Below are 60,948 nucleotides of genomic sequence, written 5' to 3'. Positions count from 1 at the left end.
CCATATCCATTTTCAAATCGAAAACGACAAAGCTAATCGAATTTTCATTTACCGTTTCATTTTCTTCATTTGCGTAACTCTAAACAGTGAATCTAGTAGTTTGTGCAATTTCACATCTTACCTTTTGGCGTAGTGAATGTAGTAGAACAAAAAGCATTACATAGTCAATTTCACAGCAACTGCATCAGCGAAAGATCACAGCTCTGCATGTGCATGTTTGTTCCCGCTGAGATATTACGGACAGCAGACTTTCTTTGTCCCAGCAACTTATTATAACTACAAAACAATAAATTGTAATACATTATGATATTGCTTCACCAAATCCTTGCACATGAAACAGCAGGTGCGCCAAGTGTGCGTGCGCAAGGATCTATAAGTATGAATATTACGCCATTTGGGGCACACCTATACTTTTAGTAAGGATAATTATGCAGTTTTATAAATGGGAACCCTGTTATTTGTTCAAATGTGTCATCTTTGACGTCTAGTCCTATTGACAATATCATTAATTGTGTAAACCACTCCCAGGTCTCATATTCATATTAACAATCAACTGTGGACAGACACTTTTATAAACAGGTGCTCTTACATTAAGAGTGAATCACAAACATCAGGAGAGATTTAAAATGCGGATTGTTGCAAGGGTCAGTGTTTTAGTTTTCTGTCTCACAGTTTACTCTCTAGTGTATTTAGCATTTTTTAGACATCAGGAGGGGTCTAATGATAAGATACAAAGACCAGAAGATCTGGAAGTCCTTACAAGACTGAAAAGAATAGAAGATCAAGTTTATAAAATAGGTGAGTTTGTGACACTTCACTGACTGTATGATGTACTAGTCTAACATTTATTAAAATTTCCCTTTAAATTGTATTTGTGACCTTTAAGTTTAATATTGTGTTATGATATTGAGTAGAAATTGGATTTAGTCTGGTACTATGAATAGACTTTGGTAAATATTATTCCTGTTAAAATGTGAAGACTTCTCATCTGGAAACCTTATTTGATCTTTTTTTTTAGCCAAATCCATAGAGGGTAAAAATGATCAAGTGAAAGAATCTCTTGTGGAGCAGGAAAAAATAATGAAAGTTAAAAAGTTGCATCCACATTTGTTTCTCTTCAAATCGTGGGGAAATGAACTTTCAGAGGAAGAAAAGACACAAGCAGATAAACTCTTTTGGGAATATGGATACAATGTGTTCTTGAGTAACAGATTACCAGTCAACCGAACAATCCCTGACACTCGAGATCACAGGTAACTGACTTATTTCTGTTTATTTATGCCCAGATTGTTCAACGTACACAGCCTGGCATACACCTGGATTACAAGCACTGAAATATAAATAAGGCCAGATGACTAAAAAAGGTGAAAACTGTGTAGTAGTGCAAATAAACATTTGTCATCAAAATAATAAAAAGTGATTGAGATACATCTGTGGACCAAAAAAAACAACAACTTTAAATTACATTAAATCAGTCTGAAGATACATCTGAAGATACACACAAGCCAAACATGTAGCTTGTGCTGTTGACTTATTTAGTTTCCAATAAAAGAGAGGGCTGGTAGATATTTAATGTACAAAGATAATTAAGATCACATTAATATTTGCTAAGGGTTTTCTTTGTTTTTGCTAAATATTTACACACTGTAAATAGTGAAAAGCTGGTTCAACTTAAAAAGAACGCCCAAAAATGTTTTTAATTTAATTAAAAAATATATATTTTTTGTTTCGGTAACACCTAAAAAGTTAAGGTTATTGGAAAAAATGTAAGTTGGAAAAAATCTGTTTTTTTAGGTGTAACCAATTGAAGTAACTTTTAAGTAAATCCAACTTTATCTTTTTACAGTGTTACTGTTTCCACCCTTTCTTTGAACGTGTTTGTTACTGTACCTTTAAAGGGGACATTTCACAAGACTTTTTAAAGATGTAAAATAAATCTTTGGTGTCCCCAGATTACATATGTGAAGTTTTAGCTCATAATACCATATATTTATTTATTACAATTTATTATAGCATGTTAAAATTGCCACTTTGTACACAATGTTGTGCCACATTTGCAGTTTTGGGTGTGTCCTTTATAATACAAATTAGCTGATGAAATGCACACACTGATCACCATTATAGTGGTTTGTTGAAATTAAAACTCTATTGTGCTGTCAATTATTTCTCTTTCTCTGCACTAAATGGCAATGTATGTGGTTGGATAGTGCATATTAAGGGGTGGTATTATTATAATAAGATCCCCTTTTAACATCACAAAGGAGAAAAATTTCAATGACCTATTTTTCACATGCTTGCAGAGAATGGTTTACCAACACGAAGTTACTGGGTTGATCTAGTGATGGTCGCTTTCGAAGCACTGCTTCATGAGGCTTCGAAACATTTACGAATCTTTTGTTTCGAATCAGAGGTTCGGAGCTTGTTTCAAACTGGCCCAAGTCACGTGATTTTAGCAAACGAGGCTTCATTACGTCATAACTGTTTCGAAACGTTTCGAAAATCCGATGGTTCACCAGTAGGGGGAGTTGATCACATGACCAGTGTCTAATAAGTTTAGGTGAACTCGGGTCAGTTTTATTATGAAAGTTCATAAAACATTTATCCTTCTGACTAATAACACTGCCATGTTGTCTACTTTTTGTTTATAGACATATTTAATGACAAAAATGTGCATAATTAAAAGGGTAGTTAGTTTTATTCATTTGTTTTCCCTAAATAAAACTAGAAACACATAATACACTTTTAACTATGTCTTAATTAAGTTAAATACTTTAACATATTTTAATAAAAATCTTGCTATTATTTTGTAAAAAAAGTGTAAAATGTTTCGACACATCTGCTTTTACACTATTTTGACCAGCAGAGGTCGCCAGCGTGTGTGGGTTTCGAACTGCTTCGAAAAACTGAATCAATTTTCGAAGCAATTGGTTCAATTGATTCGAAGCTTCGAAAAGCTTCGTTTCTCCCATCACTAGGTTGTTCTAGGTCTGGGCGATGTGGCCCAAAATAAAAATCCCAGATTTTTTCACAAAAAAAACGATTTACGATTTAAATTGATTTCCCCCCCTACTGAAAAATCATTCTGCAGATTGCAAAGAAATTGTTCAAAACAAGTTTTTAACTTTATTTCCACAGTATATATGGGGACCATATCTTTAGCAATGTACATTGCGACAGCATCTGTGATCATTTTCCAACTGCCCCTATTATCATACTGGATAGGTATGCGTGGGTCAGGATTTTTTTCAACCCGCAGGTCCCGCTATTATGAAAAATTTGGCGCGCCACGCACCACTGTATCTATTTTTCCAACCCGCCCTGTGACCATTAAAATAGACATACTAAGAGTAATGGGTAATGTAAACGAAAACAGCCTTTTTTGAGCCAAGCACTTTTACATCGCCCTGTAAACTGGCAACAATACGCTTAAGTTATGAACCATAGGAACCAGCATTGTCGTATTATAATTATAAACATTTTTAACCTTTACAAAGCAAAGTTTGTATTATCTACCGGCAACTTCAGACGTTAATACGTCTTGCACCTCGTCTTTCATCTTCACTTTTATTTCTCTGTTTATTTTATTTTTGTGGCTGGCAGCGGAAGCTACTTTGCGCTTTCGTGACGTAAGGCCAACAGTGATATCAAGTTACGTTGCTACATAATTTAACCTTATCAAAGAACCTAATATAATATGAAAATAAACATTCCCAAATATTTAATAAAGACAATGTAGTATTGCACGCAACATAGAAAGCAGGCTGTTTTTTTGGGTGTTTGCTTGTGCTGCCGCGGTCTTTCGCAGGGCACAACATCTCTCCCACTCGACAGCATGCCTCTGTTTAAGGTGCTGCAGTAAATTGTTATAACGTTACCTTTGCTAGCAACAGACTTCTAACACACTTTGCAGCGGGGTGTTGTTTGTTTTGTGTCTGACGCCGCAAAACTGAACCAATTCCAAATAACAGATGACACTGTGCCTTTCTTAGGAACGCGTTCTTCCATGATCGCTGCCATGTTGTTTGTGTATCTCTATGGCAAACGCGCGGGGGAGGGCTGAGCCCACTCGCAACTACGGGAGCCCAGAGGGGAGTTTTGGCAGATGACCATGTCAAACATTAAACGCAATGTGAAATCAACGATTGAAATCAAACTCCTTGATCTTATCATTTGATTATTTTCAACTCATATTATCTTCAACTCATTTCAAATGTACATAAATTCAGGTGTGCTGGGAAGATCTACCCTAAGGACTTACCTACCATCAGTGTGGTTTTGGTTTATTTTAATGAGGCTCTGTCAATCATACAGAGGGCTGTCTGCAGCATCATTGACAGAACGCCTTCTCATCTACTAAAGGACATCATCTTGGTTGATGACTACAGCTCCAATGGTTTGTTATTAGGCGTATAATCCTCATTTTCAATAGCTATTTTCTATCATCAACATGTGATTTGTGTTTGGTCTATTAACGTGTACAAGAGAATTTTAGATTCTTGAATGGGTACCAAATTAAATATCTTTCATGTAATTCATAAGATTATAAGTTAAATCATTAGATTTGGGTTTCATTTAGGTCCTGCAGAGATCCTGCAGGTTTCTGCTATTGCTCAAGTGGAAGAGGAGCTCACATGAAATACTTGACACTTAAGCTTATAATTTTATTCATTTTTTAAAACTTTTTTGGTTGTATTCTAATAAAGAGACTAAGGAATAATTACGGTCACTATATCATTGCAAAATCAACAAATCTAATGGTGGCATGATGGCCTAAGACTTTGCACAATATTTTAAATGTAGTCTAATTATATTTTTCCTGACAGTTGATCTGAAGTTGGCTCTGGATGAATATATTGATCAAATGAATAAAGATAAGCCTGGTTTACTTAAGAAGGTGAGACACACAAGGCAGATGGGTCTTGCGAAGGCGAGAATCTCAGGCTGGGAGGTGGCAACAGGCCAAGTGGTAGCCATTTTGGATGCCCACATTGAAGTTCATAAGCAATGGTAAGCAATAGACATGATGGATTAGATTTTTTTAAATAAACATTGCTATTACATCAGATCACTTTGTTGCTCTATAGGGCAGAACCGCTCCTTGCAAGAATCAAAGCAGACAGGACAGCAGTGTTGTCGCCAGTGTTCGATAAGGTAGAATTTGACACCCTGAATCTTGTTCAGTATCTGCCAGCGGCTCATGCGTTTGACTGGGCCCTTTGGTGCAAGTATGAGCACTTCCGGCCAGAATGGTATCAACTTAATGACCCATCAGAACCTGGAAAGTAAGTGACGTAGACATAAACACTCCTTCTTCTAAACCACTGGATATCAAACTTTTTGACTTTAAGGCCCCCCCATTGTCCACTGGTATAATACCGGTTAAATGCGTTTGTGCTTGGGGGCAAACAAGCGTACAAAATCATAATTGGCTCTAGTCTGGGGGGGAAGGGGCTAAACCCCCAAACTCTACCTATGACTGTGATATACATTACATTGACATTAAAGGTGGTGAAACATGTTAAATCATTAAATATACACAGGTTTTTTATTATTTGACAAAATCAGGATCCACATCATATTGCAGTTTTGTTACTCTCCATTGTTAGGAGTCCCTCTGTAATGGGTATCCTTGTAGCAGATCGTCAATTCTTGGGAGAAATTGGTGTTTTGGATGAAGGAATGGAGATTTATGGGGGAGAGAATGTTGAACTAGGAATTCGTGTAAGTTATATTTCACATTGTGGAACTGAAACAGTAATATGTGTGAAGGGTTAATATATGAAATGCGACTCTGCATCTCTGGGGCAGTAACCTTTCAAAAAAGTAAAACTTTGCACCTAAAGAATTCATATTAGTACTTCATATTGTTACCAAATCTATACATATCTCTACCTAAATGGTCCATATTAGAACCTTTTTAAAGGGTACTGCCCCAGTGACAGCTTGAAACCATTTTTATTTCTGACAGTGTATCTTTAATATTGACTGAGTTAGGTCATGTCATATTGAAATTAAAATAAAATCAATGATTGAAATCAAAATTTTATTTATATTTGGATAAGACTTTAGCCTAGATTTTATAGACAGGGTGACAACTTGTTAAAAATGTAATATTAAATACCCTTTGATATTATATCAGGTCTGGCTTTGTGGTGGGAGTATTGAAGTGGTGCCGTGTTCCAAGATAGCGCACATAGAAAGAGCACTTAAGCCTTATTTACCAGATCTCACACCGCACATGATTCGAAATGCCCTGAGGGTGGCTGAAATATGGATGGATGAATATAAATCAAATGTGAATATTGCCTGGAATCTACCATTGAAGGTTAGTAAAAGACAGAGGTAAAGCACCATTTATTTAAACAAAGATAAGTCCATTGAGAAATTAATTAATTTCTTCCCTCTAGGATCATGGGATTGACATTGGAGATGTGACAGAGAGAAAAAAGTTACGAGAGAAACTCAAATGCAAACCCTTTAAATGGTACCTGGAAAATGTTTATCCACAGCTGGACACCTGGGAGAATGTATTGGGTTATGGTGTGGTAAGCATCATATTTACATTTGCATTTATAGCAGACACTTTGATCCAATTTAAAGGAGCGGGGCGTGGCGATCTCAGGTCATTACAGATAATGAGGTAACAGGAGAAAAACATTATGGGCTCTATCTTACACACGGCGCAAGTGTCTTTTGCTAGTTTCCACCCTGCGCAATTATAATTTTCACGTTTAGCGCCGCGTTGTTAAATAGCAAATGCATTTGCGCACACTTTTGCACCCACGGGCGTTCTGGTCTGAAAAAAACTGATGTCCAAGTGCTGACCCTTGGGGAGAGCCGTTTGTAAATTCTTTATCTCATGTTTGTTACAAATAAAGTATGTTTAGAGTACTAACCTTTTCTTGCAAATTATTTTTTGATGATATTGGATAGCCATACATTTAAAGCAATTACAAGCCTGCTTTTTTACTTCCATGACTAAAAGAAAATGGGTTTTAAAGGTTTTAATGAAAAAAAATAACAATTTCAATAAAAGTGAAAAACAACACAATTATTTAACATGAATCTTAAACTGGGGATCTTCTTCCTCCGCTTAGTTTTTCAGTTTACAAAGTCCGTCATCTAAATAAGGGGATGAGAGCTGAGACCCTCATTGGTTTATTGCACGTTACACCCAAAATAATCCCATTAATCATTAAAAAAAAAAGTAGGACCAACCCTTTTCGCCCATGTGCTCGGCGCACAAACCATTTTTCCCGTCTTTAAATTAGCAAAAGTGGATTCGTACACGCCCATTTAGACGTTGCGCTGTGCGCTTTAGACAATGCACTTAGATTGTTAAAATAGGGCCCTATGTCTCCCCCTTCTTATACAGTAAACACCAAATGATGGTATTTGTTTTCAATTTCACCTACATAATCTAAAAGTAGACATTTTAAGCATTATGTAGACATGTATCTTTTGTTTGTATGACAAGTATTCGTTAAGTTACAGTTCCTTTTTTTGACGTGTTTCTGAAAGGACTTCACTGAGGGAGAGAACAGAATGCGCATCATGTTTATTTTCTCAATTTTGCAAAAAGCACAACATTTTGTTTTTATTGGGAGTGGACACAAAAAACTAGACACTTTAATGTTTTAAATGATGTATAAATCATATCTGTATGTCCAAAATAAGCAGAGTAATCTAAGTCTTTTTGCGGACTCATTGAAAAATAAAGAACATAGATATATAGAATATACAGTTTGTACAGTATAAAGGCATTATGTTTATTGAATATCCCCACAATACATGGAAACCTGTATGTGTGTGTGTGTGTGTGTGTGTGTGCGTGCGTGTGTGTCCTCAAATCAGTTTTGAGAAAAAAATCTTAATATTTTATTAAACATTTAGCAGTTTTGATCAGGACTGAGGCTGATTAACAGTTTTATGCAAAAAAGTTTGAAACCAAATATTAATCTGATTTTTACAGCAGTTAAGTTTAGTAAATGTTTACATCACAAACATAACGAAAGGGTTGTGAATTTGCCCACAGTGTATTGTTGAGTTCTTGAAAAATCAAAATGAGATTTGTCAGCAAATGAAACAGCAAATGTTTATTTATGTTTTTAGGTTGGTTGAGGACCCTTCTACTATGACTATGCCTCTTTGTTAAGACTGCCTCTGTAGAAAACTAATATTTGCTAACGTTGCTTATATTTGCTCTCAGAATTTACATTTCTGACTGCATATTTGCCTTCCCATGGCTAATAAAGTTGATCCATTTTGATGTTATTTTAGGGTGCACAGTGCTGGTCCTTTAAATACGCAAATTACGCAATTTGCATAGGGCCCCCGCACCACTAGGGTGCCCCATTGATCTCAAAATAATTTAAATACCATTATTGTCAGGAACTGCCCGCCCGGTCGCTCTATCATGTACTAGAAATAATATAGACTAGACAGGACTGACTCCTAACAAACAAAACTGGACTCGACCCAAACACGGACTGGACACAAGCCGATCAACGAGATCCGGGGAGACTTGACAGACAACATGGTCAAGGGCATGAAAAATACATTTAAATGCACAACGCACGAGCACAGGATGCTAGACAACAGGGCATAAGGGAACAAATCAAGAGGGAACAGTGGAAACTAATCAAACATTGATGGGAGAGCTAACAAGACGACGAGTGGGTGGGAACACAAACGAGACACAGCAGCACACAGACCAAACAAAGAGCATGTGCTACAACACAAAACATGGGTACTGCCATGATCCTGCCACATGACTACACAACTATGCATAACTATGACAGGAGGGCAGGATCATGACAAATATACCAAATTATATAATTTTAATAATTTGCAAACATGCGGATTTATGCAGGTTTTTAAAAATACTAAAAATAATTTATTTAATCACTTATGTATTCGGACAGCATGCAGGCCATTTCCCAATCCGAAGGCTGCAGCCTTCAGAGGTCGCATTTGTAGGCTGCATTTCAGAATATTAACAATTATAAAGTTGACTATTATATAGTTAATGGTAAATTGTTATAATATGCTTATGACTTGTGAATGAAGTGCTCAGTTAACTTAAAACAAACAAAAAAACTTGACGTATGCAGCGTATATATGCGACCTCCGGAGGCTGCAGCCTTCAGATTAAGAAATGATTACAGTGCATGATGCCGGAGTGATGTGCTAACGATGCGCTTATCATATGCCCACCATGGCTTGAAAACAAAGCTGTCCGTCTGGAGCAGAAAAAAACGTGAAGCAAGGGAGCAAGAAAAAGGAATGTGTTTGTTATATTTTAAAGTGTTGCCACTTATTTAAGTAAAGATTTTTAATGCACTTGTGAAATCAGTGCTTGCCATTCTGTTTAAATAACGTAAAAATGGATCGGTAGCTAAACCAAAGAGTAGTCAAAAGAAAAGATCAAGCTTCAACTGAAAGCAGCTAAAATCCACAGATCTATTGGTTTTGTAATGTACTAGTTTTTGTTTCATGTGTAAAATCCCTGTAAATGCTGTGATATTAGACATTAAGGGGGGGGGGTCAGCATTTTATTGTTACCGTAGTTACAACCATAGACTTCCTATACCCACCCACCACCTCAGTTTTAAACTAAGGGCTCTTTGGAATGAGTTTTTTTTTTCACATGTGCAGTTTGTTGTTCATATTAAGCTGCAACTCATTTCACATTTACTTTTTCAAATGAAATAAAATTCATATAATAATTTCTGCATATAATATATAATAAAACATATTGCATTTGTGTTTGAAAAATTAGTTTTTTGACTTGAAACAGTTCCATATTAAACTTAAATGTAGCTTATCCTTCCTATTATTTTTTTATTTTTTTTGGGGGGGGCGTGTTAGAGTGGCATTATGTTAGGTGGTCCTCAGAAAATAAAATGGAAGATAAAGTGGTCCTTGGGCTGAAAAAATTTTGAGAAACAATTGTCTAGATACATATCATACAAAGTCATGTCAGTTTATTCATTTGTATCTTAACTTCTACTTTTCAATCTCAAAATTTTTATTTTACATAACAGTTAAAGAACGACCTACAAGAAAATCTCTGTGTTGATCAAGGACCTGAAAGTGTACCAATTCTTTATTTATGTCATTATTCTGTTCCTCAGGTATGTATAAAGGATTATAATGCAACAGACATATATTATGTGACCCTGTATGTAAAAACCAGGCTAAAGTCTCATAGATATGCATTAAAGTTTGATTTCACTCGATTTCAATCTTTGACATGACCTTACTCGGTCAATATTAAAGATATTAAAGTTATGATGATATTGAGTTATTTAGATAACTGTAAACCACAATAAAATGACTTAAGCTCGGTTTTCATAGACTGGGTCACATCATATTGTGGTTTAATATCTATATTATAGATATCTAAGAACCTCATGCTGTACATTTAAGCAGAATCTTTATTCCATTAAGTGCATTAAAAGTGAACAATTCACTTAAATCTCTCTTACAGCATTGTTACTACAGACGTAATGGGGAAATTTATGTTGGAGGCATCAAATCTCACATTTACGATTCTAACCGATGTCTATTGGATTCTGGCTCTGGAAACACGCCAAAATTACTTGACTGTAAACAATCCAAAGAGGAAAGACTTAATATACAGTGGAGCTTTACCCAGGTACGGTACTGTGATTATATTAAAAATATGAATTTAACTAAATCCTAGTCCTGGCTCTAGCTAAGCCATGTCTGTGAAACCAGGCCTTAGTGTGTTAAGTAAATTAGTGATCTTTATGTTGTATTTTTAGGGCCAAGAAATAAGAAATAAAAATACAAACCGATGTCTTGAGATTGCACAAGGAGAAGATTCACAGTACCATCTTGTTATCCAAAACTGCACAGGTCAAAATTGGAAAATACAACATGTTGTCAAAAAATTTTAATGAATAGAATCTGAAGCATACAGTGTAAAAAATTATCCCAAGCTGTTACCCTACACTGTAAAATCTAAAAGTTAACTCAACTCAAACCATTTAGGTATACCGGATGCATTAAACCATATAAGTTTCAAAACACATACATTTAAGTACTGTGAACTTAAACAAATTGAGCCATGTGCAGTTATGCACTTATATTTAGGTTCACACTACTTAAATATAAGTGTATAAATGTACATGACTCAAGTTCAAACTACTTAAATGGTTTAAGGCAACTGTTTTACAGTGTATATGAAACATTTAGATACAGACATATACATCTGGTACCAATATGCCCCTTTGAGGTACTAATATAAGTCCTTTAGGTGTAAAGTTGCACTTTATAAAAGGGTATACAGTCCCAGTGACAGCTAGGGACCATTTTGTGACTCAAACCATTAATAAACACTATGCAGCATGCATGGTGATATTTCTTTTGTACATTTACAGAGATGTAAATGATTCATGGAAACTTGAATCTTTTATTGTCAATAAACAACATTTGTTATTAAATGTGTGTTCAAAGGATTTTTTACAGTATCTGAAAAAATATTTTTTCATAAAACAAATTATCATATAACCTGGACTCCCTTATTAGAGGAATTTATAGCAATGTTGTGTACTTGCATTAATAAAAATGTTAATAAGGTTAATTCTCTTTTAAAGCCTGTTGCATTTGCATTTTACTGCCAAATAATTTACAGCAAACAAAATATGACACTGCCTGTGAAAACCCAGCTGAAGTATTTATTTTGTAATTTACTGTTTACTACTACATAATATCTTCCTATATAATGTAAAGAACCTTCTCTGAAAACATAATCTTGATATCTTGAATATTGATGAGTAAGACCATTGAATCAATGTAAAATCAATTATTGAAATCAATCTTTGATCCTTCCAATCTCATTATTAGGTTATGGTGACTTTAGTCGGGATTTCACAGACAGGGTTAAACACGTACAACATAAGTTTGTACACAGTTGTCGACAAAATAGGGATGCATAACGATTAATCGCAATTAATAGCAGAATAAAAGTTTTTGTTTACATCATATATGTGTGTGAACTGTGTATACTAATTATGTATATATAAATATGCACAAATGCATGTATAATTTTAATAAAAAAATGTATTTATATTTATTAAGTATTTATATATAATATAAATTATACGTAAATATACAAATCTATATCCACATGTAAACATTTCTTATATACATGCATTTTTTGTGCATTTATCTATACAAAGTTATTAGTTCACACGCATATATGATGTAAACAAAAACCTTTATTCTGCTATAGATTAATCGCGATTAATCGTTGCATCCCTACTCCAAAACCTGCATCTCTCCTTCATCAGTGTATTTGTAATTTGAAATCTGTAAATAATCGACACCATCTCTGACATAAAGGTATATATATATATAATTATATTCTCTTATATAACATTTCTTATGTGAATAAACAAATTTTAGCATTTAGCGGTTTTCTCTAAATAAATTGACATGACATGGTTTTAAAAAACATTTTATAAAATTTTAAAGGTGTTCAGATTTGAAATAGAAGACGGTCAGACAGACCTGTGGTCTGTAGCTGTGTAGGGCTGGGGAAAAGTCAGATTGATTTTAAAATCAAGTTGGTAGGTCAAATCGATTCATATTTAAAAAAAAACTATTTTTTAGACCCCCCCCCCTGCAGTATAGCGCAGTACATACATTTTGCATTCGCCAAATCTTCCTTCAGTGTTTCCGTAGCACGCTCCCTGCGGCGCAGCCCTCGGACCCTCCCCTCTACCGAGGGCAGCGCATGCATACACAAACAACATGGCAAAAGCAAATTTGTTGGTTTGGATTTGCGTAAATTTCATGTTGATGCATTTTAATTAAATATAATAAATATATATATTTTTAAAACATATGAACAGTTTGCAATTATTTTGTTTTAAATGGGGATGGGGAAAAAATCGAATCGAATTATAAATCGAGTTTTTTATTAAAAAAATCACAGATTTTTTTATGAGACCATAAAAAAAGGACAAATTGCCCAGCCCTATAGCTGTGCATTTCTAAATTCATGTAAGGCCAATTTCAATTATATTATCATAAATATATATCAAATGTAGTTTGTAAAGTTATTAGAAATGTGCCTGTAATACCTTCATAACTACTTATTTTACTTTCACAAAACAATAATTCTATCTTCACAATAAACTTCCAAGTGTCTGACTGTAACACCCGCCACTCATTCATCCAATGCCCAGAGGGCGCCATCGCCCGAATATTGACTGTGCTCTTACTCTCTCTCTACTTCCTGTGTTTCACTGTCTTAAGCCCCTGTTTGAGTCTAAGATGGCGCGAAGTATTGCCAGCTCACCACTGTCTCTACCAAGCGTTTTGTCATTGCCTTCTTTGCTAACTACGTGTATGATTACTGCCTGTTTTTGACCTTGTTTCTCTTGGATTGTGATTTGGACTTGTTTGTTATACGGACTGCCTATTTGTTATCGATCTACTGCCTGCCTATCTCGACCACGATTCTCTGCCTTACCCATTGTTTATACTGTGTGTGCCTAATAAACTCTGCATATGGATTCTACCACTCCTCCGAGTCATTCACCGTTACAGAATACTTCGCCTGACCAGAATCCAGCGGAGATGTCACAACTACAGGCCGCGTTCGCTTATCAGAACGAGATGATTGCTGATTTTCAAACCCAGCTCTCGACACTACGGGCCGCGAACGACCATCTCACACGGTACATCCATTCTCTACCCACCAATTGACCTGAGACGGTAAGATTATCATTACCGGATAAGTTTGATGGAAAAGCGGAGAAATGCAAGGGGTTCATACGACAGTGCACGTTATATTTTGATAACCAACCAGAGGCCTTTGCACATGATAATACCAAGTGTTCATTCATGATGTCATTGTTTACCGGAAAGGCTTTAGAGTGGGCCGCGGCTGTATGGGACCAGGATGAAACGCTACGTACATCATTTACTTACTTCTGTAAACAACTCCGTGAAGTTTTTGAGTATCCAGCTGGTGGACGCGACGTATCGATGCAGCTAGTGGATATCAGCCAAGGTAACCGCACTGCTTCTGAATATGCTGTTGACTTTCGCACGATCACTGCACAGAGTGGATGGAATGAGATGGCGTTAAAGCCGATGTTTAAGCGGGGCCTTCACCCAAGGATTCAGTCAGAGATTGCGTGTAAGGATATTGACATGGATTTGCATCAACTAATTTCTATGGCCATTCGCATTGATAACCTCCTTCGTAACAGCCCCACAAGCCATTTGACCATGTTAACATCTGCATCTGCTTTGAGTCCATCTGAAGTCACTGAACCTATGCAAATTGGATTCACGAAACCGTCCATGGAGGAACGGGAACGACGACGCGTTAACAGGCTCTGTTATTACTGCGGTCAGGCCGGACATCAGTGCCGTTTTTGCCCAAATAAACCCTCTTCAAGCAAAGTGAGTATTAATTTCACTAATCTGCTTCATAGATGCTTTACCCTACTGTTAACCCTCTCTTACGCAAGCTCTACCCAATGTGTTTCAGCGTTAATAGATTCTGGATCTGCATTAAATCTGCTTCACCATGAATTGGTTCATCAACTTCATATCCCTCTAGTACTTTGTATACCACCTATTAAAATCACTGCTATCAATAGCCAACCCATTGGAGACGGTATTACCCATCAGACCATTCCCATTACAGTCAAGATTGGTCTTTTCCACACTGAAACCATCTCATTTTATGTCACTAACACACCTCAAAATCCAGTTGTTCTAGGAAATCCATGGCTTGCTATCCACGACCCACAAATTTCATGGACCTCCAGAGAGCTGACTAGGTGGTCGTCTTACTGTCAGAATAATTGTTTACAAGGTCAAATTCACTATTCATGTCTCACCACAAGTATTGAAAGCCCTGTAACCAATGAATCAGTCTATATTCCCACAGAATACCAGGGATTCAGTGAAGTCTTCAGCAAAACTAAGGCCACTAAACTGCCTCCACATCGCCCCTGGGACTGTGCCATAGACCTTCTACCCAACACTTCACCACCTAAAAGTAAGGTTTATCCATTAACCATACCAGAAACACAGGCAATGGAACAATACATTGAAGAGGCTCTCGCATCAGGTTTCATCCAACCGTCCAAATCACCAGCGGCCTCGGGATTCTTTTTTGTAGAAAAAAAAGATGGAGGCCTTCGTCCCTGCATAGATTATCGTGGTCTGAACTCTGTAACAGTCTAGAACAGTTATCCACTGCCACTAGTACCCTCTGCATTGGAACAACTACGTGAAGCCACAATCTTCACCAAACTTGACCTCCGTAGTGCATATAATTTAATCAGGATCAGGGAAGGGGACGAGTGGAAGACGGCATTTGTGACCACTAGAGGGCACTATGAATACTCTGTGATGCCGTATGGTCTTTGTAATGCACCGTCTGTATTCCAGTCATTCATAAATGAAATTTTCAGAGACATTCTTAATCACTATGTCATAGCATACATTGATGACATTTTGATTTTTTCAAAGACACGTGAGCAACACATTCAGCATGTGAAGGATGTTTTATCTCGTTTATTGGCAAACCAATTATATGTGAAGGCGGAGAAGTGTGAATTTCATGTATCCAACACTAATTTTCTAGGTTACAAGATTAGCCACCATGGAGTAGAAATGGATATAAAGAAAGTTGAGGCAGTTACTGAATGGCCACGTCCTAACACAATCAAAGAACTACAGCGATTTCTAGGATTCGCCAATTTCTACAGAAGGTTCATCAGGAACTACAGCTCTATTGCAGCCCCGCTCACATCATTACTAAAGGGTAACCCCAAGACAATACTGTGGACACCCCAAGCCCAGTCAGCATTTGACAGATTAAAGACCAGCTTCACCACTGCTCCAATACTAAAACATCCAGACCCTGAAAAGCCATTTATTGTGGAGGTGGACGCTTCGGATGTGGGCATCGGAGCAGTATTATCTCAGAGGCATGACACTCCAGGTAAAACTTATCCATGTGCTTTCTTTTCCAGAAAATTAACAACAGCAGAAAAGAACTATGATGTGGGGAACAAGGAACTACTTTCCATTAAAGAGGCCTTGGCTGAATGGAGACACTGGTTGGAGGGAGCCCGCTGTCCATTTCAGGTGATCACGGACCATAAAAATCTGGAGTACATTAAGAGTGCAAAACGTTTAAATCAAAGGCAAGCCAGATGGTCATTATTTTTCACGAGATTTCAATTCACAGTAACATATCGTCCTGGAAGCAAGAATGGTAAAGCAGACGCCCTATCAAGAAGATATGAATCTGAGGAAAAGGTCACCGGTCAGGGGCCTATATTACCACCGTCAGTGATTGTGGCACCGATCCGTTGGGACATCATGGAGGAGATTCAGAGACAACAACAGAATGAACCAACACCGCCTGGATGCCCACCAGCACGGCAATATGTTCCTAAGGCCCTTCGTCAACGCGTCATGCAGTGGGTACACACATCTTTGAGCTCTGGACATCCGGGTATTCAAAGAACGGAAGAACTGGTGCGTAATTCATTTTGGTGGCCAAATTTATCTAATGACATCTCTATGTATGTTCAGGCTTGCAGTGTATGTGCCCGATCCAAAACACCACGAAAACTTCCAGCTGGTCTTCTGGAACCACTACCCATCCCGCAGCGGCCATGGTCTCATGTGGCAGTGGATTTTGTCACAGATCTTCCTAGTTCTGAGGGCTACACTACTATTCTGGTAATCTGTGACCGATTCTCTAAAGCCTGTCGTTTTGTACCATTAAAGGGCCTACCTACAGCCATGGAAACTGCACAAGCATTATTTCAGCATGTTTTTCGAAATTATGGTATACCAGAGGATATAGTCTCTGACAGGGGCCCACAATTTACATCTCGTGTGTGGCAAGCATTTTGCAAGCACTTGGACATTAATGTGAGCTTAACATCAGGTTATCACCCCCAAGCCAATGGCCAAGTGGAAAGAGTTAACCAGGAATTAGGACGCTATCTGAGGTCATACTGTAGCCAAGAACAGGAACGTTGGGCTGAATTTCTTCCTTGGGCAGAATACGCTAGGAACTCATTAACTCATTCATCTACAGGTCTCACCCCCTTTCAGTGTGTACTAGGATTCCAACCACCCATGTTCCCTTGGTTTGGTGAACCATCTGAAGTTCCTGCGGTGGACGATTGGGTCAGAAGAAGCGAGAGGGTGTGGGAGAGCGCCCATGTGAGGTTACAAAGAGCAATCAGAACTCAGAAGATTAAAGCAGACCGCAGGAGGCGTCCCCACCCCAACTATCAACCGGGTCAGAAAGTATGGCTATCCACAAGAGATCTACGGTTGCGGCTACCCAGCAAAAAACTCAGTCCACGGTATGTAGGCCCCTTTCGTATTTTGCAACAAATAAATCCAGTTACATACAGATTGGAGTTGCCTGCTCATTATCGCATTTCTCCTTCGTTCCATGTGTCATTGTTGAAACCTGCTCACCCGGCTCCTGGGACTGCCACTGAGGAGAGGGAACCGCCCCCGCCACTGGATGTTGATGGAGCTCCGGCTTACCTGGTAAGGGATATCATGGATTCCAGAAGGCGGGGGGGCCGGCTACAATACTTAGTGGACTGGGAGGGCTACGGTCCTGAAGAAAGATCTTGGGTACCCGCTAGGAACATTTTGGACCCATCTTTGACCCGGGACTTCCACCGTGCTCATCCCAATCGTCCAGCACCACGACCAAGGGAACACCACGAGGAACACCTGGAGGTGTTCCTAGGGGAGGGGATTCTGTAACACCCGCCACTCATTCATCCAATGCCCAGAGGGCGCCATCGCCCGAATATTGACTGTGCTCTTACTCTCTCTCTACTTCCTGTGTTTCACTGTCTTAAGCCCCTGTTTGAGTCTAAGATGGCGCGAAGTATTGCCAGCTCACCACTGTCTCTACCAAGCGTTTTGTCATTGCCTTCTTTGCTAACTACGTGTATGATTACTGCCTGTTTTTGACCTTGTTCTCTTGGATTGTGATTTGGACTTGTTTGTTATACGGACTGCCTATTTGTTATCGATCTACTGCCTGCCTATCTCGACCACGATTCTCTGCCTTACCCATTGTTTATACTGTGTGTGCCTAATAAACTCTGCATATGGATTCTACCACTCCTCCGAGTCATTCACCGTTACAATGACTAACCTATGTTTTTAGGGCAAAGGCGTCATGAACTGTATCTATTTTAGTTTGGAAATGACATTTTTGTTTTGTGTTTTTTTTTTTTTTTTCAAAAAAAGGGTAAATGCCAAGGAGGTTAATCTTTTCTTTAACATGTTTAACACTAAATTATACTTTTGACGGAAATGTATTTAGGTTTTACTGCGATTACAATTTAATTTTATAGAAGGCAGAGTAGAAAATGTTCTTGTTTACGCACCAATACCATTTAATGCTAGATATTGCTAATATCTAATATTATGTAATATTGCATGTTGTCTAAAAAAATCTAAAACTATTAATGTTTTCTTTTAGTGGCATTTAGATTTCTCCAATTAAAATTATTGAATTGCAATAACGCTGATATATATATATATATATATATATATATATATATATATATATATATATATATATATATATAGCATTTAACAACTAAAGGGAAAATAAATATTTTAATTATAAACATCATATTATATTGTATATTGGTTAACAGGTACTGTTTCAGAATAGTTAAAACTTGTAACTTTTTATAAGCACTTCTTTTATAATACAACAAATACAAGTTGTATCTATTATCTCTATATGACAAATCGCTTTGTTTCCTACGCTTTGGATAAAAGCATCTGCTAAATGCCTAATTGTAAATGTAATATAAGTTGAAACGTGTTCTTTGTATACATTGTGTCCTTTGTATAACTGTCTAAATTATATTATTTGAATTGTACTAACCTTGTAACCATGAATAAATACCCAATAAATGTGGTGATTTCTTTCATTTAACAAACGACCAAATTTATGTATAAGCAAAGACAACTATAAGATAATCCTTTAGGAGCCAGTAAAACATCTACAGATACAGCGGTAAACATACTTGTGATGCGGTAAGAAAAACTAGTACTGTGTAGATATAAATTATGGTATATTAAGAAATTCTCTTCTTATTGCTTCTGTCTTGTTCTTCATTTTTTTTGTAGTGAATTCCACATGACGTGCAGGTGTAAATAAGGAGACTTGGACACTTGGATACAACTGGTGCTAAACCACATCTTACGATCACAATGTATATGCCATAAACTGGTGTTGCAAATATTCAGTACTGACGTGAATATTAGATCGCCATTCTTTTGAAAGAAATAACAGACAGTTTGAATTAAAGTGTTATGAATACTTAAAGCAACACTATGTAGTTTTTTACCTTTAAATAATGTCTCTAAAATTATTTCAGTGATAAAACAACTTTTAACTGGACAAATTGTACTGTTGCTGCAACCTGAGCAACCTCCTAGCTGCTACAAGCACACTCTGAAAGTGGCGGTGGAGGGTAGGAAACACAGCCCCGCCCCTCCCCCTGCCTGCAGAAGAGTGTCTGATACCAGGCACTGTTGTGCTTTTCAACCACATGGGGGAGCCCTAAGTCATTTTTACATGGAAACTACATAGTGTTGCTTTAAATCACTGAAACATCTTGCATGAACAGAAGTTACTGCATTCACAGAACTTCTCAAACATATCCTATGCAGTATATATGCAACAATATTTAAAACATAATGTCCTACCAGCCCATACCAGATTTGGATTCCATTTCACTCAGAGGCAGCAATCAGCTTACACCCCAGGGGCCGGTTGCACCAGCTAGACCTAAAAAAAAGTTGGGTGTAAGCACTACGTCAGGTTTAACTATATGGCTTTTTGAAAAAATGCCATACTACTACGACCAAGCTCAGCTACACTCTCCTTCTAGATGCATGTGTAACGTAAAGACACATGAAATGTGCACGTTAACTAAACAAAAGCCTTTCTCGTTGGCACAAAAGGTATTAATTTGGCGATTAATTCTAACAATTCTGAATAAAAACTAAATAAAATGAAGCTTTTAATAAGTTTTATAGTCTGTCTTTGTAAATATTAAGTATTATATAAGAATTTATTGGTGATTTATTTATCACTTTGAATGCATGAATGCCCACTGCTTGCCTGTGCATTATATGCACCAATGTCTCCTCAATTTAAATATTTTAAATATGCTGTGCCTAGATGGTGCAACAGGTGTAAATTCTACATAGGACATAATGCGTATTTTAAGTTCAGATTAGTTTAGCAACCGGCCCAAGATAATTTACAAATCAAGAATTACTGTTGGTCGCGCTGCATGACCTGGTCTGGTATTTTATGGGCTGGATCTCATTGCCTTTGAATGCTGTGATGGTACTTCGGCATGTACCTAAGGCATTGGTGAGGTATTGGTATCTGTTCATCCTCCCTAACAGCCGCAGATGTGTGTACATCTTCTGTGGGATCTTCATTTGTGCTAAGAACATGGCGAGAGTTTCTGCACTACACTTGACCCTCTGAACTGCAAACATGATGGGATTTTTGTGTATTGGCATGCTGAACAACAACAGCTGGTTTCCAAAGGCCATGCTAGTGTATGCGAATGAGCTGTCCAGTGTGTAGTTGTGACGTGGACAATACTTTTTCTGATGTTGCTGTTTACTCCATTGTAGCATGCCTCTGTGAAACTGACAATCTCTGGTAGGAGCTGCTGGTTTGTGGTTGGCAGTATGGATCACGGTCTGCAACTCATGAGGAGCTGGACTGGAGACATGAAGAGGTTGTCAACAGGTGTGTTCCTATACTGTACCAAAATGAGATAGGGATCAGTCATGAGGGCCAATGCGGAGAAACGGTCTGTGACGAGGGAGAATGGAAACATGAAAGTACGCGTCTTTCAGGTCTATTGCTGCAAACCAATCTTGGGGGCGAATTGAATTGAATATTTGCTTGGGTGTAATCATCCTGAAAGACCTCTTCTGAAGAGATTTGTTCAGAACGTGCAAATCCAAGATCGGTCGTAACCCACCGCCTTTCTTGGGTACTATGAAATATGGGCTGTAAAAGCCTGACCTCTTCTCGGTTAGAGGGACCGGCTCGACTTCTACACGCAGTACATGTGCATCGGACGCTTTCACCGTGGTGAAACAAATGCCGAGAATTTGGGTGTGTGCCGGTTGAATTGTATTTCGTAACCGAGGCGGATCGTGCGTAAAACCCAACGTGACGGGCTGGGAAGCTGAAGCCAAGCCCCCAGGGACCGCACGAGGGGAATTAACGGCACTACCGGTATACCCGCAGTGGGGCAGCAAAGCGAGACAGGTGGGACTGCCAGTGCGTCTGCTGTGACAGCATAAACATCTACAGTATGTGTGTGTGTGACACTGACCTGAGCCGGTTTAACGAGAAGCCGGGCGGAATAGAAACAAAACGAAACCAAAGATTCTCCACCCGGCCCTCTACCGGTGGAGGGAGCGGTGCGTTCACCGTCTCCCGTAGAGTGATCCCATCCAAATCTAGGTCGCCCGTCTCAGGGCCGCTTCATCTACCGTTTGCCATGGGAAGCGGGTGGGCTGTCGACGGCTGTTCCCCCTCCGTGGCCTGGATGACGTCCTAGCGGGGGGGTGGAGGCAGCCGCCGCAGGGCGCCCTCGGCGAGGAGCAGACGGGCAGCCGGCGCTGGGGGGCAAGATGCAGGTTGCTTGCACCGGGGCATGATCTGAGCGATCGCCTCTGTCTGCTTCTGGGCAGCGGAGAACTGCTGGGCAAAAGACTCCACCGACTCAAGAACTTGTTCTTCTCCGCATCCGACATGTCCACCAGACATAATCGTAAGTGGCGTTCCTGGACCACCAGCGTGGACATGGCACAACCAATCGCCTGCGCTGTCACCTTCGTAGCACGGAGAGCCAAGTCAGTGGCAGCCCGGAGCTCCGAGAGGACAGGCGAGTCGTGTCCTCCTCCAAGGCCTTAGCTTGGTGAACCTGCAGCAATGCCATAGCGTACGGGGCTGAAGCCGCCTCTCCACATGCCTGGTGGGCAGCGCCGGTTAAACCGGACGACTGTCTGCAAGCATGGGAGGGGAGGGTTGGGCGGTCCTTCCAGGAGGGAGCGGGGGCCGGACACAGCTGCATCGCGACCCCCCCCCGCTCCATGGGAGGGATCCCCGTATAACCCTTAGCGGCTCTGCTGGTGAGGGAGGTGAGAGGGGAGGGCTTAAACGTCCGAAATCTGGTCGAAAATGACAACTTCCAAGTTCTAGTCAGCTCCTCGTGCACCTCGGGGAAGATTGGCAATGGAGGAGAGGGTTGTGAAACCCGGGCAGCTCCGAAGAACCAATCATCCAGACGGTTCGGGCTGAGGGGAGTTAACCCACTCTAACCCTACGGTCTCCGCCACTCGAGCGAGCACGCCACCATCTCTGGATCGAACTCCGGCATCACAACCCGACCAGAGGGAGGAAGGGCGTCGGGATCCACGTCAGAGGGAGGGGGCCCACCCTCGGATGTTGCAGTTTCCTTGGACCCGGAGGGAGGCACAACAGATTCTACAGACATCGTAGAACACGACGCTGCAGTCTCCATTGGCACTTCTGCCGGCTATGGATAAGGAGGCTGAGAGCCGGAGGACGAATCCCCCGACCGGTTCAGCACAGTGATGCGGAGGTCATCCTTTGAGAGCCTCACAGCCGCACCGTGGCGACGCTCAGCACTCGCAGGACGCAGGTTGCGTTTTTCCCGGAGGAAAGACAACTGTCTCCGCAAATCCACAAGGGACATGTTCTCGCAGTGAGAACACTTACCCTCAGCAAACGCTGCCTCCGCGTGCTCGATGCCCAAGCACGAAAGACAACGCTCGTGACCGTCCTTCGGACCCATATATTTGCCGCACCCAAGATCGCACGGACGAAAACCCATCCTGAAAAGGACGCTGATCTCCGGATATACGAGAGAGTGGCTGCCTTTAACAAGGCACAAAGCTCTCCGTATCACTCTTTTAGGGAAATTCACTCAGATGCTCAGTTGATGATGCGCACAGGGAAAGGCAACGCACACACTAAACTCGAAACAAAAAAGATGCAGAGCCGTGGAATACTGCGAAGCGTCCGCTGTGGTACTGCTAGTCCAACCAAGTAGAGTAGCTTCTCAGTAACAGATACTGCCGGCTTTCGAAGGGAAAAAGCTAATTTCCATATTTGCACCTGCTGCTTATATACGCACCTGGCGGGGCGGCGTCAGCATTATGCAAATATCTCAATGCCAAGTTTATTGGCGTTTTAATAGTACTCAAAGCAGATTGGTCTCTCTAAGCGAGTTCCCAATTTATCGGTCACGACGTGATGTCGTAGTGACCGACTGAAAGGGAACATGTGTTTGCCTTTTACATTTTAGTCTTTAAAGGAACAGTATGTAGGATTGTGGCCAAAACTGGTATTGCAATCACAAAACTTGTGGCTAAAACTGGTACTGCAATCTCACAACTGGTGGCCAATACACAAAATGACAACATAAACATCAGTTGAGGGCTGCAACTCCACTTTTTAAAAGACAATATCCTGGCCAGACCACGTTACAATCCTAGGATTGTAATGAAAAGGATTTCTTAATGTCTAGTGACATATCAGGGCCATTTTATGATTAATTGATATAAATGTCTTACATACTGTTCCTTTAAATTTGATGTGGAGGTTACCACTAATTCATGCTGTGATTCATTTTAACAATCAATCTGTAAAGCTATAAATGCCGCGGTGACCCCCGTGTGCTTCTGCTGGAGGATTACGACAATCGCGTGGATTTATTTGTGGGTCGCGTACCAGTTTACAAATAAAACAATTGGATGCAGTCTCATTAATATGCGGATCAGCATTGATGAGGTGCTTGCATTGACTATTTCTGATTAAAAACGGGCGTGTAGAGGTCATGACATGAGGCTGCTTCATGTAGCCTACGCACACTTGCAGGTGATCTTTGATTTTTAAAGGGAATATTGCGCAAGGTTTTATAAGTCTGAATATTACGACATTTTTGGCTTTTGGGCACGTGAGTTTAGTATACTTTTTACAGTATTATAAATGACACCCATATTTGTTAAAATGTGTCAGCTTTGATTTATAGTCCTGTTGACATATCATTAAACCACTCCCAGGTCTCATATCAGATATTCATATTAACAGACAACTGCACCTGTGGACAGACACCTTTATAAAGAGGTCCTCTTACATTAAGAGTGAATCACAAACATCAGGACAAATTTAAAATGCGGATTGTTGCAAGGGTCAGTGTTTTAGTTTTATGTCTCACAGTTTACTCTCTAGTGTATATATCATTTTTTAGACATCAGGAGGGGTCTAATGATAAGATACAAAGACCAGAAGATCTGGAAGTCCTTACAAGACTGAAGAGAATAGAAGATCAAGTTTATAAAATAGGTGAGTTTGTGACACTTCACTGGCTGTATGCAATGTGTTTACTAAATTACATAGCCTTACATTTACTAAAATGTCCTCTAAATTGGTTTATATTGCTTAGCAACCAAACTTGCTTAATAACATTGTTGTATTTCTGATTTTAAAGATTTTTTCTGTGAATGTTGCATGATTAATTAAGACTTTTTGATTTTTTGCTAGAAATTTCTTTTAGTCTGTTATACCATGAATAGACTGTAAGAAATGTTATCCTGTTAAAATGACTTCTCACCTGAAAACCTTTTGATATTTGATCTTTTCTTTTTAGTCCAATCCATAGAGGTTAAAAATGAACAAGTGAAAGAATCTCATGTGGAGCAGAAAACAACAATGAAAGTTAAGAAGTTGTATCCACAATCACAACTCTTCAGTTCGTGGGGAAATGAACTTTCAGAGGAAGAACAGACACAAGCAGAAAAGCTCTTTCAGGATTATGGATACAATGTGTTCTTGAGTAACAGATTACCAGTCAACCGAACAATCCCTGACACTCAAGATCACAGGTAACTGAATTATTTCTGTTTATTTATGCCCAGATTTGTGTAACACTGCCTGGCATGCACCTGGATTAAAAGGCAAACTGTATGCAATGATGTAGTAGTGCAAATAACATTATCAAAATAATGAAAAAGTGTCTTGAGATACATCTGTGGACCAAAAAAACAACAACTGTACAGTAAATAAGTCATGAAATGAACATCTGAAGATACACACAAACCAAACATGTAGCTTGTGCTATTTACTATTTGATTTAGTTTACAAGAAAGAAGATAGGGCAGGTCAATTTTAAAATGGATGTCTTAAAAACAACACAATCCGTGTTAGTTTAGGGACAACACAGTGTTGTCCCAGAATACACACATCTCTTTGTTATAAATTGGAACATTTTGTGTTAGTTTTAAGCCAAAATCAACACAAAATAACACACGTGTTAGCATAACACAAAATGTACAAAATGAACAAATCCTTTCTTAGAGTGTAAACAACTGTTAGATATTTAATGTACACAGATAATTAAGATCACACTGTTTGCCAAGGGTATGCTTTGTTTTTGCAAAACTTTTACACACTGTAAATATGCATGGACAAACTTAAAAAGTTAGTCAAGCTCAATTGGTAACACCTAAAAAAATTAAGCAAAACTAAAGTGAAATTTTAAGTTGAATAAACATACATTTTTAAGTTACAAATTGAAGCATGCATTGAAAAAAGTGAAAGTTGAATATACTTCAAAATTACTTCAAATTATGTAAAATTACTTTTTAGTTGGTAACACTGGTTTTATCAATATAAATTGTGTCACTTTAAGTGAAAACTTGGAAAAAAATACATAAATTGGTAACACCTAAAAATGTAAGCCTTTTCCACTTTAAATTGTCACTGAAAGCGAAAAAAAATCTAAGTTAAAAAATGTGTCATTTTCTAATTAATCCAACTTTAATGTTTTACATTGTGACTGTTTTGACCCTTTCTTTGATCACATGGGATGTCCCGATACCACTTCTTCATTTCCAATCCGATACCAGAATTCCGGATATCAGCCCATACCTGCTCGATACTACTGTAATTACATGTGTATAGTGCTTTCTGCTACATTTAGTATAATATTAAGTGTAAAAATCAATAATTTAAAAATTATTAACAAGTTACAGGAAACATTAATTATTTATCATGGCAGTGTTTAGGAGAACATATAATAGGTGATCAATTGTGATCCAATTAAGCATGCTAAATATTTTTTTCTTAATTGCGTAAAACAGTCATAATAAAAAAAGCTTTAGTGTGCAGATGGTTATTTTGGGAATTATGCGCTTGACCGTACTTTTTATGCACGGGGGCAGAAATTTACATTGTTATGTATTTTGTAAAACATCTGTAACTGCTTTTATAACATTAAAACAACATTATTGGTGCACTGTAAAAAATACTTTGCTGCCTTAAATTTCTTTTGTTGAATCAACTCGGATTTACAAGTCATTTTTAACTTACTATTGTTTATCTTGATTAGAGATTAGTTGTTGTTACTACAGGAGATGTTTTTACTTATAAAATTAAGTTGACTTTTCTCAACTATATTTTATAAGTTGTGACAACTCATCTCTGTTGACATGACTTGTAAATCTGAGTTGATTTAACAATTTTTTTTATTTTTTACAGTGTGTTGTAGATTTAGGGACTGCTGCATAAACTTTAATAAAGCTACATGCACAAAATTAAGAGTTTTTTTACATGTGCAAAGATTTCTGCGTCTGAAAGTTTCAAATAAGTGTAGATACTATTCTTTAAATGTTCATTTATTGATTCATTTTTATGTGTTAATTTTATTTAAATAAAACTTTAAAAAATATATATTTTAAGTAGCCCTAAATAAAAAATGTATACGTTTTGGTGCAAATTGCTGCCATTACCTGGATTGACATTTTAACACTTGAATAATTTTTACATGCACGCTTTGGATCTTCATGCCCACTAGAACACTATATGTCATGTAACATTATGTAAGTGTTCAAGTGGTCAAGCGCAAAGACCGCAAGTGTGTGGTTATTTGGACGCAGCCTTCGTCTCCTCCGTCCTTTCAAATGCAGTATACATTACAGCACAAACACGTAGACGGCATAAAATACAAATTAATGGGATGTTAATAATACATTACTATGTGTTCAAATAAAAGTCAATAAGATTGTGTCAATGTTTGTAGGAGCAATATTTTGTTTGCTGTATCATTGTACAGTACATGTTCAATCTAATGTTCTTTGTTTTGTGGCAGTGACGTTGAACATTTAGTCAGACAAGAGTAAGATAAGAGATAGTCTGATATTGTCATGTTGATCTTGAGACACAGGTTGTGATTATCACAGATTCCCATCACCTTGCAGTGGTCATCATTTGGTGGACTGTACCAGGTTAAGCATCACAGGGCGAGAATTAAAGAACCCTTTTGCCAAGATAAAGAACCATTTCAGTAGGGGTGCTCCCATAAATGCCAATGTACACTAATAATACGTTGCCGATAACTATTCTGAATTGCACAGCTGATTTATGCACAGCTATTTCATGTACTACAGCTTTTGATCAATAAGTCCTTAGCGAACTGAAAAACGGTTAGTTTGAGTTGTTTATAACATGCATTTGAAAAAGCAACACTTGTCAAACATAATCATTATACATATTCTCAAATATCTGAAAAGGTTTGAAGAACAGAAATATAAATGAAGAGTTTCGTTGCGAAAGGATATATATCCCTTTTTTGAAATTTTTGTCAAAAAATTTTTTTTATTATGTTATCATGTTATTATTTTGTTTTATGGTGCTACTTAGTTTTTGAAGGTTTTAAATCAAAACAAACTGCAGTTGTATTGAAATTAATTGGAATGCACAACCAAAAAACGCAATTTCTGAACAATTAAAAAACGTCTCGGTTACATATGTAACCCTCGTTCCCTGAAGGAAGGGAACGGAGACGTCACGTCGTGACCGACGAATTGGGAACCGCTTCGCGGGTGACCTATCTGCTTCGAGAAACCTTTAAAACGCCAATGAACTTGGCATGCAGATAATTGCATCTGCCGGCGCCGCCCCGCCGTGCAGGTATTTAATAAGCGGCAGGTGCAGTTATCAAATCAGCTATTTTTTGCTGAGAAAGCTGGACAGAAAGAAAAGTGTCCGGCCGATATCAGCAGTGGAACAGCAAATTGTGGCGACGGGACGTGACGTCTCCGTTCCCTTCCTTCAGGGAACGAGGGTTACATATGTAACCGAGACGTTCCCTTTCAGTCGGTCACTACGACGTCACGTCGTGACCGACGAATTGGGAATCCCTACCAAAGCGCCACTGAAGCTGACCCTTCCAGTGCCTGCATAAACCCTCCGACTTTCCTCTTTAAGGGAACGGAAATGGGGTTGAAGCAGAGGCCGGTCACTACTTGTTCCTTAACCCACGATAGTGACTAGGCGAACTGGGAAGCAAACTCGTCAGGCGGGACTAAGATCGCTGCGGAAGAAAAACCCTCTAGGGGTCTACCACTAAGGTGATGGATAAAAAGACACGAGGCCTATAAAAATACACTCCCTTAGCAACACAAGAGAGGCGCGGAACGAACTCCGCTAAGGGAAACATGGTAAATCAGAAACTTTCCATGGAAATACTCACAAAGAAACCACTAGGGGGCGCAATGTGGGCGCTAGCCTCACCCAGATAGTCAAGAATACATCTAGTGAGAGGCTGGCAGCCGATGCTCCGCAACATCGGTCACCAAGCGGTGGAAAAGACAAAAAACATTTTGTAACGTTTTTGCCTTAATGGCCTTCCATAATGGTGCGGTTTCTGCGTAGCCAAAAAGGCAGGCTCCAAGCCGACACAGGAGCCGTTCCTCGATGTTCTCACTGATCTGACGAGAGAACTCGAGAGGATACCGGCTCAACACGAACACTGTAGAATCTAGTGAACGTATTAGGTGTCACCCAGCCAGCAGCTCTACAAATATCTGAAAGCGAGGAACCACGAGCCAAAGCCCAAGATGAAGCCACGCTTCTGGTTGAATGGGCTCTCAAACAAAAAGGGCAAGGAATGCCCTGTTTCTCATATTTCAGGGCGATTGTGTCTACAATCCAATGAGACATCCTCTGTTTAGTGACAGCTTTCCCTTTCTGCTGACCACCGTATCAGACAAAGAGCTGTTCTGAGGTCCGAAAGCTTTGAGTGCGATCCACATACACACGTAGTGCACGTACAGAACATAACAAAGCCATAGCTGGGTCTGCCTCCGAAGGCAGCGCTTAAAAAGTCCACCACCCAATCTCTAAAGGGAGTGGTGGGAACTTTAGGCACGTAGCCCGGCCGGGGTCTCAGTTTAACGCTGGATTCAGCCGGCCCGAACTGAAGGCACGAATCGTTGACCGAAAATGCATGAAAATCCCCTATCCTTTTAATAGAAGCCAATGCGAGGAGCGTCAAAGTTTTCATAGTGAGAAACTTGACGCTCACCGTCAGCAGAGGCTCGAAAGGGCAGTGCTGAACTTTCAGCACCATGGACAAGTCCCAAGGAGGAATAGAGGGAGGCGCGAAGGATTCAGCCTCCGTGCCCCTGTTAAAAACCAAATGACCAGATCGTGCTGACCCACAGATCTACCGTCTATAGGTGCGTGATGCGCGGATATTGCCGCGATATCTACTTTAATAGTAGATGGTGACAGCCTCTTCTCCAAGCGGTGCTGGAGATATGAAAGCACAATACTGATCGAGCATTCTCGGGGGTCCTCTCGCTGAGAGGTACACCAAACAACAAACAGGTTCCATTTCAGCGTATACGCCTGTCTCATAGACGGTGCTCGCGCTGCAGCGATGGTGTTAGATACCGCCTGGGGTAAACCACCTAAAACCTCCGCGCCCCGTCCAAAGACCACACATGGGGGTTCCACAGATCGGGGCGAGGGTGCCATAATGTGCCAAGGAGTCAGCCAGGGAGGGACTGTCGCGAGGAGAGTGAACTCTGTAAAACCAATTCCTAGTTGTCCGGTACGGCGCAACTAATAAAATGCGCTCCTCGTCCTCCCTGACTTTGCACAGTGTCTGCGCAATAAAGCTTACTGGGGAAAACCCCGCGGCCAGCTGTGTGCCAGTGCATCCACGCCGAGTGTTCCTTCGGATAATGAATAAAACAGGCGACAATGGGTTGTTTCTGAAGAAGCAAACAGATCTAACTGCGCTCTGCCGAAACATTTCCAAATCAGCTGAACCGACCGGGGGTGGAGTCGCCACTCGCCGGAGCGCGCTGCTCGTGAGAGCGCGACTGCCGCTGTGTTCAGCGACCCCGACATGTGAATGGCACGAAGAGACCTCAGATACTTCTGACTCCAGAGGAGGAGAGACGGGCGAGATGCGACAGGTAACGAGAGCGCAGACCGCCTTGGCGATAGATATACGCTACAGCCGCAGTGTTGTCGGTGCGCACTACATCTTAAGCATCAAATCACGTTGACGAAATGGACGAGCGCAAGATATACAGTGCACAGCTCGAGGCAATTTATGCTAATGTCGCTGGAATGTCGAACAGACCCCCGAAGCGACGAGCCCGCCGTACGTGGCTGCCCACCCCGTGGTAGAGGCATCTTTGCCAACAATAGCATGCCTGGAGACCTCTCAGTGGCACCCGCACCCTGAGAAACGCTGGGTCTGACCACGGGGTGAAAGTGTGACGGCATCTCGATGTAATTATAATACTGTGAAAGCCGGTGAGCCACGCTCTCCTCGGGACTCGGTCATAAAGCCAACACTGAAGCGGTCTCATATGGAGCAGCCCGAGCGGTGTCACGGCCGCGGCTGCTGTCATATGCCCCAGAAGTTTCTAAAATTATTTCAGTGGAACCGCAACCCTGCCTTTAAATGTTGAGGCAAGCCAGAATTGACTGAACACGCGCTTCTATGAGACGTGTTGTTAAATCGACCAAATCCCGTTACTTTCCGAGAAAAGAGATTCTCTGCACGGGGCAAAGTTTACTCTTTCCCCAGTTGGCCTGAAGACCGAGACGAGCGAGGTGTTTAAGTACACGATCTATGTGTGTGGACAGCATCTGACGAAACTGAGCTATTATGAGCCAATACGCCAAAACGCAAACACCACTCTCTCTCTCAGGGGCTGCAGTGCGCCATCCGCAACTTTCATGAAGACACAGGAAAAGAGAGAGAGAGAGAAAGCCCGAACGGTGAGACTTTGTACTGATATGCCCTCCCCTCGAACACAAACCGGAGAAACGGCCTGTGTTGGGGGAGTATGGAGACATGAAAGTACGCGTCATTCAGGTTGAAGGCTGCGAACCAATCCTATGGGCGGATGCATTAAAATATGCTCCTCTGCATAAACATTTTGAACAGCATTCTGTGAATGTGAATTCCGTGAATTCTCGATTCAGTACACGCAGATCTAGGATCGGACGCAACCCGCCACTCTTCTTGGGTACAATGAAGGGCTGTAAAGCCCCGAATTTATCTCGGCTGGAGGGACCGGCTGGATCGCGTCCTTTCGCCAATAGGACAGCAATCTCCGCACGCAGTACGTGCGCATCGACAGCCTTCACCGTGGTGAAGCGAATGCCTGAATATTTGTAAGGTAGCCGGGCAAATTGAATGCGTAACCGAGACGGATCGTGCGTAAAAGCCAACGCGACGGGCTGGGAAGCTCTTCCCAGGCCCCCAGATACCGAGCGAGAGGAAATTGACGGCACGATGTGTGTACCCGTGGCGAGCGGAGACGGGGAACTCAACGACGCGTGCTCTTTGGCCGCATTGTGAGATGTCGTGTGTAATGAAACACTCACCCGAAACCGCTGATGGATGCTGAGCAAAGGCTCCTTTGTAGATGTCCCGCTCGATACATCCGCTGGCGAAAGAGGAAGAGGAGAATTTAGGGTTTTGAGCCCGTCCGAAACTCCTATGCCTCCGGTGATCTGGAGAAAGAAGAGGAATTCGCTCTTTGAGGTTAGTGGGTGCCGATTGAAGTCGGCGGAACACAAAACGAAACCAAGGATTCCCCACCCGGCCCTCCTCCGGGGTGGGGGGTGAGAATGATGCTTTCACCATCTCCTGAAGAGCGATCCTCTCAATCTTCAGATCGCCCGACTCAGAGCCGTTAAGTTTCATTTTCCACCTCTGTAGCGGGCTGAGTGGGCGGGTGTACTGCTTACGACAGGTTCCTCAGAGCTGCCGGAATGAAGGAACAAAAAAAGCCATAGCAGGACGCCCTCGGCGAAAAGCAGACCAATATACTGACGTAACGGAGGGGGCAGCTAGGCTCCGACGTGGCATGATACCTCAGTCTGCTCTAAAGCGGCCGATCATTGTTGGACACTCTCAGCCGCGTCGCCGAAATGGCTGGTCTAAAATGGAACATTAGGACGATTATTAACGACCTACTTAATGCCCGCAAGACACAACCAGAGATGGCGTTCCTGGACCACCGGGGGTGGGCATAGCACGTCCGGCGGCCTGTGGGGTGAACCCAGTCGCACGTAGCGCCAGGTCAGAGCCACACAGGATTCTTTAGTTGCCGGACCGTGACCTCACCTGTGCAGATCCTTCAGTGCCTTAGCCTGGCGGACCTGCATCACGCCATGGCGCGCACGGCAGAGGCCGCCTCTCACAAGCCCGTGGGTCTGTGAGGGGAGGGAGGCTGGTCTTTTGGAGCAGCATAACCCTTAGCGGCCCCGCCGTCAGGAGAGGTGAGAGGTGATGGCTGAACGATCGGTTCCGGGAGGAAAACGAGTTTTCCACGACCGTGACAACCAACATGCACCTCGGGAAGAAAGGCACAGAAGGTTGGGGCTGTTCTTGCAGTCCTGAAGTGCCAATCATCTAGGCGGGACGGTGCGGTGGGGGAGGAGCTCTCCGCTCCACGCAGACCGTCTCCGCGCTCCCGAGCGTACATGGCCGCCACTCGGGGTCGAGCACGGGAGCCCCTACCCAACCCGAAGGCGGGAGTGGGTCCGAGTCGGCGACCGAATAGACGACCCCCTCTCCGATGCTGTGACAGACATAGAATCCTCGTGAGGACTGAAAGAGGACGAGAGCGCGTAGAACACGCGCAACCCGTCTCTTACGGCACCTCTGGCTGTGGATGGGGGTGCTGAGAGTCACTGGACGAACCAGCTAACCGATTCAGCACCGTTTATACGGAGATAAGATTTCCGGAGTTTTGCCACCGCACCTTAACGGGGCTCCGCAACGGAAAAACGGGGGTGACGTTCCCGGAGGTACGAAACCCGTCTCCGCCATCCAAGAGGTTCATGCTCTCTTAGGAGTATGAACCCTCCACGATCGCAGCCTCAGCATGCACTCTTGCGCACGAGAGAAAACGATCGTGGCCACCCGGGGACCCATACATTTGCCGCATCCAGAAACACGGACGGAAAGACATCTTTAAAAAGACGCTCCCGTCTCAGTGCAAGTGAAATGCTGTCTTTAAAAAGACGCAGAACACCGCAATACTCTTTTAGAGGAAATACTCTTTTAATGTGCTGATGTTGATGAAGCACACAGGGGAACGGCTACGCACACACTCAACTAAGAGTGAGAAAAAAGTCAAAAAATTAAAAAGAGAGGTGGAACACCCGCGAGCCTCCGCTGAAATGCCTTTGCCCAACCAAATCGAACACGCAGAGTTCTCCAAAGAGCAGAGAGTAGCTTCTCGTGAGCAGTCAGTCTGCCAGCTTTCGAAGCTAAAAGGCTGGTTTGATGGCTGCACCTGCCGCTTATTAAATACCTGCGCGGCGGGGCGGCGCCGGCAGATGCAATTATCTGCATGCCAAGTTCATTGGCGTTTTAAAGGTTTCTCGAAGCAGATAGGTCACCCGCGAAGCGGTTCCCAATTCGTCGGTCACGACGTGACGTCGTAGTGACCGACTGAAAGGGAAACGGTGGTTATCTCGTTTTGCAACGAAACTCTTCAAATATACCCTTAACCCATTCCCTGGAGCTGTGTGTCATAGGTGTGTGTGTGTATGGTTCTTCGTCTGCAGCACATATTGAGTTTCTGCATGAGAGCGCCCTCTGGCTTTTGGATGTAGAACCATAGCAAGCACCATCATCGGAGCATCCTTACATTTCAGCAAAAAAAGGTCCTTCGGTAAGCTATGGTTCTCTATAGAACCTTTGCCGATGTTTAAGAACCTTTGAAAAAACATTTTTCTTAAGAGTGTAGGTAGGCAGTGCGTAGCCTGACACGCCCCTTGCCAAAATTTGAACAACACATCCGTTCTATGCGGACCACAAGCACTACGATTGATCCACTAAAGCCCCACCCATCAAGTGAAAAGAAATTCTTTAGTGGCTTGTGATTGTAAGAACAAAGATGGACCAAGTTGCACACAAGCTGCTGCTTCTACTTCGCTTGTGGGTTTACTGGCCAAGCTGCTTCTTTTTTGGCTGTTGCACTGCTACTGTGGGTTACACTGGCGGTCTGCATGTGTTATTGCACGTCAATGTGGACGACTACGATTGCCTACGTGTGTGTCAAGGCTAGCTGTAGGACCTACACAAAACTACGATTGAAATCAAACTTTGATTCTCCTTGATCTCATCATGAGATTACTTCTTTAGATTGTATTCTTAAAAGTTAAATATTGCAACTCATATTATCTTCAACTCATTTCAAATGTACATAAATGCAGGTGTGCTGGGAAGATCTACCCGAAGGACTTACCTACCATCAGTGTGGTTTTGGTTTATTTTAATGAGGCTCTGTCAATCATACAGAGGGCTGTCTGCAGCATCATTGACAGAACACCTTCTCATCTACTAAAGGACATCATCTTGGTTGATGACTACAGCTCCAATGGTTTGTTATTATGCTTAAAATGTTCACTTACAATGGCTATATTCTATCATCAATATGTGCTTTGTGTTTGCCCTATTAACGTGTTGTCCTAAATGTCTTTCATGTAATTTGCACAGTTATTTTATGGTTATTGGTAGCTTTTGAAAAAAGATTTGTCTCTTTATTGCCTCTTTTGAGGAGTCCTAAAGTCAATAGATTAGAAAAAAATGTCTTTTTCATGTCACTCGCACAAATTTCTATAAATTGTTTTTCGTGTTAGTTGCACGACTTTCTTTTTTGTTTCATTTTATTTATTGTTTTCTTCTTTTCTGCTTGGGGTTGGGGTTAGAATCACTTTCTGTTACATTTTTAGACATCACCTAACCCAAAGCCCAACTCTAACCACAAGTCCAGGTGAGAATATTTTTAAAAGTGGAAGAAAAACATGTGAAACCAATACATAAAAGTACATCCTAACCCAAACCCCAAATCTAACACCAAGCGGCAATGATTTAAAAATAGGGGGGAAATGAGAGAACAATACGTAAAATGACACGAAAAAGACATTTGTACTGAAGGCATGAGAAAAAGCTGAATTTCGTGCCATTTACATGTAATACAATTTTTCGTGACTATAACAGGACTTTCTGTGAGATCATGTTGCATTTCATTTAGTTTAAGACTTTCTGCAGTTGCCTGTCATTGCTAAAGTATAAGGGAAGCTCACTGACTTTAGCTTATAACTTTACTGGTTATATTCTAAATAAAGAGACTAAGAAATAATGATGAACACAATACCATTGCAAAAACAACAAATCTAATGGTGGCATGATGGACTAAGGGTGGGTTGCACCAACAAGGAATAAATTAAGCAGAGTTTAGAGCTAATCTAGGGTTTGGTGATCCCAGTTTAATTTTAATTCGAGTTGTGTTGCACCACTTAAATTTAAACACAGATTAACAAATCTTAGATTAAATCTTTAAACTGTATTAAATCCTTCATCTGCGATTTATTTTGTCCGCCATGTTGAATTTTCCGGTATAATTAAACAGCAACAATGTTGACGTTGTCATTCAAAAAGGAAATAAACAGTTTATGCAAGCAAAGGTAATGTAATTGTTGTATTATAAATCACCTACATACACCGGTAGGCTAATCTAAAGGTCTGATTCAAATAAAAACATTTGACAATCTTTTAAAAACAATTAACAGACCAGGAAATATTGTGACAGGAAATATCGCAAAGCTCAGATATTGTGCTATAATGAACAAGATGTGTCGACGCATTTGTCATGAAGCGCCACCGTGTGTCCGTACCGGGTGTGCCTTAAGCCTTGAAAAGTGAAGCCTCTGGCTCTTTGATCGCCCCCTGGTGGCTGGCTGCAGTACAAGTCATAACCCCGCCCTCTCCATTCAAACGAATAGGACTTTGCTCTAAATAAAAAAAATATTTACACTTCCAATAAAAGTTTTCGAAAGATGGTTTTGGTCCTTTCAAGTAGTTGTTATCACGCTGATATATGTTCAAGTGTTAATTTTTGTGATAAGTTTCATTTTAGCTTGTAATTTGATGCTATAGAAACGGGGCGTGTCGTTATGATTGGAGTGGTTGAATTGACCGCGCGAGCGTTTGGGCGGAAGTTTGATACCGCGGCTTCGCCTCTGGCTTCACGGACGATTCCTTCTGGGCATTCCTCGGCTCCAAACTGACGTTTTTACGTAACATGGCGGCACGCTCGCGGTATGTGTTTCTAATAATTTAGCCAGACATTTAATTGTAAAAAAAAACATATTTAAACCTCCTCATATGCAAGTTTAAAGTTAATCCCTCACTGAGATTTAAAACGGAGTTTAAAGTCATGGAGCAACAGGATTAAAGATAATCTAGATTTACTGTAAGATTTAAACCTGGATCAAAATGACAGTTTAAATTTAAACCTGTTTATTTTTAAACAGGTTTAAAGTTTGGTGCAACGGAATTATTAAATAAGCTTTGATTTAAACCAGATTTAGGCCTAATCCTTGTTGGTGCAACCCACCCTAAGACTTTTGCACAATACTGTAAATGTAGTCTAATTATATTTTTCCTGACAGTTGATCTGCAGTTGGCTCTGGATGAATATATTGATCAAATTAATAAAGATAAGCCTGGTTTACTTAAGAAGGTGAGACACACAAGGCAGATGGGTCTTGCGAAGGCGAGAATCTCAGGCTGGGAGGCGGCAACAGGCCAAGTGGTAGCCATTTTGGATGCCCACATTGAGGTTCATAAGCAATGGTAAGCAATAGACTTGATGGATTTGATTTTTATTAAATAAACATCGCTATTACATTGGATCACTTTGTTGCTCTATAGGGCAGAGCCGCTCCTTGCAAGAATCAAAGCAGACAGGACAATAGTGTTGTCGCCAGTGTTTGATAAGGTAGAATTTGACACCCTGGATGTTGTTCACTATCAGCCATCGGCTCATGCGTTTGACTGGGCCCTTTGGTGCATGTATGAGTCCTTCCTGCCAGAATGGGTTAATCTTACTGACCCATCAGAACCTGGAAAGTAAGTGACGTAGACATAAACACTCCTTCTTCTAAACCACTGGATATCAAATTTTTTTACTTTAAAGGACAAGTTCGGTATTTTACACTTAAAGCCCTGTTTTCAGATTGTTTATGATTAAATAGAACGGTTTTGACTGAAATGTGGACATATGATGCTGGCCCGGGTGTTTGTTGTATGACATTTACAGTGGCTGCATAGGTGCACTGGAACAATCCTTCCTAAAATGCATTAAACTTTTGTTTACAAAGACGTGAAACTCACAGAGTGATCAGGGGTGTTCACTGATATGCTCACACAAAAATCGCTGCAAAAGACGCATTCCAACAGGTTTTATCGTAGTTTTTGTCCAACTCCATTGACTTGTATTAGATGTGCTGTGCGGTACGGTATTACTCCGCGCCGGGAACATTGTTTGTATTCTTGCAATTGGGAAAGGTGGATTATCGCCACCAACTGGGCTGGAGTGTCTATTATTCAAGCTCTCAACGGAAGAATGTACGGATGTGAGGCGTTTGGAAAAATAGGTCCACAAGTTTACAGCGAATGGAAAAACACCTGTTGGAAAGCATCTTTTGTAGCGATTTTTGTGTGAGCAAAGCCATAATTGGCTTTTGGCAGTGGGCCCCCTACCCCCCAAACTCTGCCTATGATACATAATACGGACATTATTTTTATTATTGACAAAATCAGGATCCACATCAGATTCCAGTTTTGTTTCTCTGCATTGTTAGGAGTCCCTCTGTAATGGGAATCCTTGTCGCTGATCGTCAATTCTTGGGAGAAATTGGTGTTTTGGATGAAGGAATGGAGATTTATGGGGGAGAGAATGTTGAACTAGGAATACGTGTAAGTTATACTTCACATTTTGAAGCTAAACAGTAATATGTATGAAGGCTAATATATGAAATGTGACTCTTCCTGTGAAAATATATCACAATTGTCATATATTGTCACAATTGGTTAAATATTTGTTATATTAAAATAAATATATCAGGTCTGGCTTTGTGGTGGGAGTATTGAAGTGGTGCCGTGTTCCAAGATAGCGCACATAGAAAGAGCACATAAGCCCTATTCAAGAGATCTCAGACCGCACATGATGCGAAATGCCCTGAGGGTGGCTGAAATATGGATGGATGAATATAAATCAAATGTGAATATTGCCTGGAATCTACCATTGAAGGTTAGTAAAAGACAGAGGCAGGGCAGCATTTATTTAAAGGGGACATATTATGATATTTTTTTAAGATGTAAACCAAATCTTTGGTTTCCCCAGAGTGCATAATTGAAGTTCTAGCTCAAAATACCGCACAGATAATTAATTACAGCATGTTAAAATTCCCACTTTGTAGGCCTGAGCAAAAGTGTGCCGTTTTTGGGTGTGTCATTTAAAATGCAAATGAGCAGATGAAGTGCAAACACTGATCACAATGATGGTGGTTTGTTGCAATTGAAACTCAATTGTGCTGTGATTTTTTTCTCTCTCTCTCTCTCTGCACTAAATGGTATTATCCTATTCTGACATCACAAAAGGAGCCAATTACATTGAGCTATTTTTTCACATGCTTGCAGAGAATGGTTTACCAAAACTAAATTACTGGGTTAATCTTTTTCCACATTTTCTAGATTGATAGAAACACTGGGGACCCAATTATAGCACTTAAACATGGAAAAAGTCAGATTTTCATAATATGTCCCCTTTAGGATAAATCCACCCTAAACCTGGATTGAGAAATTAATTAACTTCTTTCCTCTAGGATCATGGGATTGACATTGGAGATGTGACAGAGAGAAAAAAGTTACGAGAGAATCTCAAATGTAAACCATTTAAATGGTACCTGGAAAATGTTTATCCACAGCTGGACACCTGGGAGGACATAGTGGGTTATGGTGCGGTAAGCATCAAGTTTATATTTGTATTTATTGGTTTAGCAGACACTTTGATCCAATTTAACATTTTTTCAATGAGCTTACAGTAAGTGTACTCTACAAAACCAGGCTAGAGCTGAAGTTAGAAAAGATAAACAACATGGAAGAAAGTTTTTCAATATATATAGGAAAGCAACAGTATAAGAAGAAATGTGCCTTAAAGGCGGAGTCCACGATGTTTGAAAAACGGTTTGGAAAAGGAGACGGGCCGACTACCAAAACACACTTATAGCCAATCAAATCAAATCAAATGCTGGGTTGCGTATGTGTGGGGCAGGTCTATCAACAGAAGGTCCAGATTCTATTGGGGTAGGGGCGTGTTTGTTTAGGTGATTTCAAATATCAACATTGGCTTTCAAACATCATGGACTCCGCCTTTAATGTTTGGAAGTAAATAGTTGTGAATATTATAGAGAAGGGGAGGGGACCAAGAACCGAACCCTGGGGAACCCCAGTGGTCAGATCTATCTGTAAAATAAGAATTAAACTAACTGAGTGCAATTCCAGTGAATGCTGACTATCCAGTAGGTTGTTTGTGAAAGATTAGCATATAGTTCACTCTTTGAAAGGAATGGTAAAAGTGAGACTGGTCTATACTTGTTAGATGCTGAGGTGTCAAGTGATGGTTTTGAAAAGTGGGATTACCCAAGCCTGTTTAAATAAGGTGGGGACACCTAAAGTAGGCAGGAGGATAGATCTTTATGAACAGGGTTGGTGACCACTTAATAACCATCAGAATGTCATCTTCAGTTTTAGAACACTAATATTTGCTCTCAGTATTTACATATCCGACTGCATATTTGCCTTCCCATGGTGGTAATGTCATGTCAGTTCATTAATATGTTTTAATATCTTAAAGGAATATTCCATTTTCTTAAAAGAAAAATCCAGATAATTTACTCACCACCATGTCATCCAAAATGTTGATGTCTTTCTTTGTTCAGTCCAGAAGAAATTATGGTTTTTGAACAAAACATTGCAGAATTTTTCTAATTTTAATGGACTTTAATAGAACCCAACATTTAATACTTAACTCAACACTTAACAGTTTTTTTTCAACAGAGTTTCAAAGGACTACAAACAATCCCAAACGAGGCACAAGGGTCCCATCCAGCGAAACAACTGTCATTCTTGACAACAAAAACAAAAAATATATACTTTTAAACCACAACTTTTCGTCATGGTCCGGTCCAGCGCGACCTAACGTTAATACGTAGTGACATAGGGAGGTCACGTGTTACATATATAAAACGCACATTTGCGGACCATTGTAAACAATAAACTGCCACAAAGACATTAATTAGTATCAGTTGACATACAACAACGTAGGAATGGTCCTCTTTCAACACATTTGTAAACACTGGGGCGGAGTTTCGGGTTCGTCCTCTGTGACCTCTTGACGTCATGACGTATTGCGGTGACGTAGTGGGGTCAGCTGGCGCATCACGACCGGATCTACACGACGAGAAGTTGTGCTTTAAAAGTGTATATTTGTTTTTTTTATTGTCAAAAATGACAATCGTTTCGCTAGATAAGACTCTTATTCCTCGTTTAGGATTGTTTATAGTCCTTTAAAACTCAGTTGAAAAAAACTGTTAAGTGTTGAGTTAAGTATTAAATGTTGGGTTCTATTAAAGTCCATTAAAATTAGAAAAATTCTGCAATGTTTTCTTCAAAAAACTATTTCTTCTCGACTGAACAAAGAAAGACATCAACCTTTTGGATGACATGGTGGTGAGTAAATTATCTGGATTTTTCTTTTAAGAAAATGTAGTAATCCTTTAACGTCTTCTTTTCAATCTCTTAATTTTGATTTTAAATAACAGTTAAAAAACGACATAAAAGAAGACCTCTGCATTGATCAAGGACCTGTACCTGGAAGTGTACCAATTTTTTATACCTGTCATTATTATGAACCTCAGGTAATCTATAGATGATTATAATACATTTAGGCAGAATCATTATTCAATAAGTGCATTAAGAGTGAACCATTCATTTAAATCTTACAGCATTGTTACTACAGACGTAATGGGGAAATTTATGTTGGAGGCATCAAGTCTCACATTTACAATTCTAACCGGTGTCTATTGGATTCTGGCTCTGGAAACACACCAACATTACTTGACTGTAAACAAGCCAAAGAGAAAGGACTTCACATACAGTGGAGCTTTACCCAGGTACAGTACTGTGATTTTTTTAATTTGTTTATTTAACAATCTTAAGGCTTAAGGCTAGTCCAAGACTAAAACACGTGTTTGAACTGTCAAAATAACTAGCACTGATAGATTTTAAAATATTGATGTGTCTCAAAATGCACACCAGTAACATATTTTTCTAAGACATGTTTATGAAAAAATGCTTAAAAATATTTATTTAACTAAAGTCCTAATCCTGGCATTAGCTTAGCCATGCCTAAAACAGGCATTAGTGTCTTAAGTAAATTAGTGATCTTTATGTTGTATTTTTAGGGCCAAGAAATAAGAAATAAAAATACAAACCGATGTCTTGAGATTGCACAAGGAGAAGATTCATACTACTATCTTGTTATGCAAAAATGCACAGGTCAAAATTGGAAAATACAACATGTTGTCAAAGAATTTTAATTAAACAGACTTTGAAACTTACACTGTCAGAAGAAATGGTCAAATGGTCCCAAGCTGTCACCCTTTAAAAAGGTCTTAATATGAACAATTTAGATACATCTGGTACGAATATGCACCTTTGAGGTACTAATATAAGCTTTTTAGGTGTAAAGGTGAATTTTTTTGTGACTTTTATTAACGGTGTATGGGCCAAGTGAAAAAACATTTTATTCATTTAACCTTTTTGTATTTTTCCTCTGCTTTAAGTTAAACCATATCTTGGTACTTTGCAGAACATTTTATTCATTCATCTGTTAACTCTTGCTGTATAGATCTTAAAAGTACAGCATGTCTGGCTTCATAAACTTTGGAGGTTTGCAAACACCAAATCTCTGTAATTTTACTGTTTACATAAAAACACTTGTTGTCTCTGTTTTGTATGAATACATTTGATTGTGTACATTTGTTTGTGCTTTAATACATTTGTTTGTCTAGCATTAATTCATTGTGGTTTATCGCACTGGTACATGTTACTTGACTTCAATAACGGCTAATATTGTTATTAATATCTCTTATAATAGATGACAGATTGCTCTCACCACTAATGAACTCTGTATCAAACGGTATATTTGTATTGAATGTTAATGTTGGGAGTGCCCAATCGACTCAAACCATTAATAAACACTATGCAGCATGCATTTAGAGATTTAAATGATCCAAGATCTGAAATACTTGATTTTTTGACTGTGTGTTCAAATAACTTTTTATAGTAACTGAGAAAACATTTGGTCATAAAACAAATTATCATATAACCGGGACTCCCTTATCAGAAAAATGTATAGGGAGCAAAGGTTTGTGTACTTAAAGTAATAAAAATGTTATTAAGGGTTTAATCTCTTTTAAAGCCTGTTGCATTTGATTTACAGGTGCTATATAGCACTAAAAATGGTTCCTCTACAAGCCAAGAACCACTTTTTAGTGCTATTTAGCACCGTTTGTTTTTAAAGTGTATACATAAATTCACAAAAATGTATCACTAAAGTAGTGATGTGAGCAGTTGGCCACATCCAGTGAAATTAATGGGGCTACATGCCTCTCTGCTGGTCGAAATTATTTTTTTCCTAAATTGTAAATCTTTTATGTTTTTTTTTTCTTAACACCAGATGGCTGAATTCAACACATAACATCTAGATCAATATCTAAAAATTATTTAAATCAAATTTAGTTTTTTTTTTTTTCGTAAAAATTTAACAGGAAAGCTAATGGTATAGTTGAAGAATTTAGTGGTAAACAGGTACAAAAGTATACTTCATAACTCCCAAAATTACAGCATTAATGTATAGATGGAAATTATATATTATTGGTATAATTAAAAATGTATATATTTTTTGTAATCACTCTTTTAATTTGTGGGGTCATTTTTACCCCCGCGTAACTGTAACATATAACGGAAAATCTGGGCTTATGAGGGTTAAAACAAAACATCGTCAGACTTGTAGCTTCAGCTGCAGTGTATTTCTAGATTTAAGGCCAATTTCAACTATATTATCAGAAATGTATTTATCAAATGAATTTTAAGCCCTTCATAACTACTTATTTTAGTATCACAAAACAATAATCCTGTCTTCACAATAAACTTCCAATTGTCTGCTTAAAATGAGACCTAACCGTTTTTAGAGCAAAGGAGTTATGAACTGTAATTTTAGTTTGGAAATGACAGTCTTTTTTTCAAAAGGAGGGTATACAGAAGAGGTTAATCTTTTCTTTAACATATTTAACACTAAACAATACTTTTGTTGGAAAATGTATTTAGGTTTTACTGTGATTAAAATTGTATTTTATAGAAGGCAGAGAAGGAAATGTTCTCATTGAAGCACCAATATTACTATATTAATGCTATATATTGCTAATGTCTAATATTATTTAATATTGTCTAAACAAATCTAAAACTATCAATGTTTTCTTCAGTTGCTTTTACGTTTCTCCAATTAAAATAATTCAATTGTAATTAGTATGATTGTGTGATTGTGATGCTGATATAAAGCATTTAATGAATAAAGAGAAAATAAATATTTTAATTATAAACATCATATTATATTGTATATTGGTTAACAGGTACTGTTTCAGAATATAGTTAAAACTTGTAACTTGTTAAAAGCACTTCTTGTTTAATACAATAAATACAAGTTGTATTCAATTCGCTATTGTTTCCTACAGTTTGGATAAAATCATCTGCTTAACGCCTAAATGTAAATGTAATAAAAATAAAAACATGTTCTTTGTATACGTAATTGTGTCATTTGTATAACTGTCTTAATTATATTAGTTTAATTGTTATAACTAAAGAGTTGAAATATAACTGAGGCGGCACAGTGGGTCAGTGGGTTGCACTATAGACGGTTTCATCAGACGCACGTGCGGTGATGCGATTACGCGTCTGGTCCGAACTTTACTTCCGGTTTCTGTTTGTTTAATGGTCTGACTAGTTGCTGAAACTGAACTATTAAACAAATACCTTGTCGAAAATAATGTTTTGGTTTCCTAGGTAATCTATGTGTTGTTTATTTTGCTTGTTACATAAATAAACTACTTTAAATTGATTTTGTTGTTATTTATTCTTAGCGGAGTTTACCGGACGTCACGTGTTTTCCACGAAATCTGCTTATTTATGTTGTTACTGCTGAAACCGCCATTTATAGCCCAAGTGAATAAATCGCCTGCGTGCGCATTCAGGCAACGGAAGTGGTGTTGTTCCCCAGTGGTTTTAACGTGTTAGCAACTCAAAAAGTTTATAAAAACGGTTTGCCAGCATCAAAATGTCTGGTTGTTGGGTTTGGTTGCACTAATATAATATACCTCAATTTTTTAAAATAACTTTTTCTGTGTTGCTTCACTGCTTATTTTTGCCGTACTTCCGTTGCCAACATGCGCGCGCATACGTTGCCACGTCATCATTGTGTACAAACACAGTAAAAGGGTCTATTGCTTACAGCAAGAAGATCCCTGGTTCTAGGTCGGGTGGCCTTTCTGTGTGGAGTTTGGATGCTCTCCCTGTGTCAGCTTGGGTCTAACTCCGGATAGTTTCCTCCAACAGGACAAAAACATGAAAGTTAAGGGAATTGGGATTACCAAATTGCCCCTCCAATAACGCGTGTTTGGTGAAGATGCCGGACGCAGGACATAGCCAAAGTATTGCCCCATCACGCCCCCCAGGAAACTGCGGTCAAGCCAGCCGCCACTCCGAAAAAGACGGCCAAACCAGCCCCCCGTTTTTTTTCTGTGTGCACATAAATTAGACATTACGGTAAATGCACGAGAGGAATGATTTCAAAATAAAAGTTTCTCACTTAATCTGTTGATATTTCTGTTGCATTATGTGTCTGTTTTAAGTCATTGCTAGGGTATTATGGGTGGTTGCTAGGCTGTTTCTCTTGCATTCAGTGTGGTTGCTAGGGTTCTATAATTGGTTGCTAGGCTGTTTCTGTTGCATTCTGTTTGGTTGCTAGGCTGTTTCTGTTGCATTGTGTGTCTGTTGTCGTTGCTGGGGTATTGTGGGTGGTTGCTGGGCTGTTTCTCTTGCATTCTGTGGTTGCTGGGGTTATATGGGTGGTTGCTGGGCTGTGTCTGTTGCGTTCTGTTTGGTTGCTGGGCTGTTTCTGTTGCATTTTGTGTCTGTTTTGGGTCATTGCTGTGGTGTTGTGGGTGGTTGCTGTGCGGTCTCTCTTGCATTCTGTTTGGTTGCTGGGCTGTTGCTTGGGTTCTTTGGGTTGTTGCTATGGTGTTGTGGGTGGTTGCTGGGCGGTCTCTCTTGCGTTCTGTGTGGTTGCTAGGCTGTTGCTAGGGTTCTTTAAGTTGTTGCTAGGATATTATGGGTGGTTGCTAGGTTGTTTCTCTTGCATTCTGTGTGGTTGCTAGGCTGTTACTAGGGTTTTATGGGTGGTTGCTAGGTTGTTTGTGCTGCATTCTGGTTGCTTGCTATGCCATTGCTAGGGCTTTTTAAGTGGTTGCTAGGGTATAGCTTTGGTTTTCTGTGATCGCTAGACTGTTGCTAGGGTCCATGGGTGGCTGCTAGTCTGCTTCTGTTGCATTCTGTGTCTGTTTAAGTCGTTGTTAGGGTATTATTGGTGGCTGATAGGCTGTTTCTATTGCATTCTGTCTGTTAAAAGTCATTGCTAGGGTATTATGGGTGGTTGCTAGGCTGTTTCTGTTGCATTCTGCATGGTTGCTAGGCTGTTTCTATTGCATTCTATGTCTGTTTTAATTCATTGCTAGGGTATTATGGGTGATTGCTAGGCTATTTCTGTTGCAGTATGTGTCTGTTTAAGTCGTTGCTAGGGTATTATGGGGGGTTGCTATGATGTTTCTGTTGCATTCTGTGTCTGTTTTAAATCATTGCTAGGGTATTGTGGGTGGTTGCTAGGCTATTTCTATTGCATTCTAAGTCGTTGCTAGGGTATTGTAGGTGGTTGCTAGGCTATTTCTATTGCATTCTGTGTCAGTTTAAAGTCATTGCTAGGGTATTATGGGTGGTTGCTGGGCTGTTTCTGTTGAATTCTGTGTCTGTTTTGAATCATTGTTGGGGTGTTGTCGTTGTTTGCTGGGCTATTTCTGTTGCATTATGTGTGGTTGCTGGGCTGTTGCAGTTTTTTTGAGTGGTGGCTGGGGTGTGGCTTTGGTTTTCTCTGTGATTGCTGGGCTGTTGCTGGGCTGTGTGGGTGGTTGCTGGGCTGTTGGTCTGGCGTTCTTTGTGGTTGCTGGGGAGTTGTGGCGGTTGCTGGGCTGTTGCTCTGGGGGTCTGTGTGGTTGTGGAGTTCTGGTTGGTTGCTGTGCTGTTGCTCTTGTTTTCTGGGTGATTGCTGGACTGTTGATAGGGTTTTATTGGTTATTGCTAGGCTTTTGTTGAGATATTACGGTGGATTACTATGAAGTTGCTAGCATATTAAGGGTGGTTGTTAGGCTGTTGCTGTGACATTCTATGTGATTGCTGGGCTGTTGCTAGGCTACGGTATTTAAATTGGTTGCTAGGATATTTCCTGCAAGTAAGCCTACGAAGGCCCTGTATAGGCATAGCCTAAAGGCCCAGTGCAGGTTTGCTATTTCTATAAGATCAAATACATGTTTATTTCTATAGGATCAAAGAGGTGCTTAAAGGAAACGACCTGTTTGCACAGAATAATTTCATCTGAGAGTGACAGTATCCAACCTCAAGGTGTCACTCACACCATACCAGGCCAATCTGATATAAATTTTGTAAAATACAGCTCTCCAAAATATAAGTAATACTTGATTGTTTCTATAAGATCAAATAGGTGCTTAAAGGAAACTACCTGTTTGCAGAGAATGATTTTACCTCAGATTGACAGTATACAATCTGAGGGTGTCACTTACACCGTATTAGGCCAATCTGATATGGAATTTGTAAAATATAGCTCTCCAAAATAACCTAAATACACGTCTATTTCTATAAAATCAAATAGATGTTAAAAGGAAACTACCTGTTTGCACAGAATGATTTTACCTAAGAGTGACAGTATACCACCTCAAGGTGTCACTCACACAATATCAAGTCAATCTGATATGGAGTTTGTAAAATACAGCTCTCCACAATATCATGAATACTTGGTTGTTTCTATAAGATCAAATCGTTTTTTTTAAGATCAAATAGATGTTTAAAGGAAACTACCTGTTTGCACAGAATGATTTTACCTCAGAGTGACAGTATCCCACCTCAAGGTGTCACTCACAACATATCAGGCCAATCTGATATGGAGTTTGTAAAATACAGCTTTCCAAAATAACCTAAATACATGTTTATTTCTATAAGATCAAATAGGTGCTTAAATTAAACTACCTGTTTGCACAGAATGATTTTACCTCAGAGTGACAGTATACCACCTCAAGGTGTCACTCACAACATATCAGGTCAATCTGATATGGAGTTAATAAATTACAGCTCTCCAAAATAACCTAAATACATGTTTATTTTTATGAGATCAAATAGATGTTAAAAGGAAACTACCTGTTTGCACAGAATGATTTTACCTAAGAGTGACAGTATACCACCTCAAGGTGTCACTCACAACATATCAGGCCAATCTGATATGGAGTTTGTAAAATACAGCTCTCCAAAATAACCTAAATACATGTTTATTTCTATAAGATCAAACATGTGCTTAAAGGAAACCACCTGTCTGCACAGAACGACTCTACCCCAGAGTGACAGTACACCACCTCAACGTGTCACTCACACTGTATCAGGCCAATCTGATATGGAGTTTGTAAAATACAGCTCTCCAAAATAACCTAAATAGATGTTTATTTCTATAAGATCAAATAGGTGCTTAAAGGAAACTACCTGTTTGCACAGAATGATTTTACCTCAGAGTGACAGTATACCACCTCAATTTGTCACTCACACAATATCAAGTCAATTTGATATGAAGTTTGTAAAATACAGCCCTCCAAAATATCATAAATACTTGATTGTTTCTATAAGATCAAACAGCCTTTTTTAAGATCAAATAGATGTTTAAAGGAAACTACCTGTTTGCACAGAATGATTTTACCTCAGAGTGACAGTATCCCACCTCAAGGTGTCACTCACAAAATATCAGGTCAATCTGATATGGAGTTTGTAAATTACAGCTCTCCAAAATAACCTAAATACATGTTTTTTTAAATAAGATAAAATAGATGTTAAAAGGAAACTACCTGGTTGCACAGAATGATTTTACCTAAGAGTGACAGTATACCACCTCAAGGTGTCACTCACAAAATATCAGGTCAATCTGATATGGAGTTTGTAAATTACAGCTCTCCAAAATAACCTAAATACATGTTTATTTTTATAAGATCAAATAGATGTTAAAAGGAAACTACCTGTTTGCACAGAATGATTTTACCTAAGAGTGACAGTATACCACCTCAAGGTGTCACTCACAACATATCAGGCCAATCTGATATGGAGTTTGTAAAATACAGCTCTCCAAAATAACCTAAATACGTGTTTATTTCTATAAGATCAAATAGGTGCTTAAAGGAAACTACTTGATTGCACAGAATGATTTTACCTCAGAGTGACAGTATACCACCTCAATGTGTCACTCACACTGTATCAGGCCAATCTGATATGGAGTTTGTAAAATACAGCTCTCCAAAATAACCTAAATAGATGTTTATTTCTATAAGATCAAATAGGTGCTTAAAGGAAACTACCTGTTTGCACAGAATGATTTTACCTCAGAGTGACAGTATACCACCTCAAGGTGTCACTCACACAATATCAAGTCAATCTGATATGAAGTTTGTAAAATACAGCTCTCCAAAATATCATAAATACTTGATTGTTTCTATAAGATCAAATAGTTTTTTTTAAGATCAAATAGATGTTTAAAGGAAACTACCTGTTTGCACAGAATGATTTTACCTCAGAGTGACAGTATCCCACCTCAAGGTGTCACTCACAACATATCAGGTCAATCTGATATGGAGTTTGTAAATTACAGCTCTCCAAAATAACCTAAATACATGTTTATTTGTATAAGATCAAATAGATGTTAAAAGGAAACTACCTGTTTGCACAGAATGATTTTACCTCAGAGTGACAGTATACCACCTCAATTTGTCACTCACACAATATCAAGTCAATTTGATATGAAGTTTGTAAAATACAGCCCTCCAAAATATCATAAATACTTGATTGTTTCTATAAGATCAAATAGTTTTTTTAAGATCAAATAGATGTTTAAAGGAAACTACCTGTTTGCACAGAATGATTTTACCTCAGAGTGACAGTATCCCACCTCAAGGTGTCACTCACAAAATATCAGGTCAATCTGATATGGAGTTTGTAAATTACAGCTCTCCAAAATAACCTAAATACATGTTTTTTTATAAGATAAAATAGATGTTAAAAGGAAACTACCTGGTTGCACAGAATGATTTTACCTAAGAGTGACAGTATACCACCTCAAGGTGTCACTCACAAAATATCAGGTCAATCTGATATGGAGTTTGTAAATTACAGCTCTCCAAAATAACCTAAATACATGTTTATTTTTATAAGATCAAATAGATGTTAAAAGGAAACTACCTGTTTGCACAGAATGATTTTACCTAAGAGTGATAGTATACCACCTCAAGGTGTCACTCACAACATATCAGGCCAATCTGATATGGAAGTTTGTAAAATACAGCTCTCCAAAATAACCTAAATACATGTTTATTTCTATAAGATCAAATAGGTGCTTAAAGGAAACTACCTGTTTGCACAGAATGATTTTACCTCAGAGTGACAGTATACCACCTCAATGTGTCACACACACTGTATCAGGCCAATCTGATATGGAGTTTGTAAAATACAGCTCTCCAAAATAACCTAAATAGATGTTTATTTCTATAAGATCAAATAGGTGCTTAAAGGAAACTACCTGTTTGCACAGAATGATTTTACCTCAGAGTGACAGTATACTACCTCAATTTGTCACTCACACTGTATCAGGCCAATCTGATATGGAGTTTGTAAAATACAGCTCTCCAAAATAACCCAAATACATGTTTATTTTTATAAGATCAAATAGATGTTAAAAGGAAACTACCTGTTTGCACAGAATGATTTTACCTAAGAGTGACAGTATACCACCTCAAGGTGTCACTCACACAATATCAAGTCAATCTGATATGGAGTTTGTAAAATACAGCTCTCCAAAATATCATAAATACTTGATTGTTTCTATAAGATCAAATATTTTTTTAAGATCAAATAGATGTTTAAAGGAAACTACCTGTTTGCACAGATTGATTTTACCTCAGAGTGACAGTATCCCACCTCAAGGTGTCACCCACAACACACCAGGCCAATCTGATATGGAGTTTGTAAATTACAGCACTCCAAAATATCATAAATAATTGATTGTTTCTATAAGATCTAATAGGTGCTTAAAGAAAACTACCTGTTTGCACAGAATGGTTTTACCTCAGAGTGACAGTATCCCACCTGAAGGTGTCACTCACAACATATCAGGCCAATCTGATATGGAGTTTGTAAATTACAGCTCTCCAAAATAACATAAATACATGTTTATTTCTACAAGATCAAACAGGTGCCCAAAGGAAACTACCCGTTTGCACAGAACGATTCTCCCAAGAGTGACAGCACACCACCCCCACGTGCCACTCAAACCACACCAGGCCAATCTGATATAAAGTTTGTAAAATACAGCCCTCCAAAACATCATGAATACTTGATTGTTTCTATAAGATCAAATAGTTTTTTTTAAGATCAAATAGATGTTTAAAGGAAACTACCTGTTTGCACAGAATGATTTTACCTCAGAGTGACAGTATCCCACCTCAAGGTGTCACTCACAACATATCAGGCCAATCTGATATGGAGTTTGTAAATTAAAGCTCTCCAAAATAACCTAAATACATGTTTATTTCTATAAGATCAAATACATGTGCAAAGGAAACTACCTGTTTGCACAGAATGATTTTACCTCAGAGTGACAGTATACCACCTCAAGGTGTCACCCACAACACATCAGGCCAATCTGACATGGAGTCTGTAAACCACAGCTCTCCAAAATAACCCAAATACATGTTTATTTCTACAAGATCAAATAGGTGCTTAAAGGAAACTACCTGTTTGCACAGAATGATTTTACCTCAGAGTGACAGTATACCACCTCAATGTGTCACTCACACCGTATCAGGCCAATGTGATATGGAGTTTGTAAAATACAGCTCTCCAAAATAACATAAATACTCAATTATTTCTATAAAATCAAATATATGGTTAAAGGAAACTACCTGTTAAAAAATAATTTCACTTCAGAGTGACAGGATATCATCTGAAGGTGTCATTAACACAAAATCAGGCCAATCTGATATGGAGTTTGTAAAATACAGCTCTCCAAAATAACCTAAATACATGTTTATTTCTATAAGATCAAATAGATTTTTAAAGGAAACTACCTGTTTGTACAGAATAATTTCAACTCAGATTGACAGTATACTACCTCAAGGTGTCACTCACACAATATAAAGTCAATCTGATACAGAGTTTGTAAAATAAAATGTGTATTTAAATTCTTTTGAAGAGCTGTATTTGACAAATTCCATATCAGATTGGCCTGATATGTTGTGAGTGATATCCTGAGATGGGATGCTGTCCATGTGAGGTTGCATTATTCTGTGCAGGCGGGTAGTTTCCTTAGAGCATCTGTTTGATCTTATAGAAATGGTTGAGTGTTTATGATGTTTTGGAGAGCTGTGTTTTGCAGGCTCCGTGTCAGATTGGCCTGGTTTTGTGTGGGTGACGCCTTCAGGTGGTGTGCTGTCGCTCTGGGGTGGGGTCGTTCTGTGCAAACAGGTAGTTTCTTTTGAGCACCTATTTGATCTAATAGAAACGGTCAGGTGTTTGTGATGTTTTGGGGGGCTGTGGTTTGCAGGCTCCATGTCAGATTGACTTGGTGTTGTGTGAGTGACACATTGAGGTGGTATATTGTCACTTTGAGGTAAAATCATTCTGTGCAAACAGGTAGTTTCCTTTAAGCACCTATTTGATCTTTTAGAAACAATCAAGTATTTATGATATTTTGGAGGGCTGTAATTTACAAACTACATATCAGATTGACTTGATATTGTGTGAGTGACACCTTGAGGTGGTATACTGTCAATCTGAGGTGAAATTATTCTGTGCAAACAGGTAGTTTCCTTTAAACATCTATTTGATTTTAGAGAAATAATTGAGTTTTCATGCTATTTTGGAGAGCTGTATTTTACAAACTCCATATCATATTGACTTGATATTGTGTGAGTGACACCTTGAGGTGGTATACTGTCACTCTGAGGTAAAATCATTCTGTGCAAACAGGTAGTTTCCTTTAAGCACCTATTTGATCTTATAGAAATAAACATGTATTTAGGTTATTTTGGAGAGCTGTATTTTACAAACTCCATATCATATTGACTTGATATTGTGTGAGTGACACCTTGAGGTGGTATACTGTCAATCTGAGGTGAAATTATTCTGTGCAAACAGGTAGTTTCCTTTAAACATCTATTTGATTTTATAGAAATAAACATGTATTTAGGTTATTTTGGAGAGCTGTATTTTACAAACTCCATATCAGATTGGCCTGATATGATGTAAGTGACACCCTCAGATGGTATACTGTCACTCTGAAGTGAAATTACTTTGTGCAAACAGGCAGTTTCCTTTAAACATGTATTTGATCTTATAGAAATAACATGTATTTAGGTTATTTTGGAGAGCTGTATTTTACAAACTCCATATCAGATTGGCCTGATACGGTGTGAGTGACACCCTGAGATGGTATACTGTCACTCTGAGGTAAAATCATTCTGTGCAAACAGGTAGTTTCCTTTAAGCACCTATTTGATCTTATAGAAATAACATGTATTTAGGTTATTTTGGAGAGCTGTATTTTACAAACTCCATATCAGATTGGCCTGATACGGTGTGAGTGACACCCTGAGATGGTATACTGTCACTCTGAGGTAAAATCATTCTGTGCAAACAGGTAGTTTCCTTTAAGCACCTATTTGATCTTATAGAAACAATCAAGTATTTATGATATTTTGGAGAGCTGTATTTAACAAACTCCATATCAGATTGGCCTGATATGGTTTGAGTGACACGTTGAGGTGGTATACTGTCAATCTGAGGTGAAATTATTCTGTGCAAACAGGTAGTTTCCTTTAAACATGTATTTGATCTTATAAAATAACATGTATTTAGGTTATTTTGGAGAGCTGTATTTTACAAACTCCATATCAGATTGACTTGATATTGTGTAAGTGACACCTTGAGGTGGTATACTGTCAATCTGAGGTGAAATTATTCTGTGCAAACAGGTAGTTTCCTTTAAACATGTATTTGATCTTATAGAAATAACATGTATTTAGGTTATTTTGGAGAGCTATATTTTACAAACTCCACACCAGATTGGCCCGATATGATGTAAGTGACACCCTCAGATGGTATACTGTCACTCTGAAGTGAAATTACTTTGTGCAAACAGGCAGTTTCCTTTAAACATGTATCTGATCCTATAGAAATAACATGCATTTAGGCTATTTTGGAGAGCTGTATTTTACAAACTCCATATCAGATTGGCCTGATACGGTGTGAGTGACACCCTGAGATGGTATACTGTCACTCTGAGGTAAAATCATTCTGTGCAAACAGGTAGTTTCCTTTAAGCACCTATTTGATCTTATAGAAACAATCAAGTATTTATGATATTTTGGAGAGCTGTATTTTACAAACTCCATATCAGATTGGCCTGATATGGTTTGAGTGACACATTGAGGTGGTATACTGTCGATCTGGGGTGAAGTTATTCTGTGCAGGCAGGTAGTTTCCTTTGGACATGTATTTGATCTTATAGAGATAACATGTGTTTGGGTTATTTTGGAGAGCTGTATTTTACAAACTCCATATCAGATTGGCCTGATACGGTGTGAGTGACACCCTGAGATGGTATACTGTCACTCTGAGGTAAAATCATTCTGTGCAAACAGGTAGTTTCCTTTAAGCACCTATTTGATCTTATAGAAACAATCAAGTATTTATGATATTTTGGAGGGCTGTATTTTACAAACTCCATATCAGATTGACTTGATATTGTGTGAGTGACACATTGAGGTGGTATATTGTCACTTTGAGGTAAAATCATTCTGTGCAAACAGGTAGTTTCCATTAAACATCTATTTGATTTTATAGAAATAATTGAGTATTCATGCTATTTTGGAGAGCTGTATTTTACAAACTCCATATCATATTGACTTGATATTGTGTGAGTGACACCTTGAGGTGGTACATTGTCAATCTGAGGTGAAAATATTCTGTGCAAACAGGTAGTTTCCTTTAAACATCTATTTGATTTTATAGAAATAAACGTGTATTTAGGTTATTTTGGAGAGCTATATTTTACAAACTCCATATCAGATTGGCCTGATATGATGTAAGTGACACCCTCAGATGGTATACTGTCACTCTGAAGTGAAATTACTTTGTGCAAACTGGCAGTTTCCTTTAAACATGTATTTGATCTTATAGAAATAACACGTATTTAGGTTATTTTGGAGAGCTGCACCCTACAAACTCCATATCAGACTGGCCCGATACGTTGCGAGTGACACCCCGAGATGGCACACCGTCACTCCGAGGTAAAACAATTCCGTGCAAACAGGCAGCTCCCCCCAAGCACCTATCTGATCCTATAGAAACAATCAAGTATTTATGATATTTTGGAGAGCTGCACTTCACAAACTCCATATCAGACCGGCCCGACGTGATTTGAGTGACACATTGAGGTGGCACACCGTCAATCCGAGGCGAAACCACTCTGTGCAAACAGGTAGTTTCCTTCAAACATGTATTTGATTTTATAGAAATAACATGTATTTAGGTTATTTTGGAGAGCTGTATTTTACAAACTCCATATCAGATTGGCCTGATACGTTGTGAGTGACACCCTGAGATGGTATACTCTCACTCTGTGGTATAATCATTCTGTGCAAACAGGTAGTTAACTTTAAGCACCTATTTGATCTTATAGAAACAATCAAATATTTATGATATTTTGGAGAGCTGTATTTTACAAACTCCATATCAGATTGGCCTGATATGGTTTGAGTGACACATTGAGGTGGTATACTGTCACTCTGAGGTAAAATCATTCTGTGCAAACAGGTAGTTTTCTTTAAACATCTATTTGATCTTAAAAAAAACTATTTTATCTTATAGAAACAATCAAGTATTTATGATATTTTGGAGAGCTGTATTTTCCAATCTCCATATCAGATTGACTTGATATTGTGTGAGTGACACCTTGAGGTGGTATACTGTCACTCTGAGGTAAAATCATTCTGTGCAAACAGGTAGTTTCCTTTAAGCACCTATTTGATCTTATAGAAATAAACATGTATTTAGGTTATTTTGGAGAGCTGCATTTTACAAACTCCATATCAGATTGGGCTGATACCGTGTGAGTGACACATTGAGGTGGTATACTGTCATTCTGAGGTGAAATTATTCTGCGCAAACAGGTAGTTTTCTTTGCACATGTATTTGATCTTATAGAAATAAACATGTATTTGATCTTGTAAATATGTATTTAGGTTATTTTGGAAAGCTGTATTTTACAACAGCCTAACAACCACCTTAATATGCTGGCAACTTCATAGTAATCCACCATAATATCTCAACAAAAGCCTAGCAATAACCAATAAAACCCCATCAACAGTCTAGCAATCACCCAGAAAACAAGAGCAATAGCATAGCAACCAACCAGAATTCCACAACAACAACCTAGCAACCACACAGAACCTCAGAGCAACAGCCTAGCAACCGCCATAATTCCCTAGCAACCACAAAGAACGCCAGAACAACAGCCTAGCAACCACCCATATAGCCTAGCAACAGTCTAGCAATCACAGAGAAAACCAAAGCTATAACCTAGCTACCATTTAAAAAAAACTTAGTAACAGCCTAGCAACCACACAATGCAATAGAAATAGCCTAGCAAACAACGACAATACCTTAGCAATGATTTAAAACAGACACAGAATGCAACAGAAACAGCCTAGCAACCACCCATAATACCCTAGCAACCACCCATAAATCCCTAGCTACGATTTAAAACAGACACAGAATGCAATAGAAACAGCCTAGCAACCACCCATAATACCCTAGCAACCACCCATAATACCCTAGCAATGACTTTAAACTGACACAGAATGTAATAGAAACAGCCTAGCAACCACCCACAATACCCTAGCCACGACTTAAACAGACACAGAATGCAATAGAAACAGCCTAGCAACCACACAGAATGCTACAGGAACAGCCTAGCAACCACCCATAATACCCTAGCAATGACTTTAAACAGACACAGAATGCAATAGAAACAGCCTAGCAACCACCCACAATACCCTAGCAACGACTTAATATTCAATAGAAATAGCCTAGCAACCACCCACAATACCCTATCAATGATTTAAAACAGTCACAGAATGCAACCGAAACATCATAGCAACCACCCATAATACCCTAGCAACGACTTAAACAGACACATAATGCAACAGAAGTAGCCTAGCAACCACCCATAATACCCTAGCAATGATTTTTAACAGACATAGAATGCAAAAGAAACAGCCTAGCAGCCACCAATAATACCCTAGCAACGACTTAAACAGACACAGAATGCACCCATATACCCTAGCAACAGTCTAGCAATTACATAGAAAACCAAATCTATACCCTAGCAACCACTTAAAAAGCCCTAGCAATAGCCTAGGAAGCAACCAGAATGCAACAAAAACAACATAGCAACCACGCATAAAACCCTAGTAACAGCCTAGCAACCACACAGAATGCAAATTAAACACCCTAGCAACCACCCAAAATACCCTAGCAACGACTTAAAACACACACAGGAAGCAAAGAAAACAGCCTAGAAACCACCCATAATACCCTTGCATTGACTTGCAGTGTGCAACAGAAACAGCCTAGCAACAGTATGCAAAAGAAACAGCCTAGCAACCACACAGAATGCATCATAAACCGCCTAGCAACCACCCATAATACCTTAGCAATGACTTAAAGAACCCTAGCAACAGCCTAGCAACCACACAGAATGCAAGAGAAACCGCCTAGCAACCACCCATAATACCATAGCAATGACTTAAAACAGACACATAATGCAAAAGAAACAGCCTAGCAACCACACAGAATGCATCATAAACCGCCTAGCAACCACCCATAATACCTTAGCAACGACTTAAAGAACCCTAGCAACAGCCTAGCAACAACACAGAATGCAAGAGAAACCGCCTAGCAACCACCCATAATACCCTAGCAACCACGCATAAAACCCTAGTAACAGCCTAGCAACCACACGGGAAGCAAGGAAAACAGCCTAGAAACCACCCGTAGTGCCCTTGCAACGACTTGCAGTGTGCAGCAGAAACAGCCTAGCAACAGTATGCAAAAGAAACAGCCTAGCAACCACACGGAGTGCATCATAAACCGCCTAGCAACCACCCATAATACCTTAGCAATGACTTAAAGAACCCTAGCAACAGCCTAGCAACCACACAGAATGAAAGAGAAACCGCCTAGCAACCACCCACAATACCCTAGCAACAACTTAAAGAACCCTAGCAACAGCCTAGCAACCACACAGAATGCAAGAGAAACCGCCTAGCAACCACACATAATACCTTATCAATGAATTAAAAAAGACAAATAATCCAACAGAAACATACTAGCAACCAAACAGTATGCAAAAGAAACGGCCTAGCAACCACACAGAGTGCATCATAAACCGCCTGGCGGCCACCCGTGGTGCCTTAGCAGTGACTTAAAGAACCCTAGCAGCAGCCTGGCAACAACACAGAATGCAATAGAAACAGCCTAGCAACCACCCATAATACCCTAGCAACAACTTAAAGAACCCTAGCAACAGCCTAGCAACCACACAGAATGCAAGAGAAACCGCCTAGCAACCACCCATAATACCCTAGCAATAACTTAAAACAGACACATAATGCAACAGAAACAGCCTAGCAACCAAACAGAATGCAACAGAAACAGCCTAGCAACCACTTATAGAACCCTAGCAACCACACAGAATGCAAGAGAGACCGCCTAGCAACCACCCATAATACCCTAGCAATGACTTAAAACAGACACATAATGCAACAGAAACAGCCTAGCAACCAGGCAGTATGCAAAAGAAACAGCCTAGCAACCACCCATAATACCTTAGCAACAACTTAAAGAACCCTAGCAACAGCCTAGCAACCACACAGAATGCAAGAGAAACCGCCCAGCAACCACCCATAATACCCTAGCAATAACTTAAAACAGACACATAATGCAACAGAAACAGCCCAGCAACCAAACAGAACGCAACAGAAACAGCCCAGCAACCACCCACAGAACCCTAGCAACCACACAGAATGCAAGAGAAACAGCCTAGCAACCACCCATAATACCCTAGCAATGACTTAAAACAGACACATAATGCAACAGAAATATCAACAGATTAAGTGAGAAACTTTTATTTTGAAATCATTCCTCTCGTGCGTTTACCGTAATGTCTAATTTATGTGCACACAGAAAAAAAACGGGGGGCTAGTTTGACCGTCTTTTTCGGAGTGGCGGCTGGCTTGACCGCAGTCCCAGACAAGGGAAGACGACCATGCAGAGGCTGTACAATGGAAGAGAAGCTTCAATAAGCTAAATAAACAGCCTTTGTAAATGTGCATGGGTTTAAAAAAAAAATCACCATCACAAAAGTTTTGTGTCCAGAAACAAAACAATAAAACATCACAGACACATTTGAATCCCATGGTTCATTCAAACACGTCTCTGAATATTAACAAGTGTAGCCTATAACCATTAATAAATGTGGGGGTTTCTTTATTTTTTTTCCAGTCTATGATTTTAACAAGCGACCGAAAGATGGCGCCCTTTTCAAACACGACACGAGTCTTTAGTATCTTAGCAACGAGTATGTTTTGCATTAGTCGTGTGTCCCCTGACGCTCGGTGATTTGATTACATTTTATATTAATCCTAATAGATTAACAGAGGTGATATTGAAAAATGAGCTACGTTGAACATCTTTGTGACCGAACCGAAGCTTTACAATTTGACAGAAGAAAAACCAGAGAGGAACAACGCAAAGAGAAGATTTTCAATGATAAAGTTCGGACGACGGGAGTAAGTTTATTTCATATCTCGGTAACGTTAAATGACGTGGTCTATCTTACGGCTTTGAGTTATTATTTTTTCTCTCGGTTAGGTTGATAAAGATGCCCTCGACCAACAAGTTAAAGAAAGAAGAGAACAAGAGCAACGAGAAGCGGATGAATTTAACGCTTACGGTTAGTCCTGTGAAACTATAATATCATCAGTTTATCATTATTTTTTTAGTATTAGCCAATTTACTCCATTGCTAACTGTTGATTTATTACCAATTAATTAAACAATTATTTATTTAGATTTCTCTTTTTTACATTTTTGTGTGACGTTATTTGGTGGATGGGAACCAATAGAGCACCATTAAATCCTACTGGGATAAGACGCAAAACACACTACATAAAGGAATTTTGTAAAGGTTTTAATGATAAACAGCTGATCCTACTGAAAAGACCAACCAAACTGGTGTGGCAGGCTGGTTTTAGAGGGCTTTGGACACCCCCTTTTTTTTAGCTGGCCAGGCTGGGAGTTAAACCAGCTACTGTAAGTCCAGCCTGACAAGCTAAAAAGTGTCCAGAACTCCTCCGAAACCAGCCTGCTTAACCAGCTAACTAAGCTGGGAGACTAGCTAAAACCAGCCAAGCAGTTTAGGTTTCAGCTGGTATCTTCAGTAGGGACAGCTGGTTCATAGAGGTATTTGTAATGGAAAACCATTACAATTTGTGTTGTTTGTGAAGCAGTGATGAATAAATATAGGCTATGATTGTCACATAACAGAAAAAAAAACATTAAGCAACAAGATTTGAGTTCCCCAAATGTTTTATTCATGTGATTTTAGCTAATGACCTCATGTTTGGAGATCGTGTCGCTTGTATCCTGGACCAGCGACAGAAGAAGGATGAGCGCCTTCTGAATGAAGCCATCACACAGTTCAGACAACAGTTTCAACAGGCCACCAGCAGACGTGAGTTTGATCTGAATGATCCAGAGCTGCTGAAGAAGCAGGAGGGGATGGAGATATTGCCCGGCCTTACAGGAGAAGATCTGGCCTTGTCGGACCGGCTGAGAAAGCAGAAGGATCAGCTTAGAGCATGGTGCATTCAACAGCAACAAGAACGAGAACAAACCAAACAACAGCTAAAACAACAAGGTATGTTAGTAGATAGGAATCCATTTACAAGCCAAGAACCCTTGGAGAGAGATGCCCTACTGTACATCAAAGTCTGCATCCGAAACAGGCAGCTGACTTGTTGCCTCACTTCCCTTATAAGGCAGTGACTTCGGTGAATGAAGAAACAAAGAGTGCCTTTGTG

At 39.4% G+C, this 60,948-nt stretch overlaps 3 protein-coding genes across 3 annotated transcripts in view; all 3 read left to right on the top strand.

Moving 5' to 3' along the window:
- The first annotated feature begins 545 nt into the window (after positions 1-545).
- LOC129434013 (probable polypeptide N-acetylgalactosaminyltransferase 8) lies at positions 546-11,047 on the top strand. The gene is made up of 11 exons (XM_055192806.2): positions 546-798; positions 1,019-1,253; positions 4,227-4,393; positions 4,824-5,007; positions 5,085-5,282; positions 5,607-5,721; positions 6,140-6,325; positions 6,408-6,545; positions 10,047-10,136; positions 10,493-10,660; positions 10,791-11,047. Exons 1-11 carry the CDS (start codon positions 627-629, stop codon positions 10,923-10,925), a joined length of 1,788 nt encoding a protein of 595 aa, XP_055048781.2. The 5' UTR covers positions 546-626; the 3' UTR covers positions 10,926-11,047.
- A 12,632-nt stretch (positions 11,048-23,679) lies between these two features.
- Positions 23,680-42,397, top strand: LOC129434012 (probable polypeptide N-acetylgalactosaminyltransferase 8). Its single transcript, XM_055192805.2, has 11 exons — positions 23,680-24,487; positions 24,792-25,026; positions 34,685-34,851; positions 36,926-37,109; positions 37,188-37,385; positions 38,120-38,234; positions 38,383-38,568; positions 39,143-39,280; positions 41,141-41,236; positions 41,324-41,491; positions 41,783-42,397. Exons 1-11 carry the CDS (start codon positions 24,316-24,318, stop codon positions 41,915-41,917), a joined length of 1,794 nt encoding a protein of 597 aa, XP_055048780.2. The 5' UTR covers positions 23,680-24,315; the 3' UTR covers positions 41,918-42,397.
- Positions 42,398-59,436: 17,039 nt separating this feature from the next.
- The window catches only part of ribc2 (RIB43A domain with coiled-coils 2), a 3,945-nt gene continuing 2,433 nt past the window's right edge, over positions 59,437-60,948 (top strand). Inside the window, exons 1-3 of the mRNA XM_055192809.2 lie at positions 59,437-59,656; positions 59,739-59,820; positions 60,474-60,785. Coding sequence (XP_055048784.2) covers positions 59,540-59,656; positions 59,739-59,820; positions 60,474-60,785 — 511 coding nt within the window. The 5' untranslated portion in view covers positions 59,437-59,539. The remainder of the gene's footprint in view (positions 59,657-59,738; positions 59,821-60,473; positions 60,786-60,948) is intronic.

Source organism: Misgurnus anguillicaudatus, chromosome 6, assembly GCF_027580225.2.
Source record: "Misgurnus anguillicaudatus chromosome 6, ASM2758022v2, whole genome shotgun sequence".
NCBI lineage: Eukaryota > Metazoa > Chordata > Actinopteri > Cypriniformes > Cobitidae > Misgurnus > Misgurnus anguillicaudatus.
Note: the sequence above shows the minus strand (reverse complement) of the source record. Positions and strands in the feature narration are given on the sequence as shown.

What these genes read in the sequence shown, in the direction of transcription:
- LOC129434013 (XM_055192806.2), top strand. Translation starts at nt 627, where the DNA reads ATGCGGATTGTTGCAAGGGTCAGTGTTTTAGTTTTCTGTCTCACAGTT. An exon ending in AGATCAAGTTTATAAAATAG is followed by an intron (nt 799 to 1,018) that starts GTGAGTTTGTGA and finishes CTTTTTTTTTAG; the next exon opens with CCAAATCCATAGAGGGTAAA. An exon ending in GACCCATCAGAACCTGGAAA is followed by an intron (nt 5,283 to 5,606) that starts GTAAGTGACGTA and finishes CTCCATTGTTAG; the next exon opens with GAGTCCCTCTGTAATGGGTA.
- LOC129434012 (XM_055192805.2), top strand. Translation starts at nt 24,316, where the DNA reads ATGCGGATTGTTGCAAGGGTCAGTGTTTTAGTTTTATGTCTCACAGTT. An exon ending in AGATCAAGTTTATAAAATAG is followed by an intron (nt 24,488 to 24,791) that starts GTGAGTTTGTGA and finishes TTTTCTTTTTAG; the next exon opens with TCCAATCCATAGAGGTTAAA. An exon ending in CCTGGAATCTACCATTGAAG is followed by an intron (nt 38,569 to 39,142) that starts GTTAGTAAAAGA and finishes TCTTTCCTCTAG; the next exon opens with GATCATGGGATTGACATTGG.